The 72,089-nt window shown below is 39.3% G+C and overlaps 1 protein-coding gene across 1 annotated transcript; it reads right to left on the reverse strand.

Annotated features, from left to right (window-relative positions):
- Nucleotides 1-26,191: 26,191 nt before the first annotated feature.
- Nucleotides 26,192-34,391, reverse strand: LOC145157902 (uncharacterized). Its single transcript, XM_079076878.1, has 5 exons — nt 33,819-34,391; nt 33,294-33,729; nt 32,530-32,978; nt 31,715-31,780; nt 26,192-26,314 (listed from the first exon to the last, which is right to left on the reverse strand). Exons 1-5 carry the CDS (start codon nt 34,389-34,391, stop codon nt 26,192-26,194), a joined length of 1,647 nt encoding a protein of 548 aa, XP_078933004.1.
- Between the last annotated feature and the right edge of the window lie 37,698 nt (nt 34,392-72,089).

Consider the following 72,089-nt stretch of genomic DNA (forward strand, 5'->3'; position numbering starts at 1 on the left):
CAGAACACACTTGTATTAAATTATACTATTAATGCAATGGATGATGTTGTTTCTTGTTTTACTATTATGCATTGTTGTGATACTGTACATGACGTCCTCCGCCCCCGAACGTTTCCGCCGTTCCGGTTTTGGGGTGTGACAAACAAACATATAAGCGAGCCCAACCCAACAAGCATACCATCATACTAGCAAGAGTTACGAAGACAATAGGCTGACAATGAAACCTAGTATCATATATTATAATGAGAAGACTCACCTGAAGCCCAAAGTAGAATCCGACTAACCGAAGTCCCAAATAATTAGCTACACGAATCACCTAAACTAAACATAGGCTAAACCTTAGTCTAAATCTCAAAACCTCCAACTTTGACCCAAAAGTAAAACTAGTCAAAAAGTTAAAGTTTAAATTCAAAGTCAACGATCAACGATCAATCACGCCATAAACCTTGACCAGTCGCGTTGTCATCCACTAAACGACAAAACAATTGCATTTTTCCCAGAACTCACGCCATGAATCTGAAGCAATCGCACTGTGAATTCCTGTCTGAACCAAATTTTCTTTAAGTCCTTAAATCATTAAGTCCATAGCTCAAAATCTCAAATCAAGACCTTCTTGGTGACTTAATGGATAAAGTTTCCAATTGTATCCATTTGCATGTCTCAAAAACACCTTTTACCAATCTAGGAAAAAAAGAAACCTAAAATGCTACTAAGGACATGCATGGACCAAATAACAATATAGAAACTTCTCCATTTAACCACAATGGGTTCAGAAATCATCAAGATGCAACCTTTGAACCTGGAGCTTTCCAGACTCCAACTAGATATGAACCAAGAGACCAAAACTTGTATAAAAACTTAGATCCACAAAGAAGAATGCATAATGCTTGGAACTTGAGGACTTACAAAGGTCCATAATATGTTGATGATGATGGATCTAAGATGAGACAAAGCTTCCTTGCACCAAAAGAGACTTCATTCACTCTCAAGCTTCACCAAAAGAGGCTCAAACACTCAAAACTCAAGAATGAAGGCTAGGGTTAAGGTAAGGGACGTTTGGAGAAGATAGAGGCTCACAAATGACCTAATTCTCAGAGATATAGACTTTAAATAGGGGAGAAAACCTAATTTTATGGGCTTAGGCTGCAACGAAAATCGTGTCGTGACACTCTAAGTTTCACACCGTGATTTTCAGGCTCAATCAGCATAAGCCCAAACGATCCCAACCAAAAACTAACCCTTTTAAATCATAAGCTGGTACTCTTAACCCAAAATCTCATTCTTGTAAGGCCCTAAATTTATCCCTTAACACTCGAGACCTTTTCAAGAATAAATTAAAGATACGTTCCGAAACCAAATGTTACAACTCTCCCCCACTTAAACCGGATTTTGTCCTTGAATTTCGTTTCGGTTAGAATTTCAAAAAACATCTCTATATATAATCCATATGCTTCCTCCATATCACTTCATAAAATCAATGCATCCATAAAAAGATTCGCGAGACCTCTCGGAACCTAGTCAATGCCAACAAAACAACCCAATCACTTGAAAATACTCGACTAGAATAACTATCTTTCTCCCACCGACGGGACAACCCATCTCCTAGTAAAAGCCACTCAAACCGGGAACTTCCAAAACTAAAACTAAAAACCAACTCCATCGATATAAATCACAACACCATGAACCCATAAGTCTAAAACTCAAGAAATCATACATACAAATTGCCGATCATCCACCTGACATACCCACCCCTAGTCCCTAACTAGGAACACCACCAAACCATGCTGAAGCGAACACAGAAAAGATTCTAATCATAAATTTTACCCCATCTCAGATCCATAAATTCATGCCTTAAAGACCCTAAATGTACACTAAACTTATGACAAGTCATCATTATGCCACCGCTCTCACTAGTGTAAAAATGGTCAATCCAAAATCTCGCGTTGCATCCAAATTCGTATATCAGCTCAGGTGCACAACCACCTGATAAATCATCCAAGAGATCTACAAGGAACTTCCTCGTCCAAAGTTCCAGAACCAATACCCAAGATTGGAAACGAAACTCCTAATAAACAACCCACAAAAGAAAGCAAGGATCCACGTATGCAAACACTCATCAAATGACTTTTGATGCACATGTAAGACTTCCAACAAAACAACATCCTACCAACCACATGATCTAAAACCAGCTGGCCACTTAGCCTTCAATCCTTCAATAATTCTCTAACGCTCAACATACTAACAATACTAACGAATCGAGATCTAATAGTCTCAAACATATAACTATAGGGTCTGACATCCCCATTTTCAAGGCCAGAAAAGACCGATTTTGTTTATGCTTGTTTGAAAATCAGAGTAACATTTTAAATAAAAGTGTTGCGGAATTTGTCCCAAAACAAAATATGATTAAGATTTATCAAAAGCATTTCCAAGGAAATGTATTTCATTAAAAGACTCGGGATATCATGTTCGATACAGATCAAAAGTATAAACAGTACAATATAAGCCTTACTACATTATTTCATATTTACAGGCCTATATCCGTAATCCCTCATCCAAAACATCACATCTATGCTCGAGCGCCACTACCTGTAATACACGAAACTGAGTGGGTCAGGCTTGGAAGCCTGGTGAGCACATAGGGTTTTCAACCCACAATAAATAAGTTTATTAATTTCATCAACCAACAATAACCTGATTACCCGTTCCCGTTATCCTCACTTTACGTCCCTAAACACCTATCATAAGGGACCTAGCCTAAGGATCATCATCGGGATGGACACTACTGCTAAGGGGGTTCCTTAGCAATAAATGTCCTAAAGGCAACCATGAGGGGGATGGAGTACACCGGTGAACACATCGTTCACAAACACCTACATGTTGCGAGCCTGCTAGCGTTCAACTGGACTGTCTAGAAGAGTCCGTGGTCGTCATCTATACTCCGCTAGATGACTGGATCACCAAAAACATCGAGGCCTTTCATCATTTTATCACACATCGTCTTATTACATCTACCCATGTTTTACCCCAACATTTTTGTAGATATAAAATACATATACAGTTTAAATCATGAAAAACGTGCATAAAAATCATTCATCCAACATAGACAGCAAGTATTCAGATAATATGCACACATAGCACGTAATTTATATAAAATACTTCATATCTATGTGTAAGATGAAAGTAACTATGCACTCACCTGATTAGGTGGTGACTCGGTACTTGAACAGCACTTCGTTATCTCAAAACAATTTTTCCTTGACCAAAACCTAGTATTAATACCACTAGAGTTTAGTTTTAACGTTAACCGTGACTAATTAATAGTCTAGCTATTATTATTATTATATAAACGTTAAATAACACTCAATATAACTTATAATAATAGCCCAAATAATTATTTTAAGGACCTACCAACATTACTATAATTATTTAAAAGTTATATTAAAAATTGTGTAGGCGTAGCTCACTTACAGCGGATTTTAAAGAAAACCGGGTTTTGCTCGGAGCAGCGTTTCCGAACCGAAAGACCCTTTTTCTCGGGACTCCGGGAGCCTCGGGGCTTCCTTCGGGTGCTAGGGGGTTTACCTAGGCTTAGGAAGGGGTTAGGGGGCTTATAGAGAGAAAGAAAGCTTGAGAGGTGTGAAGAATGTTGTACCCCCGAACATCTATTTATAGGAGGCTGAAATGGCTCTCACGTCGTGAATATCTTTATGTTCACGTCGTGAGTTAGCTTGGGCTCCAAGTCACAGCCTGGTGCTGACACGTGGCATCACACATAGGGTGGAAATCAGCCGATTTTCAAAAAATCATAACTTTCGCATACGAGCTCCGTTTTCGACGTTATTTATATCCACACGTAGGTAAAAATAAGATCTACAACTTTCATTTTGACTCCGTCGGCTAATTCTTGACCGATATTAAATTTAACAGTACGAGGAGATTAGACTTTTAAATGACCGCGAAGAATTCGTAACTCCTTCATACGGACTCCGTTTTCGTCTGTCTTTTTACCGTTGAGTTCCTATTAATGAGATATTCAACTCTCATTTAGGTTGCGTAGGCGAAAAACCACTCGAGCTAAAATTCGAGTTTCGGGTCGTGCACTGCTAAGCCAAATCTTAGAAAATTCATAACTTCCTCATACGAAGTCAGATTTGGGCGTTCTTTTTATGGATGTTCTCGGTTTAACGTATTCTACGACTTTTTTTTAGATTACTAAGGCCAAAAAGTCTTCTAACGTAAATTCACTATTTACGCTTCCCGGTGTCGTTTCGGTTCCGTCGCGAAACTTCGATGGGTCATAACTTCTTCGTTATAACTCGGATTTCGGCGTTCTTTATATCTCTGGAATCCTTGTTTCGACCACTACCACTTTATGTAAAGATATCGGGCTTATCTCATACTTTGATTTTGATGCATATTTTTATTCTTTATTAATTATACATTTATAATTAAATAATAAGCACATAAATTCACATAATTCACAAAATACTCAAATATTTCATCTTTATTACATCAAAAGAGTTACAATAGTTGACCCAGACAATTACATCGTCTAAAATGCTTAGCCCCGAAACCCGGGCGTTACAATTCTCTCCCCCTTAGGATGATTCCGTCCCGGAATCATGCGTCAGCAAACAGATGCAGATAGCAACTCATCATGTCATCCTCTGTTTCCCAAGTGAGATTTGGCCCATTCGAATGTTTCCATTGGACTAGCACCAAGTTGACCATCTTGCGTCGTAACTTCTTAGTCTTACGGTCAACAATTGTCTCGGACTCTTCAATCAGCCTCTTGTTTTCATCCATTCTTAGCTCTAAGATCGGAATTATGTCGGGAACTTCCCCCGTGAATTTCCTCAGATAACACACATGGAAAGTGTTATGAATACCATCGAGTTCTTCGGGCAATTCCAGCTTGTAAGCTTGGTTCCCAATCTTCTGAAGAACTTTGAACGGTCCAATAAACCTTAGACTTAGCTTTCCTCCTTTTCCGAATCTTATAAGTCCCTTCTACGGTGAGACCTTAAGAAAAACCGAATCCTCAACTTCGAAGGTCATCAGTCGTCTTTTCTTGTCAGCATAGCTCTTCTGACGATCTTGAGCTGCTAACATTCTTTCCCTGATCACTTTCAGCTTCTCAGTAGTCTCATGGACTATCTCGGGGCCCATAAACTGCTTTTCTCCAGCCTCAAGCCAACAAGACGGCGTACGACACTTCTGTCCGTACAAGGCTTGATAGGGCGCCATCTTGATGCTCGAGTGGAAACTATTGTTGTAGGAAAATTCTACCAGAGGTAAGTGCTCGTCCCAGTTCCCTTGGAACTCGAGGGTACATGCTCTCAACATATCTTCCAGTGTCTGAATCGTTCTTTCGCTCTGACCATCAGTCTGCGGATGGTAAGCAGTACTCAAACACAACTTCGTACCCAATTCCTCTCATAGACTTCTCCAAAACCTTGACGTGAAATGACTATCACGATCCGATACAATCGTTAGAGGAACACCCTGAAGTCTCATAAATTCCTTCACGTAAGCATTTGCAAGCTTATCCATAGACCACCGTTCGTTGGCAGCTATGAAGTGTGCACTCTTTGTGAAACGATCCACGACCACCCAAATCATGTCGTGACCGTTCTTCGTCCTGGGTAGTTTAGTCACAAAATCCATGGTGATGTCTTCCCATTTACCCATGGGTACAGGTAAAGGTTCTAAACTCCCATACGGTTTTTGATGTTGTGCTTTAACTCTCGCACATGTTACACACTCAGCCACATACTTCGCAACATTGAGCTTCATCGTCGGCCACCAGTAGTAGGGTTTTAGGTCCATATACATTATAGTGCTACCGGGATGAATCGAGTACATGGTCTTGTGAGCTTCTTCCATTAGAAGATCTCTTATTCCTCCCGTCTTAGGTACCTAAATCCGATCTTGGAATACCTTCAGTCCTTGACGGTTTGTACCGAATACCAACGTCCTTCCCAACGTTCTTCCTTTTGGTCATTCTTTTCTGAAGCTTCTTCTTGAGCTTTCTTGATACTTTCCACAATTGTCGAGACAACTTCAATTCTCAACGCTCTTGGCCTTTTTCTTTCAAGATTGACTTTCCGACTGAGAGCATCAGCAACAACATTTGCTTTATCGGTGTGGTAAAGTATCTCACAGTCGTAGTCCTTGAGTAATTCCAGCCAGCGTCGTTGCCTCATGTTCAATTCTTTCTGATTAAAGAGATACTGGAGACTCTTATGATTAGTGAAAATCTTGCACTTCGTGCCATAGAGGTAATGCCTCCATATTTTCAAGGAAAATACTACCGCTGCCAACTCCAAATCATGAGTGGGGTAGTTCTTTGCGTGCTCCTTCAATTGTCGAGATGCGTATGCTATCACCTTTTCTCTTTGGGTCAGAACACAACCCATCCCGACTCCAGATGCATCACTATAGACCGCGAAGTCTTCAACTCCATCGGGTAGAGAAAGAATCGGTGCTTCACATAACTTCTTCTTTAGCTTCTCGAATGCTTCTTCGTGCTTCTCGCTCCATGTATAAGTAGCTCCTTTGTGGGTCAAAGCTGTCAACGGAGCAACTATCGAAGAAAAGCCTTGGATAAATCTTCGGTAATATCCAGCTAATCCTAGAAAGCTTCGAATCTCCTTGGGACTCTTTGGACGTTCCCACTTCATTACAGCTTCGATTTTTGCTGGGTCAACCATTATTCCCTCCTGGTTAACCACATGACCCAAGAATTGGACTTCTCGGATCCAAAAATCACACTTGGAGAACTTTGCATACAGCTTCTCCTTCTTCAAGACTTCCAACACTTCTCGTAGATGCTGGCCATGCTCCTCCTGGCTTTTCGAGTAGATGAGAATGTCATCTATGAACACTATCACGGACCTATCGAGGAATGCTTTACAAACCCTGTTCATCAAATCCATGAATGCTGCTGGAGCATTGGTTAGTCCAAACGACATAACCAAGAACTTGTAGTGTCCATATCTCGTTCTGAACGCAGTCTTCTCGATATCCTGATCTCTCACATTCAGCTGATGATATCCTGACCTAAGATCGATCTTTGAGAAATAGCTCGAACCTTGCAGCTGGTCGAATAGGTCATCAATCCTCGGCAATGGGTACTTGTTCTTCACTGTTTCCTTGTTCAGCTCTCGGTAGTCTATACACATTCTCATGCTTCCGTCTTTCTTCTTCACGAATAGCACCGGAGCTCCCCAGGGTGATGTACTAGGTCGAATGAAACCGTTGTCCAATAACTCCTGAAGTTGCATCATAAGCTCCTTCATCTTCGTCGGTGCCAATCGGTACGGTGCCTTTGCTATCGGTGTTGTACCTGGTAACAAGTCTATCCGAAATTCCACTTGTCTATCAGGTGGTAATCCGGGAAGATCTTCGGGAAAGACTTCCGGATAATCACACACAACCGGTATATTCTGCACCTCTTTCTTTTCCTTCTTAGCATCGATTACGAATGCCAAGTATGATGCACATCCCTTGGACAAACATTTTATGGCTTTCATTAGGGAGATGATTCCAGAATTTACTCGGTGTTTGTCCCCGTACACCATAAATTACTCTTTTCCGGGTGGGTTTACCCTTACTATCTTCTTTCGGCATTGAATCTCAGCATCGTTGGCGCTAAGCCAATCCATTCCCAGAACGATGTCGAACCCGTTCAATTCTATGGGTAACAGCTCCTCGTGGAATTCGTTTCCGTTTAGGTCGATGACGACGTTCTTAATACGATTACTAACAGGTACGAACTTGCCACTGGCAACTTCCACAATTAGGGCATTATCAAGTTTTTCTACAGGCAATGCTAATTTTCCTCCAAATCTATGCGATACAAAGGAATAGTTTGCTCCCGAATCAAATAGTATATTGGCAGGCAATCCATTTACAAGAAAGGTACCTGAAGCGATGTATGTTGCCTCCTTTGCAGCCTCGAGCGTCATCTGGAAGGCTCTTGCCTTCGGCTTTGGTGGAATGTTGGGTCTTCCTGCCTCCTTCTTCTTCGGACAGTCCCTTGAAGTGTGCCCTTCCTCGTTGCACTCATAACAGACCTTCTTAGTGAACGTGCACTCGTTGGCATAGTGCCCAGGTTTTCCACATTTGAAACAAGTGACTCCTCCGTCACATTTCCCCTGGTGCTTCTTCTTGCACTTGTCGCACCATTTGGCTTCACCTCCTCCAGACTTCTGCGTACCAGACCATGAGAACTTGCTTTTCTTGCTGAATTTCGATGACCCATCAAATTTCCTTTTCTCTCCCACCTCCGCTCTCTCCAGACCCTTCTCTCGTATCTGGGTCTCCACATTCTTAGCAGCCCAGATGGCGGCTTTCAGAGTGGTTGTTTGCTTGACCATTGGACCGAAGTCTGCTGGTAATCCGAGGGCAAACTTGTTAACCTTGGAGAGTTCAGTTGGGACGAGGTGAGGAACAAGCTTCATTTTCTCTGTAAAGCTTGCAGCGTAATCAGTAACGCTCATTCTTCCCTTCCTTAGATTCTGGAACTCATTGTTGATCTCCAGAAGATCCTGCTAAGAGCAGTATTGCATCTTCAACTGCACTAGAAAATCCTCCGAAGACATCTTGCTAGCTTCACCCTTGGGCATTGAATCAGCTAGTAGCTTCCACCAGCTTAGTACTCCAGATTTCAACAGAAGAACCGCGAGAGCGGTCTTCTGCCTGTTGCTACACTCGCAACTCTCAAACATCGTTTCCATCTCGGAGATCCAGTTCATGACTTCCACCAGCGTCGGGCTTCCAGATAGACACGGTGGTTTAGATGCCATGAAATCCTTGTATTTGCATCCACGTCCGTCATTTCCTCCATCCTGGTGGTTTTGCCTAACTATTGGTGGGTTGGCTTGACCAACAGTCCCACCGTAGTTTCCTCCTTCTGACTGCCCATCATTCAGCTCGGGCTCTACGATTGATATGATAGCTTCCTCGCGATTTTGTTGGAGCAAACGCCTGATTTCCTCCATTTGACGATCCAACATCATCTGGATCATTGCTTGCACTCCGGCCATTGTGATTGGCTCAGGAACATCTGCTACAACAGGTATTTGCTGAATCACTGGGGGTTGATTCCTATTCCTATTTGCATTCCCAGCTCCACTACGGGTTCTTGCCATTTTGATCTATACACCGAATAAGGTGAATTTAGATCTTTATTCAGGATAGACGTTTAAATCATCCTTATCACTCCGAAACGTTTACATGTTAGTTCTAATATCATAGTCGTACGTTTAGAATCCTAAACACATAAGGTTTCCAGATCCGGTTGGCAACAGACCATAGATCCGAACAAATAACAGCATATCAGGCACAAAGCATTTAGCACATAAAAGCATTTTAGGCATAATTCCTAAAATAAGCTAGTGTTCACACCTCACAATCATTGCTTAGCATTCTAAGTTTAACTCTAGAAATCCTACAAATTCCTACTTCGCTTAAACTAATGCTTTGATACCAACTGTGACATCCCCATTTTCACGGCCAGAAAAGACCGATTTTGTTTATGCTTGTTTGAAAATCAGAGTAACATTTTAAATAAAAGTGTTGCGAAATTTGTCCCAAAACAAAATAAGATAAAGATTTATCAAAAGCATTTCCAAGGAAATGTATTTCATTAAAAGACTCGGGATGTCATGTTCGATACAGATCAAAAGCATAAACAGTACAATATAAGCCTTACTACATTATTTCATATTTACAGGCCTATATCCGTAATCCCTCATCCAAAACATCACATCTATGCTCGAGCGCCACTACCTGTAATACATGAAACTGAGAGGGTCAGGCTTGGGAGCCTGGTGAGCACATAGGGTTTTCAACCCACAATAAATAAGTTTATTAATTTCATCAACCAACAATAACCCGATTACATGTTCCCGTTATCCTCACTTTACGTCCCTAAACACCTATCATAAGGGACCTAGCCTAAGGATCATCATCGGGATGGACACTACTGCTAAGGGGGTTCCTCAGCAATAAATGTCCTAAAGGCAACCATGAGGGGGATGGAGTACACCGGTGAACACATCTTTCACAAACACCTACAGGTTGCGAGCCTGCTAGCGTTCCACTGGACTGTCTAGAAGAGTCCGTGGTCGTCATCTATACTCCGCTAGATGACTGGATCACCAACAACATCGAGGCATCTCATCAGTTTATCACACATCGTCTTATTACATCTACCCATGTTTTACCCCAACATTTTTGTAGATATAAAATACATATACAGTTTAAATCATGAAAAACGTGTATAAAAATCATTCATCCAACATAGACAGCAAGTATTCAGATAATATGCACACATAGCACGTAATTTATATAAAATACTTCATATCTATGTGTAAGATGAAAGTAACTATACACTCACCTGATTAGGTGGTGACTCGGTACTTGAACAGCACTTCGTTATCTCAAAACAATTTTTCCTTGACCAAAACCTAGTATTAATACCACTAGAGTTTAGTTTTAACGTTAACCGTGACTAATTAATAGTCTAGCTATTATTATTATTATATAAACGTTAAATAACACTCAATATAACTTATAATAATAGCCCAAATAATTATTTTAAGGACCTAATAACATTACTATAATTATTTAAAAGTTATATTAAAAATTGCGTAGGCGTAGCTCACTTACAGCGGATTTTAAAGAAAATCGGGCTTTGCTCGGAGCAGCGTTTCCGAACCGAAAGACCCTTTTTCTCGGGACTCCGGGAGCCTCGGGGCTTCCTTCGGGTGCTAGGGGGTTTACCTAGGCTTAGGAAGGGGTTAGGGGGCTTAGAGAGAGACTCTAGAGAGAGAAAGAAAGCTTGAGAGGTGTGAAGAATGTTGTACCCCCGAACTTCTATTTATAGGAGGCTGAAATGGCTCTCACGTCGTGAATATCTTGATGTTCACGTCGTGAGTTAGCTTGGGCTCCAAGTCACAGCCTGGTGCTGACACGTGGCATCGCACACAGGGTGGAAATCAGCCGATTTTCAAAAATTCATAACTTTTGCATACGAGCTCCGTTTTCGACGTACTTTCTATCCACGCGTAGGTAAAAATAAGATCTACAAGTTTCATTTTGACTCCGTCGGCTAATTCTTGACCGATCTTAAATTTAACAGTACGAGGAGATTAGAATGTTAAATGACCGCGAAGAATTCGTAACTCCTTCATACGGACTCCGTTTTCGTCTGTCTTTTTACCGTTGAGTTCCTATTAATGAGATATTCAACTCTCATTTAGGTCGCGTAGGCCAAAAACCACTCGAGCTAAAATTCAAGTTTCGGGTCGTGCACTGCTAAGCCAAATCTTAGAAAATTCATAACTTCCTAATACGAAGTCAGATTTGGGCGTTCTTTTTATGGATGTTCTCGGTTTAACGTATTCTACGACTTTTGTTTAGATTACTAAGGCCAAAAAGTCTTCTATCGTAAATTCACTATTTACGCTTCCCGGTGTCGTGCCGGTTCCGTCGCGAAACTTCGACGGGTCATAACTTCTTCGTTATATCTCGGATTTCGGCGTTATTTATATCTCCGGAATCCTTGTTTCGACCACTACAACTTTATGTAAAGATATCGGGCTTATCTCATACTTTGATTTTGACGCTTATTGTTATTCTTTATTAATTATACATTTATAATTAAATAATAAGCACATAAATTCACATAATTCACAAAATACTCAAATATTTCATCTTTATTACATCAAAAGAGTTACAATAGTTGACCCAGACTATTACATCGTCTAAAATGCTTAGCCCCAAAACCCAGGCGTTACATAAACTCACAATACAACACCGATCTTGCCATCATTACACCACTGGTCTGAAGCACCTCAGTATACCTATATGTACTTGACCATCATCCCACCGACCTGCAAAAACCCAATCAACATCCTCCACTATCCCTCCTAATTAGCCAAACACATCTTGCTAACTATCCAACAAATCCTGCCATCTATCTAATATGTCTTGCTAACAAGGAAGTTACTGTGGACCGACCACGACCTTAATTATGTATTCCATCACTTCCCAGGTCTCACTAATGTATCTCACTAAGAGAACATACTAGTCATCATGATTCTCAACATTCCATGCCTTTCCAGTCTATTCGAAGATTGAAGTACATTGCAAATCCATACCTTAGTACATCCCACGAATCCTAATTCTTCTCGCAACATTCAGCTTGAGTCTAATATGGTATAACCATTGGATCCAAATAAGTGAATAATTGTCGAACATCAAACCACTAATGCTAGCACTTCCATCAACAACTAAAATAAGATTCCAAACTTTGGAAAATCTTAACAGATTTCCGACAATGCCCAACTAACTCATAAAAATTCCCACATTTAGAGGAAAAATCCAAAATTACCCATAATAATACAGATTAAACCCTGGTCAGATTAAACCAACCTCATATCCCTATTGACGTTAAATCCCCACATTAAACTTCATGAAAACACAATGTCACACATAAGAAACTTGAAAATGTTGCTCTAACATTTAAACTTCTCTTACTTTAAAACAACAACAAAACACTAAGCGCTAGAAGTATCATTATACAATCAAACAAATCAAATGCACACTCCTCCAAGAGTTTAGATAAACACAATTGACCAAAATTTGGCAAGAATATGTCAGCTTAGCTGAACCTCCAATAATTCCTACTAAAGATTCTCAAACAACCTCAGATGACGAAGAACACTACAACAAATCTCTTGAAAATGGGCCAACCATTAAAATCCATAAATCCATATACAGCTGACCTAATCATCCCTAAAAGGTATTACTCCTACCTTAACAACCATAATCCATCTTGAAGGTTGCCTTCCCATCAACCTTTTCTCACTCCCCTAATAAACAATAACTTGAACGAACCTATATGAAGAAAACACCCATACCACACTCGGAACTGCTCAACACATTCCAATCCTTGATAACTGGTGACCAAACTCCTTATGAGTTAACCATGCCCTCTAAACCAGATACCCTATGACATCCCCTATTTTTCAGAATCGAAAAAAAATTCTATATGCTTTTAAAATTCATAACATCATTATTTGCAGAAAATATCAGTACATTAAAACATTTTAAGTACAAATGAATGTCTCAAAATAATAAAATCTCTACGGATGTCATAATTGATACACAACATATGTTACAACGTAAAAACCTAATGGTCCTGAACACTATTATAGATCTTCTCTTCAGTTACTCGACATCCTATTCAAGTCTTCAGCAGTTTTATCACCCCTACCTGTGATGCATATAGATTAAGTGAGTTAGGCTGGGAAACCTGGTGAGATACATAGGGTTTTCAGTCCCATAATGTTTTAGTGATAATAAGTCATATATCTTAAACCTTCAAACCGACAGTCATCAACAATAGAAATATATATCATATCTATAAAAAAATCTACCCCCATCCTATCGATCCTCATATACTGTTCCTATATTATGATCTTGATGAGATCTATCATGATGGATCACTTTAAACAACGAGTTGACTATAAAACTTCGGGGATTACTTGGCAGTAGGCGTAAGTAAATAAAGGCAATAATGAGAGGATGCAGTACATCAAATGAACGAACAATTCATTAACATCTATGAGAATGATTACCCAATAATATTCCAGAAGACCATACAGGATAGCGAGTGGCCATCATCTTACTTCGGTAGATGATTCAGACATGTCTGCTGATGGTCTGGTGTAGACTCCCCTTTTTAGCTGTGTAGATGAGATTCTTGTTGATGGTCTAATATAGACTCACCCTTTTGTCAGTCTAAAAAGAAAAGGAGGGGTAACACTAATATAGTGTTCATGTATGCACTCGTACCCCTACCGAACATCAATATCATCGAAGAGAGTTCTAATCTCCATTCCCATCTCACACATACCAATAATCTAATGCTACCCAATATCCAAACTAAGCATCTCTTTTAGGTCTTAGTCTATAACTTGATAAGATTACAATACCTGTAATCAACCTCCAATACAACTTTTCCTGTCTATGTAGAATTTTACAATACAAGATATAACTAATGCCCTTTTTGAACCAGAAGTCCTCGTTAAACCTTAGTTTGTAACTAGACCAGTTTACTATTCATCATCAGTATAGTCTTCACGATACAATCCCAATGTAGAGTATGACTATACTAATTTACAACTTAATCGGATTTAAACATCCCTTATATGTCTTTGTTTAGAAACTAGACTAGACTATAATCCCTATAATCAACATCCAATACCAACTCTATTTAGGCAAGAGTATCCTAATTTAGTATATACATTTAAATACAGAGTATTATGTATTAACATACATCTATCTTCTCATTAATAATACTTCTGTTATTATTATCATGTAATAATATCATATATATATATATATATATATATATATATATATATATATATATATATATATATATATATATATACATATAGAACTACATCTGGTTTTCACAGTGTATGTCATCAAATATACATTTAACATGTATTTCATTTAATAAGCATTTAATGCACAAATAACTTTCAAAATATATTTAATAATTTTAATAAATATTTGTATTAAAATCATGTTCATGAAAGTAACTATGCACTCACCTGATTGAGGTGGAAGATCCTCGGGAAAGCTCGCTCCTCGGCCAATACTTCAACTTATCCTTTTCAAACATCCTAAATACAAATATTACTATGCTTCAATATTCATTCGTATTTATAAGCTTATACTTTATTTATGGATTCTTTAATATTTCAAAGAAATACCTCAAGCTCAATCAAATAAGGAACAACCCAATAAGGTCATTTTGAAGGTAGGATCCGTTTGGTGTGTGTGTGTGTGTGTATATATATATATATATATATATATATATATATATATATATATATATAATACTGTTTGGAAAATCCACTTTAAACACCCCACCAGGTATTGCCTAGCCATCACTCCCGTAAGTAGATCAATTAGTATTTTGACTTGGAATCACAGATAAATATTATATATAAAATCATAATAACGACTATGAATATAAATATAAGTTACACTTAAAGAATAATAAGTATAGCTTAACTTACAAAGTTTCAAGCGGAAAGTCGGAAAGTTCGCAGGCAGAACTTTGACTTCAAATATTTCATTTCATCAGGATTTCCAATGCCACAACACCCCGCTAAAATGATCGAGACCTAGAAGTCATATCCCAAAGATTTGGGAGAGAGTTTTAGAGAGATATTTGGAGTAGGGAGTGAGCAAATGAGCCAAAATACATCATATATTTATAGGTTGTCCAGGGGACGCGTCGCGTCTTATGGATAAGAGCGCATCGCGCTTCAGCACATTGGCCCCATCTATGGCTTGACACATGTCATCATTCTTGTTGTCCACGTCGTCCACATGTCATCATGTCCGTGGAAGAGTCCGGCCTTCGCTTCGCCATGTGGCGTGCTCTCGGGCTGCAACATCATCAATCACCGGTAATTTCTCAGATTTTCGAAAAATCATACATCTCTCATACGGGCTCTGTTTTTGACGTTCTTCATATCTACGCGTGGGTAATTCCGATTACTACAACCTTCCTTTAGATTCCAACAGTTAATTTTCACTCTATTTTAAATTCATATTTATACAGATTACATTGTTAAAGTCCATGCGAAAATCATAACTTCTTCATACGAACTCCGTTCTTGACTGTCTCTGTATCAATGGATTCGTTTTTACGAGATCTTCAACTCTCCTTTACACTGTTTTGGCTAACAATCAACCACTTTTAGTTTCGATTTGTGTGTCGCACACTGTTGTACTATGTCGCACCGGAACTTCGAAAAGTCATAACTTCCACATACGAAGTCAGATTTAGGCGTTCTTTATATGCACAAAATCGCCATCACGACTACTAAAACTTTCATCAATATTATATATCCTAAATAATCTTCTATCAAAAACGTTATTTTATTTTTCATCGTTAAATTTTTCAAAAAGGCTTATAGAAATATTATATACTAATAATAATTTTCCTCACCACGTATATATAATAAATTATTATATAGTCTGTAACGCGTACGCAGAGCATTTATCCTATTCGTGGATAAAATGAATAATCGTTATTAAAATCGTGTAAATCATCTAGCCCGAATTCGTGGGCTTTAAATACCCTTCCGAGTGATCTAATTATTTCTAATGGACATGTCTGATGCTTCTAAACGAAACTATCAGCCACTACAAATTCCTTGTCCAGCAGCTCCCCACTACGATGGCAACTCATGCTTTCCTAAAGACATAAACCTTATAGCTATCCATGTCACACCCGCGACCCGACCAATCCTTGAGTTCTTCCTTACACCCAACGGAAAATTCGACTGAAACTGAAGAAATAGAACAAGAAACTTTGTAACCCTGACATTCCGGCAATAGCCTGTTACCCTTCCTCCAATAATAAGATTGGAATAATAACCCTGAATGCTAGAGCCATAGACTCTTTTAACCTGCGACGCAGAAACCAGAAGTTGAACTTGTTAAATGAACCTCTAATTAGCATACTCGGTTCTGCACCACTTAGGGTTTGAACTACCTCTAACTGTCATCCATAATTATTGAAATCCCAAACTTTTCCTACCGATAGATTTCATCATTGCTTTCTAGAGTGCATAAAAAAGAAGAGATAAACCTTTTGATAACAACCAACTAACCTCAAGGAAACTTTGAATCTCAAATGGAGACATTGGAACCTTCCACTACACTACTGGCTCGATCTTGTCCAGGATGACCAAGATACCATTTTAGTTGACGAGGTATCTAAAGAATCGAACTTCATGAAACCAAATGAAGAACTTGGCATACAACCCCCTCGTCACAACTTCAAGGACCTCCTACTGATGCTCTAGCAATAACTCTGACGTACCCAACATAACACCAATTATTTAGTTAACAACTAATGGTTAAAGCACACTACTTGAGCTAAGATTCGCATCAAACAACTCCTCACAAGAATTAACAAAATACAAACGGCATCATTCACATAACTAAAACACCAGTGACAACGGCAGTTACTAGTCCAAAAATTACCCTTCCAGGTCACGTGAGGCAATCAACTTGAACATGAACTATCTAATTCCAAATAAATCAGTCCCTAATTTCCTTAATTTACAGTCCTAATTGAAATTACTCTCTTACCCATATTTGGAACATCTCGATGCAACCAAACAACAAGAACCCTCTTATGCTTTCCCATACTTTTCGCGACAACTGCAACTACCTAGATCATCCAAACGGATATCCAAAGGCTTAAATCTTTCACTTACGGTGGTGCCTGAACCTACACCTGCTCTCTCGTCCCTTGGTGGGTCTCCATCCTCGCTGAAATCATATGCCTGATCTCTATCCTTCCCACGAACATAAGAGGCTGAAATATAATCACTGCCGTAGCAACTGATAACTCCAATCATCAGCTGACCAGTACCAAGAAGGATGCAATCCCCATGTCAAGTGTCCCTATAACATCCCAAAATTCAAGGCTAAAAATTTTGTTTTTAATGTATGAAAAACACTTAACAACTTTGTTCCGAACATTGAAAACGCTTTATATAAAATAAACACCAGAGTCCAATCCCAAAGATCCCATAATGTGGAATAATATGGGTGAATGCGTTGCGATCGTCCCGAGCTCCTTTTCTAGAAAATGAAGGTACTTGAAACCAAAATTGTAAACCGTAAGCACGAAGCTTAGCGAGTTCCCCAAATTCCATATACCATACATATTAACTGGGCCATACATGCCATACATAGTGTAAGCCATACATCTCAATCATATATCAAATAAGGTGTTATGTGCCGCACATAGTCTTGTTGTTATGTCGCGGGCCGCCACGTTGTCTTTCTTGCCAAGCCGGGGGCCACCCCCTGGGTCTTACAGACAAGTGCCAAGAGCCGCCTCCTGGTCTTCCATGCAAGTCTCACAAAGACAACTAGCATACATACGACTCTACTTAGCTAATGAGCATACAGTGTGCCATGAGCCACCTCCTGGTCTTTCATACATAATGCCTAGGGCTAACCCCCGGGTCTTCCTACCATACATAATAACATACTATGTGCTAGGAGCCGCCTCCTGGTCTTTCATACATAATGCCTACGGCTAACCCTCGGGTCTTCCTACCATACATAAACTAAATGGGTCAGCATTGTGGCCGTAGACCCATACACACAGTAAGGAGACTCACCTTGCACTGCTGAAGTCCTGCTGATACCCCTCTGGCTGCTATCTGACAATTCCCCGAACTGCTGGTCCTTCGGCTCCCCGAGCTACCAATACCAAAATATCATTTAGACCGAATCAATAATCCTTCTTAGGGTAAAATGACCATTTTACCCCTAGTCCACTTGGTCCATAACCAAGGTTTGAAATTCATAATATAAAAAGGCCCAACACTGGATGGGCTTCCCAAGCCCACTAGTGGCCCACTAATGGCCCAATTTGCTAAATTGGGCCCAATCCCTCTAATGGACCTTACCCTAAGCCCAAACATCTTCTTGGGCCACATTAACTGACTCCTGATGGCCCACTAAGGCCCAAAGGACCAAAATCCCATGCATGGCCCAAACCGAGGCCCAAAACTCGCAAGATCCCTATCTAATGAGTACGTTGGGCGTACTCCTATGTACGCTAAGCGTACTAGCCAAATGGTGTGCACGCTGGGCGTACCAGCATGTACGCTCAGCGTATTCCCCTGTTAAGTCACTTTCCCATTAAGTGCTTAACACTCTGATCCAGAGGCTAAAATCACATATCCAAGTCCTTTTTAACGTCTTAATCCATAAAGTCACTGACTTCGTGACTTTGCATGCTCCAAACAAGTCCAAACTCCAAAAATGATGTTCCATTCTCATAGAAATGCTCTTAACTCATGCATGAACCCAATAAGACATTCAAGATGGCAACTTTTTGCCTTAGGGACTCATTTAGAACTGAGAGTAGCAACTCCAAGTCCTAGAAATCGGATTGAACCACAAAGCTTCAACCTTTGGACCAAAATGGTCCAAAAACTCAATCTAAGCGATCTAAGAAAATAATCACCAAGTTTAGATCTTTATACCTTGAAAAGGTTAGAAAAGAACCAACAATCCCAGATATGTAACCTCTCCTTTGAACCACCACATTTCCTTGCTCCTTTCTTGTTTGGAAAATGGATCCACAACACCAAAATGCTTCTCTAGTGACCTTCTATGCTCCAAGAACACTCAAATAAGGATTAGGGTTTTGTAGTAGCTCCTTCAGGGTGGAAATGGAGGCTGGCCATTGAGACATAAGGTTCTTTATATAGGGCTCAACCCTAAAATTAGGGTTTGGGAACTCTGAGCGTACGATGGGCGTACGCCTCTCCGCATCCGTGACCATTCTCACTTATATGCTGGGCGTAACCCAGCTTACGTTGGGCGTACCCAGCCGGACACGTGCATGCATCCCTTGTATGCATGGGACTTACTTGCCAAGCATTTCCATTAGGGACCATTTATGCCAATAACTTCAAAGTGCTATAACATCTTCGTTCTATGTCCGTTTCCGACGAACTTTATATCCACGAAAAGGTGGCAGAAAACCCTACACTCTTAGTCACACCCCAAGCCTAAAAATTTACGAATCAACCCAAGACCCATAAAAGACTGAATTGCCCCTACCCTTTGGCCTCCGAGACTACAACCGAGCACTTTCAAAACTGGGCGTTACAGTCCCTATCACTACTTCTTCGAGTCTCGTGACTCTTATTTATAACACCTCGAAATAATCTTTCGAGACTTCATAATCAACCATCTCGCACAAGTCTGCAACACTCAAACCCAAACCATCACGGTCGCCATGGCCGAACCAAAACCATGATCATCCTCATCATTTCTAACCATAACCATATTACCCAAAGAGACAGAAACAGACTGAAAAAAAAACATGATTCCAAACCACAATGTCTACCCTCAACTAGCTCATTAGTAACTTTTTTGACTCTTCCTAATCCCCGTACGGATCATGTGCTTACGTTAGTACGGGACCATACTACCTTCCCTACCTATATGTACTCTTCCCACAAATATCTCAAATTTTCCAAGTCACTACAGAAGACCACTACTGAACATTCAAATTTCTTATACACGTGCTCAAACGAGCGCACACCACTAACCTTCCTAGATTTCTTCTAGGATTTCCCTCACACATATACCCATATAGGTCACTAGGAATCCCAGCTTACCCTGATAGCACCAACGAAAGGAACTTCTACTAATGTCAACTAACTATCTTACGAAAACAATCACATGCAACAAAATTTAAACAGTCTTTCGATTGTTAGATCCTGCACTACCACGACCTAAATCAGACGAGAGTTATGCAATAAAGCCAAATCAGGCGTTCTAAAACCATTTAACTTTTGTGGCATGCAACCTAACGCATTCGCTTAATATTTGATTAATAACAATATATGTTTCAAATAGCACAAAGCAAGCAAAATTCAAGCAACAAATCCATCAGATAAGGCATCATAACGTTTAGGAAATTCTAAATTGTAATTCCTAAAAGATCCTTAGCCTACACACTATCATGCATCTCTAACAGTTCGTCGTAAAAAGGCATCTCTCCTAAGCAAGCATTCTAGCATGTAATTTTGAGCAAATCCATAGTTTAACTTATAGTATGCATATCATACTATAATACATATAACATAGCAACATGTATGGGTATTCTAGGAATTACTTACTTGAGCTCCTTCTGATTGCACGCATCACATCCTTTTTATGTAAAAACTTTTCAAAAAAACGTTTTGCAATAAGAAATCCTTCAGACCTCATTTGAGTTTAGACACACCCGGTGCCGGCCTAAATCCTTCATAACAAGGATCTGATACCAAATTGTAACGTCCCAAATTTTCAAACCAAATTTTCATTTTTAAATCAAAGGAAACCATACCATTCAATCATAAAAGCAACATCTAATTGTTTTGATAGCATAAATCAGATTAATAATTTCATAAGTGTGGAACATCTCGAAAACACAAAAGCGATGCGATGCAATAATGTTGTGCCCTTCCTTTTTCTACCTGATGAACTTGAAACAATTACACTTAAAAAAGTAACCACAAAACTTAGTGAGTTCCCCAAGATACCACATATCATACAATAAAAGGCCCAACCCAACAGGTTCAACCCAACATACGTATAATAGGGACTATCCAAACGGGTCTAACCCGAGAAACAAATAAGCAGGACTATCCCACCAAGCATACCAACATACCGAAAAGAGTCACAAAGACAACAAGCATACAATGACATCTAGGTCCTATAGTATAGTAAGAAGACTCACCTGAAACCGAGAGCTGAATCCAACTAACCAAATTCCTAAAGACCCAAATATACAAATCGTCTAAACCAAACACACGCTAAACCTTCTACCGTTGAAAACCTCCAATTTTTACCCAAAAGTCAAATTGGTCAAAAAATCAAAAAGACAATGGTCAAAATCAAAGTCAACAGTCAACAACCAATCATGCCGTGAACCTTGACCAGTCACCCTGTGATCTACTAAACGACAAAATAGTTGTGTTTTGCCCAGAACTCAGGCAGCGAAACTGAAGCAGCCGCGTTATGAATTCTTGTCTGAACCAACTTTTCTTTAAGTCCTTAAATCATTAAGTCCATAGCTCAAAAGCTCAAATGAAGACCTTCTCAGCGACTTAATGGGTATAGTTTCCAGCTTTATCCATTTTCATGTCTCAAAACACCTTTTACCAATCTAAGTAAAAAAGAAACCTAAAATGCTACTAATGACATGCATGGACCAAATAGCAAGATATAAACTTCTCCAATTCACCACAATGGGATCGAGAATCATCAAGATGCAACCTTTGAACCTATATTTTTCCAAACTCTAATTAGATATGAACCAAGAAACCAAAACTTGTATAAAAACTTAGATCTACAAAGCTTGAAGCTTAGAACTTGAGGACTTATAAAGGTCCAAAATATGTTGAGGATGATGGATCTAAATTGAGACAAAGCTTCCTTGCACCATAAGAGACTTCCTTCATTTTCAAGGTTCACCAAAAGAGGTTCAAACACTCAAAACTCAAGCATGGAGTCTAAGGTTAGGGTAAGGGAGAAACCCTAAGTTCATGGGCTTGGGTTGCAAAGAAAATCACGCCATGACACTCTTGGTGTTGTGTAGTGATTGGCCTGGTCCAGCAAGGCCCAATCAGCATAAGCCCAAACGATCCCAGCCTAAAACTAACCCCTTTAAATCATAAATCTTATACTATTAACCCAAAATCTCATTCTTTTAAGGCCCAAAACTTATCCCTTAACGCTCGAGACCTTCACATGACTAAATTAAAGAAACGTCTCGAAACCGGATGCTACATATGATTTTCTGATGAGTATTCATTTCATAAAATATTTTTGTAATTGATCAAACTCCAACATCAATGGACTGGTTGGAGAATGCCAGGAAAACGAAGCAATCACTTCTTCTTCTTTGTCATTAGCATCACACATCATATGAAGGCACTCAAATTCATGGATATATTCCTCGGGAAAATGACAATGTAGTACTACAAAGTTTTGGCTTTGTCCTGGATTAGTCATTGAAGTTATTTTTTTTGCATAATATATCCTTAAAGTATGTTTTACGTGCTAAATAGAGAAATTACCCAATTTACGTCCAGTTTCACTGGTTATATTTAGTGTACGTAAATTTTTCTATTTTTCTTAAATTAAAAGTTAGAACCTAACTTCTTTTATTTATTTTAAATATTGAAACCTAAATTGAAATCAGTCAATCAACAGTATCCACCATTACCAATCTCCACCATCACTTGTTTGCAGTGTCATCCATGTCTTCGTCATCGTTCACATCTCCATGTTCAATTATTAGACCATCACCACCATTAGTTAAATCAAGTGACTTCACACATTCTTTTATCCAATTCCTTTATCAACTACAATTGTAATATGGGAGAGACAATCGAGGCGATAACATAGACAAACAAAGATGGTGGAATGTTGTTTCTCCGGCGGCGACTCTGTAAGTAACCCTAACCCCTTTCCTCTCCAACGACGTTGGTTCCGATTTGTAGAAATTGATTTTGAATACTTACTTTAGTTTTGTATCTGGTTTGCTGATCGTGTTTGATTCCTTGTGGAGCTCTAGATGAATCGATTACCATATCAACAAAAAAGATGATGAATAGGGGCTTTTCCCTATTCTTGAATCTAGATGAAAGAACATGGAAAATGAGTTTATTTCAAGTTTCGTAACCTTATCATCCTTGGAATGAATGTCGTTGATTAAGTCGGATGTTTAAGAGGGGTTGTGGATCTAGCCGTCGGTGTCATACCAGTACACATCGTCGAAAGAGGAGTTGGTGGTGTACAACCACGACACGGTGTTTGGAATTAAAAAAAAAGAGAGACCATCTTTGGATTTCAAATGGATAACAAGCAATGTCTGGCTACAAATATGGTGGTGCTTTGCAGCTGAATAATGTTGGTGGAGTTTATTCTCGATTCTCCATATTTCCAGCAACAAAACCGTGTTCATCTTCATCATTTCCTGGAACAAACTGCTAGAATCGGAAAAATGACGGGGCCATGAAGGGAATTTCATCGAGCAATAGATTCATGTGTTTGAAATGGTGGTGGGGATTGGGTTAGCAGTAGATGTTAAGTTGCATTATAAGAAGGATTGATGGAGGATAATGTGGTGAGAACTTAGGTGAAAGAAATGGGGGAGAAGAGTAAAGCAGCGGTGAGGGGGAGAGTTTTTTCATATTCTTCTGTAGGGCGACTTATTATAGACTTTAATAATAACTAGAATGGAATCAGTGCGCTGTTGGCGCTGTGTTGTTGGAATTAAACCGCGTGACGAATAAACTTACAAGGAAAGTAAAAAGGCTCCTTTCACTTAATTTCTTGATGGGCTGGGAGACTGACAAACTTACAAGGTCTTGATGGTATATGGAAGGATTGATGGTATACGACCTCCAATTTGATTATTGCTCAAATCTCTGCATGCAAAAATCATTATAAAAATCACTTAAAATATAATAAACTCATTGTTTATGTGAACAGAATACACAATGATAAGTAAAGGGACAGACTCACATGTATCTGGTCAATCACTGTTGTGAGGCTGCAATCCTGCAAATTACAGAATTATACAATGGAGAGAGATAATAATCAAATCGAATATATAGGATAGAAAATTGATATTTCCTAGTTAAGGAAATAAAATATTTATTAAAATATTTTTTTATAAGTAATTTAACAATATAGCTAACTTTTACTACTTACTTTGACCACCCATTGACCCCATCGAGGCAAACCAAAATAATCAGACCATCAGATGCAGAGAGTATGATATGCTATTGAGCTTTTACCATTTTATTGATTTAACCACTTAACTATTTCTTGTAGTCATTAAACCATTATACTTTTATGACTGTTCACAAAAACCATTTAGTGCAAGAAATCAAAAAGCACAACCAACTTTCACCATAAATGCACAATGTACTTTTACCATTTTATCAATTTAGCCACTGAACTATTTTTTTTATATATAGATTTAGGCTTTTAACCAGTAAACTATTTTTACAAAAATCATAACACATAATAGGTCATTGGCTAAATCGATATATGGTAATGCTACATTGTGCTTTTATGTATTTTGCACTTTTCCCAAACCAAGTAACTTGGAAAATCTTTTCCAAATTTTTTTTTTAAAAGAACCCCAAAATGATTCATTTTCACATAAATAGGTACCTAATAAGAGAGATTAGATGTACAAAAGAATATATATATATATATATATATATATATATATATATATATATATATATATATATATATATATATATATATATATATATATATATATATATATATATATATATAATATGTTTTCTTGCCTTGAGCACCAGCTTTTGCAGCAATAGGTAACAACTGGTGTGTAAGTTGCTTCATTGCTTTACTTCCAGGGGCAACAGAAAGAGCAACCTCCTTCAAAAGGGGATAGACTGCTTCAAATCTCTCAGTTGCCTGTTACAAAATTATACCAAATCAATTTATGTTATTTTTAATTCTACTCATTTATGTAGTAAAATAATCGAAAAATATAAACATAAAAGGGTTATATTCAAGAAACATAAACATAGCTTATTTCATTTCTTTATTATAGCATCTCACTTTCTTTTCTTCTTACAACTTTGTATGGATTTTTCAAATTATATTCAAGAAACACTTTTCACTATTATAAATGAATGTATTTTTCAAATTATAATGTGTTCACAAATCACAAGGAAACAATTAAAAGTGTAATGCTATACTTGGATAGATGTAAATCATGTAATAGAAAGAAGTCAAAGTACAATGCCTTAATAAGAAAAACAATTGAAAATACAATGTTGTAACAAAATGAAATGAAAGTAGGATTCTATAAAATGATTAAAAGTACCTTGACACGAGATGTAGGAGAAGGGAAGGTAGCTCCCATGAGAAGCTCAAGAGCTGAAGCTGGGACCACACGCTCCCCCTTTCTCAGAGCTCCATTAACTAAAATTGTACGAGCTTTTCGAGAAGATACAATCCTACAAATAAAATTATTGTTTGTACTTTGTATAAATGATGTTTATAAAATATTTGAGAGAATAAAAGCACACTTATATGGAAATACAATATTATGAATGTTTCTTACCTCTCAACCAACTGCAAAATAAGGTCTCTGGATTGAGGATTTCCACCTGATTTACTATTGACTATTGGCAAGAGCAAATGGGTCCACATGAAAAGCCCCACAACCAGGTCCCCTTGACAAGCGTATACAAAATCCAATCTTATTGAAGTTGATTATTATCCTCCAGAAGATAGTAAATGTCTTGATTAGTTGATTAGTTACCTGTGTGATAGTCCACAATAGGACTGGAAGCTTATCTTGACCTTGATATTTAGAACCCTCTTTGATTATGGGAAGAAGGCTGATTAAAACATCAGGTTTTCGCCTTAGCACCATTGCTAGAACCACAGATATGGTAACTTGTCATGATAATTGCAGAATGGTTGATCAATATGAAACATCAGTCAATGATTTAAGGAAAAGCTCAGTTGCTATGATATTAAGAAGCCGATTTAACTAAAGACTAGGGAAAAGATTTGATAAAAATAATGTTAAAAGAAAAGAGAGAACTAATACATAGTTTTCAAGTTCCTGAATCTTCTTTTGTAGCTCAGACCTCAATCTATGATTCTCTTCCACCTGTCAATAGAGAAATTATACAGAAAATCAATATTAGATGTATTATAATTAATTAATTAAATCACACACACCAAACTTCAAACGTACCCTTTCTCCCTTGACCAAAACTTATGGCGGTAGTCGCCGGCGGTAGGTCCTGAAGAAACAATGTTAGATGAGGTAGAAACTGGTAGTGAGTAACGCCAGTTCAATTTTTCCGAATATTTCTTTCTGGTGCATCAGATGGTTTCTCTTGAAAAACCCTAAATCCCACCCTCTTTGGTGAGAAACGGAAAAAAAAACAAAAAAAACAAACCTGGTATATTTCTTGTGCGAAGTAAGGTTTATGGTCAGCAGCAGTGGATGGATGTACGGGGTTCAAGAGTTGAACAGTAGTACGCATCGAGCTCATATAACTATTGGATTGAAGGGCTGACTCCAAGCGTTAATCGAATGGAGACAACGAACACTGTGGTTGGTCCTAGGGTTCTTCAGCTAAAGAAGGAGGAGACCGACTGTGATTGGAACGATAAGCATAACCCGTAAATATGTTGTGCGAATAAGAAGGATCTAGAGACTAGTTAGAACGACTATCTAAGTGGAGGCAGAAAGATGAGGCGGTGGGATCCAAAAAGCGGAAGGCGAAGGAAGAGTGAAGAAGAAAGAAGTGAGAATAAAAGTCGGCGGAGTCAAAGGCAATGGAGAAGAATTGATAAAGAGGGTGGAAGAGTTGGGGTTTTTTTTGTAAGAAGGAAAACTTCAGTGGCAGAAGAAGAAAGAGAAAGAAATATATTGTTCCCCAACTTTTTAAGCTTTTATGTTATATATAATAAATTTAAGATTATTAAAAATATAATTTAAAAATCCATATGTAGGCAGTGTAGTGCCAGATGGGCAACTACTTGTGATTCAAACGTGATATGGAACGCCATGTAAGTGGGGTAACCAGATTACCCCTTTATTTGTTTCATAAGGACTTAATTGACACCTTTTACAAATTTAGTGACCTATTGTGCAAAAAAAAATAACTTCAATGACCAATCCAGGACAAAACCAAAACTTTGCTTTGCTACAGTGTCATTTTCCCTATATCCCTCCACCCAGAGGGATCAGTGGTATAATTTATGACAATTTTGAAAATCCTCTTTTTGGAAATTTGAGGGTAGAAACTTGCATTGAAAGGCCTTTAGAATTTCATCATACGTAGTACTCTTGGGCTTGTTCTCCATGTGGCATTGTTTCTTCAATTTGTCCCACAAAAGGGAAGCATATCCTTGGATTTTGATGTCTACTACCTTCAATTTAAGGTTTTTAGGGATGTTTATGTCAAAACATGATCAACAATGCTAATTTACTAGTTATTGAGACTCTTCTTTCCTTTAAATCCTAGGATATATACTTAGAGACTCAAACCTATTATGAGATCCTTATGATAGTGACGATTAAGAAAGTAACCAATACGAACGCCAAATCGCCTACCAATTGATTTGCTTCACTCTGTCGATATGCATGACATTATGATGTGGGTACTTTTCCATGAGGCCAACCTCGTCTAACCATCTCGACTAGGTTATGATACCAAATTATACAACATTAAGTAGGGATGGTAAAATTGAAAACAATTATGAAGCATTCAAAACTAACAAATAACAACCTTTGTTTTTTGAAGAAATAATCTCTATTTTTTTTTGTAAACGCTCATAAAAAATCAAGTCAATCTCATAATAAAAATAGAAACCTAGTCTCCCTATATTTACATACATGATGTAATAATAGAAATCAAAATTTAAATTTAGGCAACGATAAAAATATATTACACGAGAAGGAAGTCACATCTTTTATTCTTAAGTTATTTGAATTGATTTGACAACTATTTGGAATTTGGGAAATGATAAAAACAAATCACACACATTGGACTTTAGGCACTTGGGCAACGATATAAACAAAATTGATGTAACTTGAATTGACCGTAATGGGTTTATATATATATATATATATATATATATATATATATATATATATATATATATATATATATATATATATATATATATATATACACACGGAGAATACACACCTCATAAGGAGGCTTGTAATGTTGGAGATGAGTTGTTTTAGGGGTGTCCAGCCCAACAAATAAAGGGGTACGATATACTCCAAAAGAACACTACTATATTGCACTAAAAGGTAGTACAAAGCAAGTAAGGTCAATCCACAGAGACACGGGACCATCAGTCTATACCTCTTTGTGCAAGGTACTTTGGTCACCAACAGTAAAGAGGGAGGTTTTGAATTCAATGATTAAAACAAACAATTAAAGACGCAAGAATCAGTTAAATGAATGGATTAAATTTAGAAATTGTAAGGACTCCAGCTTTATGTATGACGACTTAGCAATGTGATTCAAAGATGATTAGATACTTGCTTAATTCTATCTAAGTTGGTACTTGAAAGTGTTAACAAGCTCTAACACTTCTCATTCATCACCTTAGTTAACCAAAATAAGCTCTTTGATTAACCCTAACCTTACTAACCTAATCTAAACAAGCTCTTAGAATTAGATTAAAAGATTACATTAGACTTTATGTGAATGTTCCTAACAACACCCAATACTCCTCACAAGCTCGGGAGTGTAAGAATGTGTGAATAAGATTTACACTAAATTCATTCAATGGAAATCAGTTTAGTGCTTGTTACTTAATCCAATTCACAAAACAATTACGGATTTTGGAATTGGATAACTTGAATGACCTAACCCTAATTCAAATGGCCAATAAGAATCACAATCAGAACCAAACATTTGATTAAAGCAAAATCAAATTCACTAAATAGAAATTAAAAGAAAACATTGGGTCATATGATTGAAATCACAACTAAGAAGTCAAAACATGAAGTTTGAGAATCTAGGGTTCCAGCCATACATGACTAGAACAAGATTAACAAGTCTAGAAAGGAAATTTAAGTACTAAAGTTCTTACAAAGATGAAATTAAAATGTTTCCAAAAGATCTTCTTCAAGCTACAAACTAAAAACTTATTCTAAGAGTCGTCATTGGTTGCCTCGAGTGAATGAGAGTCTGTGTCCTGGCTAAAAATCCCGAAATTAGATCATAAAAGAAAACTACCCCAGGAAGTTATGTGACAGACACGACCAGTTGACAAATTGTGAAGAAATGACACGGCCCCGTGTCCCTCAAAAAGTTGGAAAATTTTCTAATCCGCAACCAATGTACGTTGATAAACCATTTGACACGACCCGTGTCAAAAGAGACAAGAACTGTGTCAACTCTTCTGTGACAAATGCTTGTTTTATTCAATTTTGCTCCGAAAAAACCGCATCTTTGTTTTCGGTCCTTTTTCACCATCCCGATTCATCTCCAACCTCCAGAACCACCTGACATGGCATAAAAAGTGTGGAAATAAAGTGTGCCAAGTTTTTTCCTAAAACAAGTAAAATGCATGGATTATAACTAATTTGAAATGCAAAATAGTGAATTAAACATGCTTCAATGGTGCATAAAATACACCTAACAAATCTCCCCAAGCTTAGACCTTTCTTGTCCTCAAGAAAGAACAAAAGATAGACATAAAGTGGAGAAAAGAAAAGAAAAGAAGACAAAAATATAGATCCTAAATGTGGAGTACAATGCAATGAATCAAACGAAACATAACAAAACAAAAATGATCCAACCCAATTGACCTTGCTTTTTCCAAGTAATTGAGAATATACCTGTAGTGCCTTGAGCTAACTTGGCTTTTGGCCCCACAAACACATATTCATTAAAACAATACTTTTAGCCACTCCTTAATACAAGTCAACAGAATCGAAGATTACAACACTTATTCACTTTTAATAGCATCAAGTCAATTCATGGAACAAATTATGGTCTTACTCTCATGAAAACATATGTGACAAAAACATGCTCAATCATCTTTATTTTACAAAATAAAACAATGACCGACTCCAGCTATTTGTTGATTAACAACAATATTTTTCTAAAAAATATTTTCTAAGAATTCCCTAAAATTTACCCAGATTGGTTACAAGTGTCAAACCACTTACACCAGTCAAAGTAATTAACAGTCAGTCGCAATGTCATTAGTTCAAGTCCAAGTCCAAAGGAATCTTTTGGAAGCCAAGCATTTTTCCTAAACATATTATTCAATTAAACTATAAACATAAATATATACAAATTATCTAATTATATTTTCCTACAAATAAAGCTCATGGCTTTCTTTGAAATCCTTGTAACGGGCTTCCAACCAACACATCCAGATCAGATGACCTTGGTGTGCTAGATTTAAAGAGATCCCTCAGGTTTACTTGCCCGAACCTCAAAGGCTACAGATTAGCTTTATTTGAATACCTATACATATCTATTTTTTTTTGTTATTATTAAGTTCATGACTTTCAATGGAATCCGTGTAGCGAACTTTCAACCCAATCAGTCCCAAACAATTCAGCTTTAGGCGATTAGGTGTAGAACACCCCTCAGAGTTTACTCATTCGAATCCCAAAGGTCACAGATTAACTTAATAATAATTTTTTTTTATTTTTTTATTTTTTTTAATTTTTTTTAACAAAAACTAACACTCTTATCAATTTATTTGCTAGGCCTATTCTTTATATTTTTGTCCTTGACTTTTGTATTGTGGGATATCTCACGGTCTATTACCGTGAGAGGCTTCTAGACATTTTTCAGGGGACTGAAGTCAACACGCAAAGACCCGTAAGTATAGTTGGAAACTATGTCCCCAAGCAAGGTATATAAAAGGGAATAAGTAGAAAGGACTTTTTAGAGTGCTGGAAGGCTCGGGTCACTGAAATTTTATCTTCTTTTATGATTTATTGAATTTGCCATTTTGGATTCAATTGAGCACTTACTACTCATAAGACCGGTCACATGTCCCAAAGATTGACTCATACCTATCATTATGCTTCAGTTTTGAAAACCTTTTCATTTTCTGTTTTGCACGAATAGCTTCATGAGGTGTGCACGTGTGTGATTGGACCGCTTTAAGATTTTAATAATGAACGAGCAAGTTTAATCTCAAGGCATACGACTCACTTATCAACTCAACTGTTTTAAGAAGATTCGGTTGCTTGGGATTGGATCAAAACAAAAATATAATAAAATGTTTTTTTTATTTGTTTTTTGATTTGTTTAGACAAGTAAAACCATGTAACATGAAATACCTCATACCCCTCCCCAAGCTTAAAAATAAGCATCGTCCTCGATGCTTGGAGAGGGGCGGGACTCTACTTTTTTTTTGAAGTTTTGGGGTCATGGGCTTCAAATGCACAAAGGTAATAGATAACTAATTCCAAATCAAATTACCCACCAATAACTACCAATAATCACACAAAGATACAAATTTTGAACAATTTCAAGCAACTAAATAAGTATTGGAAGGAGTATACCGGATTTGTGCTTGAATGTGTGACTTTTGTAGTGGAGATTCCTCCTTTGTCCTCCCCAAGCTTATCCTACACAACAAGGCAAGTAAATTAACACTATTGATGATCAAGTTTCGGACCTAGGGTTTGTGAGTAAAACCTGAATTCACCATGAAAGGTCCAACAAAGAGCTTCAAGATGAAGAAGATGAAGTGTAGGGAAGAAATTTCATAACTTGGGAGAAGATTTCACTTGGAAATGAGGAATCTAAGGTAGTTTAAGAGTGAAATCGGTTTTGGGGAAGAAAAGTGGAGAGAAAAACAAGTGAAAGCAGTGGGTGTGGTGAAAGAATGAGCAAAACCCGAATTTTTTTTAACCTTACAGTGTGTCGGACACGGCCCCGTGTCAGACGAAGGCAAAATGACACCGCCCCGTGTCATTCCCAGACTTAAGATTTTTTGGCCAACTTTCGGACACGGCCCCGTGTCAAATATGGTCAAAAACGACACGGGCCGTGTCAAAAGTTCTGTAAATTTTCGCAATTTTCGGTTTTGGCACCTTCCGGTAATCAAAATTCATTTTTTCTTTTTTTTTTTGGAAACTCGTTGATAATTATATGAAAGATGAAAAGTCATTTGGAACAATTAAAAACGAAGAAATGCGAAAAACAAAAAAATGACGAAAATACCCCCGGGTTGCCTCCCAGTTAGCCACCCTTGTTTTAATCGTTGGCTCGACTTGGCCCCTGAATGTGGTTTATTCTAAGTATGTGGGCCTTTCCAACACATCAACCTTCTCGTATGCTTCTTGTCACCAATAAACTCCAAAATCTCCAGTACCTCGTTATTTATAGTGAACTCCTTTGCAAGTTCTTTGGCTTTGCTCCTGTCTAGTTTTCGTGACAAAACTAACTCTAAAAATTCATTGTTAGACAAGTTTAAACCTTTTTTAGTTGAGGGTTGGATCATATTCACAAGATTAACAGATTGGACATTGGAAGGAACCTTTTTTGCTTCATGAATATTGAAGTTGATAACTTCACCATCAAATTCCATAGTTAAAGTTTCGTTGTAGACATCAATATTTGTTTTAGAAATTTTAAGAAAATGTCTAACCAAAATTATGGAACTTGAACTTGGAGAGTCATCATCTCCCATATCTAGAACATAAAAATCAGCCAGGAAAACAAATTCATTGACTTGCACTAACACTTCCTCTAGTACACATTTTGGGTGTACTATTGACCGGTCGACAAGTTGGATGATCACACCGGTTTTGCTCAATGGTCCTACACCAATTGATTTCAAAATAGAATATGGTAGGGTATTTATGGATGCACGTAGATCGAGCATGGCTCGAGGTACATAAAGATTCCCCAATTTGCATGGCACGGTAAAGAGATCGGGATCCTTGCACTTCGGGGGCATCCTCTTTTACAAAACCGCGGATACATTTTCCCCGACTCTTATAGTTTGGTTTCCTTTTATTTTCTTTTTAGATGCACAAAGATCCTTAAGGAACCTTGCCTATCTAGGTACCTGCTTGATGGCCTCGAGGAGTGGGATGTTTATTTGAACTTTTTTGAACATTTGCATGATCTCACTCTCCTCCCGTTCTTTCTTTGTGCTCTTTAATCTTTCAGGAAATGGATCAGGTGTGGCTTTAGATTCAGTGACGAAGGGCTTCTTTTCGGTTGTTTTATCTTCCTTCTTCTCTTCTTTGGTTGCCTGTTCGACCACTATTTCTTCTTCCTCTTGATCAACTGACACTTTTGGACCATTGTAACTATCTCGGCCTCTCAATGTGATGGCACAGACGTCGTGCCTTGGGTTCGTTTCTATTTGGGCGGGCCACTTTCCTTGAGATTCTAGTTTGCTTACGGAAGTAGCAAGTTGTGAAACTTGTTGCTCTAAGTTCTTTATGCTTGCTTTTGTTTCTTGTTGGAAATTTTGTGTACTAGTTGCCAAACTTTTAACTATGTATTCCAAAGACATACTTGATGAACCCACTTGTTGAGGAGGCTTTTGTGGTTGCCTTGGCTAAAATTTCTATGGTGTAAAAGGCGGTCTTTATTGGTATTGATGTGGTTGACTTGGTTGATAACTTCCATGTTGATTTCCTCCCCAACCTTGATTGTTGTTCCATCTTTGGTCACCTCGTGGCTGATCATATCCTCTTTGATGTGATCCGGAACAGCCACCCATGGCTTTTTCTTCTTCATAATCTTCTTCTTGAATTTGTGGGCACATATCGGTTGGGTATCCCACTTGAGTGCAAATACCACAAGGACGGGTATGGGTTGCACACCTTTGTCTTTAGCTAGGATCATTACCACTTTTGTAAGCTCGAACAATTGAGATTCAACTTGAGGAGTTTGGACTTCTTTTACACCTCGGGGTGCATCCGCGTACCACCCATCTTCTTGAGAAGTGTGCTTTGAATCTTCAGCCATATTCTTTATCAGTTCCCAAGTTTTTGTAGGGGTCTTGTCAACAATACATCCTCCACTTGAAGCATTAATAAGCCTCCTTTCCCATGGCAACATGCCTTCACAAAAGTATTGAAGGAGGTTGTATTCAGAAATTCGATGTTTTGGGCAACGGGTACACAACTTCTTGAACCTTTCCCAATAGGTATGTAAGGCTTCATTCTTTTTCTGCCTGATGCCGATAATTTCTCTATGCAAGGCTGAAGCTGTCATTTCTTAGAAATACTTCTCTAGGAAAAACCATGCAAGATCTACCCATGTATTAACCGTCCCCGGTGGGAGGTCATAAAGCCAATCTTTTGCTGCATCTTGCACCACAAAGGGGAATGCCCTAAGCTTGATTTGATCCTCCGTAACATTATGTGGTTTCATGCCCACACATACAACATGGAATTCAGTAAGGAACTTGTGAGGATCTTCATTTTCCAAACCTCTAAAGGTTAGGAGTAAGTGGATGAGCCCAGATTTTAGTTCTAGGTTGGTGGCTATCGGATATGTGATGCAAAGAGGTTGTTGAGTAACCTCTTGCCTCGCCCATTAGCGAAGGGTTTGCTCAGGTGGTGGATTTGGAGGTGGATTCCCTCCATGGTTATCTCCTATTTTGTGAGTATTGGTTGAAGTTTCTATGGGTGTAGTGTTTGGGATATTGTGAACATGTGAAGAGGGTGGAGTGGTATTTATGGGTGAGGATGGTTAAGGTGAGAGCGATAGGATTTTTGTTTCGGATGTGGATACACTTGATAGGGGTATATCCTCCCAAATGTTAATGACCGGAGGGGTAGATGATGAAGAAGTCTCGGAACCCGGTTGCCTGTTACGACGCTTGGCTTGCTTCTGTAACCTCTTTGTAGTCTTCTCTATCTCCGAGTCAAATGGCAGTGGTGTACCTGTACGGAAAGATCTAGGCATAAACGTTAGTAACACCGTGTCCCCGGCAACGGTGCCAATTTTTTAGAGGTGTCCAACCCAACAAATAAAGGGATACGATATACTCCAAAAGAACACTACTATATTGCACTAAAAGGTAGTACAAAGCAAGTAAGGTCGATCCACAGAGACACAGGACAATCAGTGTATACCTCTTTGCGCAAGGTACTTTGGTCACCAACAGTAAAGAGGGGGGTTTTGAATGCAATGATTAAAACAAACAATTAAAGACGCAAGAATTAGTTAAATGAATGGATTAAATTTAGAAATTGTAAGGACTCCAACTTTATGTATGACTACTTAGCAATGTGATTCAAAGATGATTAGATACTTGCTCAATTCTATCTAAGTTGGTACTTGAAAGTGTTAACAAGCTCTAACACTTCCCATTCATCACATTAGTTAACCAAAATAAGCTCTTTGATTAACCCTAACCTTACTAACCTAATCTAAACAAGCTCTTAGAATTAGATTAAAAGATTGCATTAGACTTTATGTGAATGTTCCCAACAACACCCAATACTCCTCACAAGCTCGGGAGTGTAAGAATGTGTGAATAAGATTTACACTAAATTCATTCAATGGAAATCAGTTTAGTGCTTGTTAATTAATCCAATTCACAAAACAATTACGGATTTTGCAATTGGATAACTGGAATGACCTAACCCTAATTCAAATGGCCAATAAGAATCACAATCAGAATCAAACATTTGATTAAAGAAAAATCAAATTCACCAGATATAAATTAAAAGCAAACATTGGGTCATATGATTGAAATCATAACTAAGAAGTCAAAACATGAAGTTGGAGAATCTAAGGTTCTAGCCACACATGACTAGAACAAGATTAACAAGTCTAGAAAGGAAATTTAAGTACTAAAGTTCTTACAAAGATGAAATTAAAATGTTTCCAAAAGAACTTCTTCAAGCTACAAACTAAAAACTTATTCTAAGAGTCGTCATTGGTCGCCTCGAGTGAATGAGAGTCTGTGTCCTGGCTAAAAATCCCGAAATTAGATCATAAAAAAAACTACCCCAAGAAGTTATGCGACAGACACGACCAGTTGACAAATTGTGAAGAAATGACACGGCCCCGTGTCACTCAAAAAGTTGGAAATTTTTCTAATCTGCAACCAATGTATGTTGATCAACCATTTGACACGACCCGTGCCAACTCTTCTGTGACAAATTCTTGTTTTCTTCAATTTTGCTCTGAAAAAAACGCATCTTTGTTTCCGGCCCTTTTTCACCATCCCGATTCATCTCCAACCTCCAGAACCACCTGACATGGCATAAAAAGTGTGGAAATAAAGTGTGCCAAGTTTTGTCCCAAAACAAGTAATATGCATGGATTATTACTAAATTGAAATGCAAAATAGTGAACTAAACATGCTTCAATGGTGCATAAAATGCACCTAACAAGTTGCCACTTGCCTATCAAATTTTTTGAGCATATTGTGTATTAGATCTGATGACGATAAATAGAATGCTATTTGTTCAATAAACTTTTATACCATAGTCAATGAAAATAAGAAGAGAAATCATAGGAGGAAGTTGATCATACTACATTCATGGAAGAAGCTTATTTCGTTCATCCATTTGAACATTTTAATAAAGGAATGTGGGTAATCTAACCCATGTAAACAACTATTTTAATAATAATAACTAGCTTATAACTTTTTTTTTTGTAAAATGACCACTATCCCTGGAATATAGCATTCCGTAATACCAATTTTCATTTAGGGTCTATTGGTCCGGAATAGGAATCCTCGTACATTCTGGACTGATAAAGGTCATCCTAAAGTAAGTCAACATCTTACTTAGATGTGACAATACAGAGTCATAGACACACATTCCAGAGACACGTTACATTAAAATTTTTTGTCCCCTATATATAAATGATACCCCATGTAGTTAGACGCATACTTCAAATCATCCATAATTATCTCTTATGTAACATCCCAAAATTTTCAACAAAGTTTAAACTTTTCAAAACAACCCATTTATTAACATAAGTGTTTACAAAGACATTGTCTCCAAAACATAATTTAAAATCAGAATCACCCAAGATCCAATCCGTTGTAAAACCGAGGATGTGTACGGTCACGCCTTCGCCTTTCCACGAATCATCTGAAGAAACTGAAATCATAAACAAAAATCTAATCACAAAGCTTAGTGATGTAACATCCCAATCTTTAGGTATAAATTTAAAAGCTTATTAATTATATTTTCAAGGAAACTCGACGAGTTGGAGGGCTCCAACTCGTCGTGTAGAGTATCTAATGCCCGCGTGTGTTTCAATGTCTACTCGACGAGTTGGAAGGCCCCAAGTCGACGAGTTGATGGTTGTATATGAAACCCTAATTTTAAGGGTTTTGCACCCTATTTAAAGAACTTATGACTCATTTGTGGCCTCTCTCATCGTCCCCTCGGTCCATAGAAAACTCTAATCGCGCCTCTTTCCCCATTTTGAGTGATTGTGAGCTTAAAGAGTGTTCTTTGGTGCTTTTATTGAAGGAGCTTGAAGTTGGTGGCGCAAGGTTGAAGGGAGAAGCTTTAGATCCGGGATTCTCAGTGTTGTTACAGCCACTTGGAGGTATAAAGTCGTTATCTTGATCATCCCTTCTTCTAGATCTCTTCTTTTAGAAGTTATGGCTATTATTAGCTTATTTTGGGACCATTCTTGGGTTTGAGCATGTTATGAAGCCATGGTTTCATATCTGGACGTTTTATGTCCCTTTTTGACATAAAGTTGTCATCTTTATCAAGTATTGGCCCTCTTTCATGCCCTAGGTCCCTTGATAAGCCTTAATTGAGTGTTTTAGCCCTTTAATGCCATGCATGGACGTAAAGTTGCTAACTTTACGTGGTATCTCACTCCTAGGGGACCAGATCTGTAGTTTGGAGCATTAAACTCACTTGGAAACATCTGAATGCATTAAGGATAGGAAAACTCATTGAGTTGCTCTACCAACTCGACGAGTTGGTGAGGGTTTTCCCGCTTTTCTTGTTGCTGGAGAACTAGACGAGTTGCTCTGGTAACTCGGCGAGTTGACTCGAGCTTTTCACGATAATCTAAACACTGAAGGAACTCGACGAGTTGCTAGATGCAGTCGACGAGTTGGGTTAACATGGACTGTTGACCTTGACGGTTAACTTTGACTTGGACTATGGTTGACCAAGTTTGAATTCTGATGGTATTTTGGTAATTTGGGATTTTAATAGAATTAGTCATATGGTGGTTATAGGCACTTGAGTTCGGAGCCGTGATTCGGGATTCAATTTTATCGGTTCAACACTACTTGTGAGGTGAGTTCTTCTCACTATATCAACAGGGTCTAAGGCATCAAGGCCGACCCTTTTTGGATTGTTATCCTGGTTATCGCATGATACCATGTTTAGTGATTTGTTAATCTGAATCCTGGTATATAGGGTGGTGATATGTTTAGTGATCTGTTAGATCTACATCCTGGTATATAGGATGGTGTTATGTTTAGTGATCTGTTAGATCTGTATCCTGGTATATAGGATGATGTTATGATTAGTGATATGTTAGATTTGTGTGACTGTCTGTACATGCTAGCTTGCGTTTGATATCTATGTGTTGATTGTATGTTTGCGGGTGGGTTAAGGCGGTCTTGCTCTGTGCTCTAGGCCAACAGACCCAGGGCGGCCCAGATAGACTGAAGGCCCATCGGGGCGTACCAGTTAGGCCGAAGGCCTGGAGAACGGTCCAGACAGGCTGAAGGTCCGGTAGGACGGACCAGACATCTGAAGGTTCTGAGAGTGGGCCAGATAGACATAAGGCCCGGTAAGGGCGGTCCAGTCATATTGAAGACTCTGTATGCATGGTGTTTGTTATGATATTATTCTGGTTTGTATGGTGTTGGTATTGTGGGGGAACTCACTAAGCTTTGGGCTTACAGTTTTGGATTTTGTTTCAGGTACATCGGATGATCGTGGGAAGGCGAAGGCTTGATCGTGCACCTCCTCACATTTTATGACTTTGATTTCTAGATTCTGTGATATGAAACTATTTTGAAAACATTTAGTAATAACTAATGGCTTTTGGATGTTTGAAAAACTTTTAAACTTTTATGAATTTTATAGATGTTACAAACCACCACACAAACAGATAACACATAAATAACAACATGTACTAGGTCCATAGCTAAAAGATTGGGTTACCCCTGAGCCCACACTATGAGTCTGGCTTGCCTATCACGCCTACAGCTCATATATATGGCCTGCTCTTGAGCGCACAACATAAGTCCGGCTTGCCTCCGGGGCCCACAACTTATGTCTGGCTTGCTCCCAACTCAGTCAGTCATCAGACTAGAATACCAATGTTCAGCCCTCAGTACGAGTCTGGCATACCAACCAATCAACAACTCGTATCTGGAATGCTACTGAGCCCTCAGTATGAGTCTAGCATACACTACCCGGCCCTCAACTCATATCTAGATTACTCCAATACCCTCATGCCCTCAGTACAAGTCTGGCATACCAACCGGGTCCTCAGCTCGTATCTGGAATGCTACCGCGCCCTCAGTATGAGTTTGGCATGCCCTACCCGGCCCTCAACTCATATATGGAATGCTCCAGGGGTTGTTGGCTACAATACGAAGCAGTACAACCTCAACCCAACACAATATGCTGACAGATAACCAACATTTACATATAATCATGCAGACAGAATCATAGGTATTCCTACAGATCTACCATACTAACATTATCGACAACTAGCATAATCATGCAGATCTATTCCATACTCAGCATATCAACAATATCAGGTTATCAAATCAATGGGCCGGACTTGGTGCCTTCCCCCGAGAGTATAGTGAGGAAGAGTCACAACCTACTGTCAAACATAAAGATGATCCCTGGCTGCTAGCGGCCAGATCCTCGAACCGCCAATATCAAGACAACACCTCATCACATTTGATCCCACAAATAATATCTGACTACAGATCCGTCATGATCCACGTGCTATCAAATACCACAAAGACAACCCATCAACATCTAGCCCCTGACTCACGCTATGAGTCCAAATTAGGTTAAAGGACCTTTTTACCTTTCTCAAGCTTGGCCCAAAGCTAAGGCCAAAACTAGATGACCAAAGGCCCCAAATCCAAAACAAACATATAAGGCCCAAATATGGCCCAAATTTTCCAAATTGGGCCCAATTCCTTTCGTGATCCTTCACCCAAGAAAGTCCAACAAAACAAAAGCCCACACCATAAAATCTAGGAGGCCTAACATGGCCCAAGACAATCTGAGCCCAAAACCGAAGCCCAAAACGAAGACGCCCAAAACTGTCGCGTACACGGGGCGTACTCTAGAGGTACGCTCAGCGTACACGAGGCTATGCAGAATCCATCATCGGGGAGGTAGATTAGGTACGCGGGGTATACACCTCCTTACGCGGGACGTACCCTCACAAGACTTAATTTCTTCATAAGCGCTTAATGGCTTTAGCACTTGAGCTCATACTTCAGATCCAAGGTTCAGAGGCATACTAGGGTCATAAAGTTCCCAAATTTATAAATTTCCACGTCCAAAAAGTCCTTAATTCAATGTCTTAATCCATTAAGACCTTCTACAAGAACTATGGAGCCAAACTAGGTAAAGAGACCTCATTTTTATGGCTTAGAATAACCTGTTGGGTTTTGAGCATTCTAACACTCCTATGGTGTACATGCAACCCTAGATGCTTTGGATCTATGTTTTTTATAATATACATGCAAACTTTGTTTTTCCAAAGCATCATCCTAACTAGCATACAATGGAGTATCTTTACTACAAAATTCTAGTTAGATGACATAGCTTTTGTTGTAGTTGGAAACCTTGGACCTTTAAGAACTTAGCATCAATAGTGTGAATGCCTCAAATGGAATCACAACACACCTTGGGAAAAGGAGACTTTTGAGAGAGTATATATTGTACACAAAATGGCTGATGAACTCATAGAACATGTAGTGACCGATTTTGGATGCTAAGGGCTCCTTTTATAGTGTGGCAAGGATTAGGGTTACACCATGTAAACCTAATGGGCATGACTTTCCATATTCCTTAGGCTCCATGGGTTTAAACCTCCATGGATCATCCATGGGTTGTTACATGGTTTTATCCCAACCTAAGGAATCATGGATCATTGGCCCACACCATAAGAATGAATGATTTACCAAATCAACCCCTTATATTTAATTAGTCTCTTTTGATCACAAAATTAATTACAAACTAATTCTTGATCAATACTAATATGATTTCATATTAATATATTAGAACTTATAATATATTAATAAATCATAAATAACCTCTTCTCAAAAGTCCATCCTATCAAATTGTCCTGGTGATATGTAACTTAAATGGACCATGCTACTCTCGGGTCAAGTACATACCAATTATAGTTATGGGCTTACACACCTAAGAAATCTATCATAACTCTTTAAGCAGTAGGTCAAAATTCTGATCATCGAGCCATGCGATCGAAATCCATCTCTTCGCGATCAGAATCAGTTTACTCTTCTTTTAAGCTTCCTTTCTCTTCTTCGATCCTTCAATCAAAATGTAATTGCATTACATCATGTATTAAGAATCTCCAAATAGGAACTTAATAGAGTTAGATAGTGGACTTACCTAAAGCAGAGTCATACACTCTGACTTTACCATCCTTGTGGTCCTTCAGGTAGATACGGAAGCTTCGCAACCAATGCCCCTTCTCTTGGCAATAGAAACATAGGGACTCTTTGGAATGGTACACGGGACTATCTCAGACTTAGCATTTCTCTTTACCATTCGATCAAATGACTTGACCATGGATGATCCCTTTCCATTGGGAAGAGAAAGCTTTTCTGGACTTCCAATATTACCATTTTCAATGTCCATGGAAGTTTAGGAGTAGATCTTCCAATCAAATTTGCTTAACCATTGCGCCAAATAATTGCTGATCTAGCAACAACAAGAAAATATGTTAGATCAATAAGGGTCATGTTGTGCTCCCCCATATAATAGTCCTTAAAGAACCCACTATATGACTTAGGAAGTGATTGAAGAACCCAGTCAACAGCCAACTTCCTCAAGACTTCGACACCCAGCTCTCCCAGCTTATCAATATGTTACTTCATCTCCAAGACGTGAGCACATACAGACTTTCCTTCCTGCCAATAGGGCTTTGAGTGACCTTGAACTTGTGGGTTAGGGAGAATTATTGGAGGTGGTGGAGGAAGTGAAGTTCCACTATAGCACGAGAAGGGATTAATCTTTCACCTTGATTGCATGGTGGAAAATCATCTTTATAAAGAAAGTTTTTTTTCAAAAGATTTGGGAAGACCATAGTTGTTTGAACTTAGACATTTATGAGGGAGAAATTCAAGTTTAGTTGATTTCAGTCCTTAATATAACACCCAACATGAAATATTAAGGCTACGACCCAACACAATACTTTACAATTCGGAAGAGGGATGCCGTAATTTAATTGTAAAATATTTGAAGGTGGGTAAATGACGATTTACCAATTTCCACCATGAAAAACGAAATTGATTATTAAGTTTTAAATGGATTGAAACTCCTAGATCCTTTGAGATTCATTGAATTTTTCCAATGTCATGTTTAAATCTCGATTGTGTCCTTCAAGTTTGTGACTGGGATGCCGAGGATCACAAACAAGGTGTGAATAACCATGCAAATTAACTTGGTACACCCAATGTTACAACCACCTAATCAATGTGCCGGTTAACCACACACGCTCCATTGATCTATGATTAACATCATGCTACTATTTGCCATGCACTGTCAGTCCCAGATTAGTGTGTCGGTTAACCACACACGCTCCACTAAGGACTTAACATGGTGAAAAGTGCAATTTCATGGGTTAGCACCAAATTCACATTTTCCTAAGTAACTAAGATTGGGAATTTATAAGTATTTAGTTACTTAGTATTTCATTATACTTTTAATGAGAATTTAAATGTCCTGTCAAACCCGTTCGGCTAACAACCCTCCACCAGTCAAGGAAGCGGTGGGTGAGAGTGGACACCCATTAAACTGCCATTTTATAGGCAGTAACCTTATACCTCCTTATAGACTAGCTTCGTGAATGAGGCCTACTAACGGTAAGACTGACTATGTTCTTATACATATATAAATATTAAACCTATAATATTATAATAGTATAAGGGTAAAATTTTAACTTTTAAAACTCTAGGGTTTGGAACTAAAGTATTCAAAAGGTGAAACTTTACAAATTCCAAAACTTGAGGAAATGTTTTGAACTAATCAAAAACTTTTGGAATCCATAACTTATGAGTTTAATATAGGTTTTAATGAAAAAACTCTTCAAAATCCATAACTTGAGGACAAGTTATGGAGTTCATAAAACATTTATGAAAAGGATTCTTCATGTTCCATAACTTGAGGACAAGTTATGGATGACATAAAACCATTTAAGATGACATTTAAAAATGAGACTCTTCACTTTCCATAACTTGAGGACAAGTTATGGAATTCATCAAAAAACATTTAGATCAACTATTGTAACTTACAAAATAATTTGTCTATGATCTAAATTAAACTCATAAGAACAAGACAATTCATATCAAACAAATTTAATGTAATTAGCCTAACCATATAAACTAATACAAAACATGAAACTTTGACATTTATCTTTTAAATTGGATAAGCATGATCATTACCACATCAAAAACAGGTTTATAAGTTCAAAAACAGTTTAGGGTAATGATCCTAGTCCAATTCCAGCCTTAGAACTCGAAAATCTGCATTCTGGAGCACCAACTCGTCGAGTGCAGGAACTAACTCGGCGAGTTGGTCATATTTGTGAGGGGACTCGGCGAGTTCCTCAGTGGACTCGGCGAGTCCACTGTCCAGAAAGCAGAAAGTCGATTTTTTTAGCTTTTGAAAGCAAATAGCATCAAGTATATTGAAAAACAACCCTAGGCTCTGATACCACTGTTGGGTTTCAGCATTCTAACACTCCTATGGTGTACATGCAACCCTAGATGCTTTGTATCTATGTTTTCTCTAATATACATGTAAACTTTGTTTTTCCAAAGCATCATCCTAACTAGCATACAATGGAGTATCTTTAACTACAAAATTCTAGTTAGATGACATACCTTTTGTTGTAGCTGGAAACCTTAGACCTTTAAGAACTTAACATCAATAGTGTAAATGCCTCAAATGGAATCACAACACACCTTCGGCAAAGGAGACTTTTGAGAGAGTATATATTGTATACAAAATGGCTCATGAACTCATAGAACATGTAGTGACCGATTTTGGATGCTAAGGGCTCCTTTTATAGTGTGGCAAGGATTAGGGTTACACCATGTAAGCCTAATGGGCATGACTTTCCATATTCCTTAGGCTCCATGGGTTTAAACCTCCATGGATCATCCATGGGTTGTCACATGGTTTTAGCCCAACCTAAGGAATCATGGATCATTGGCCCACACCATAAGAATGAATGATTTACCAAATCAACCCCTTATATTTAATTAGTCTCTTTTGATCACAAAATTAATTCCAAACTAATTCTTGATCAATACTAATATGATATCATATTAATATATTAGAACTTATAATATATTATTAAATCATAAATAACCTCTTCTCAAAAGTCCATCCTATCAAATTGTCCTGGTGATATGCAACCAAAATGGACCATCCTACTCTCGGGTCAAGTACATACCAATTATACTTATGGGCTTAGACACCTAATCCAACACAACCATGTTCACTAGGCCCTCAGCCTATGACTGAAATACACCATCATAGGTCTGGATTGCCTCCGAGCCCACATCATGAGTCTAGAATGCTCTCCCTAGCCCTCAGCCCATGTCTGGAATGTTCCCAATATCACACCGACCTTGATTCCAGCGCGTCGCTCGCCCAACACTCCGGGCCTAAAGATACTTACCTCATTCCAATTCCTTGATGTGACCTAATCAATTCCCTCACAATTCCAGTTGAGTACCACAAAGTGTTGGATTAGTATCCAAGTCCATAACTATATTTGGTATGTACTTGACCCGATTGGCATGGTCCATTTGGGTTGCATGGCATCATGCATTTGGATAGACTAAAATGAGAGAAATAACACTTAAGATTTATTAATATATTATAAGTTCTAATATATTAATAAGATTATTTAATTAGTATTGATCAAGAATTAATTTGAAATTAATTAAGTGATCAAAAGGAGACTAATTAAATATATGGGTTGATTGTGTAAATCATCCATACTTGTATAGTGGGCTAATGCTCCATGGATTATCAAGTTGGGATAAAACCCATAGGATGCTCCATGGTGTTTTTGTACCCATGGATCATGGAAATGAAAGGCCATGACAATTAGGGTTTACATAGGTGTAACCCTAATTGTGACACACTATATAAGCATCTTATTCTTCCCAAAAATCGGTAACTATGAAGGAATGGTGAGGGCTAGCCGATTTCATGAAGTGTCTCATTTCTCTCAAGTTATTCTAAGTGTATTTGGTGTTGTGTGAACCATTTGAGGTGTCACACTTGAGGCACTAGGCTCTTGAGCTCCATGGAATCAAGCTACAACAAGAGGTATGTAATTCTACTAGATTTTATATTACATGTACATTATATTATGCTAGTTAGAACAATACTTATTACATGTACATTATATTATGCTAGTTAGAACAATACCTTGGAAAATTGATATTTGCATGTATAATAGAGAAAACATAGATCCAAGGTATTTAGGGTTGCATGTACACCTTAGGAGTATTAGAATGCTCAAAACCCTTCAGTGGTATCAGAGCCAGGTTTGTTTTCAATTAAACTTGATGCTATTTGCAAGAAAAATCGTTTTTTTATGAATCTGCCAGTTCACCACGAGGTGGTAAAATTTACCATGAGGTGGTGACTGTTCAGTGAAAAAAAATTAGTTTTTTGGCATGTTTTGGATTAGAATCATTACCACAAAGTGTTTTTGTTCATAAAACTTGATTTTGATGTTATGGTAATGTTTATTCTCATCCAAATAAATGATAATTGTCAAAGTTTCAAGATTTTTTTTTGTTTATGTGATTAGCTAAGTTCTTGAAAATTGTTGATATGAATTATCTTATTCTTATGAGTTGCTTAGATTAATAGAAAAGTTATGTGAAATTGTTGTTTTCAATCCAAATTAATCTAAGAGTTGGTTCTAAAATGTGTTTTTGTAACTTGTCCTCAAGTTATATGAAAAGTCACATTTAAGATTCATAAAACTCATAAATATTTCCATAGGTTATGAATAAAGAAAATTCATATTCTTTTAATAGTTTAAATTCTTCCATAACTTGTCCTCAAGTTATGGAACTTGAAGAGTTTTTTGAATTAAAACTACTTTAAACACATAAGTTATGGAATTGAATAGTTTTGAATAGTTTCAAAACTTGCCCTCAAGTTTTGGAATTTGTAAAGTTTTCCCTTATGACTACTTTAATTCCAAGTTAAGCCCTTAGAATTATAAAAGTTAAAATTCAACCCTTATACTTTATAGTATTATAAGTTAATAATATATATATGTATAAGAGCAAGTCAGTCTTACCGTTAGTAGGCCTCATTCACGAAGCCGATCTATAAGGGGATATAAGGTTACTGCCTATAAAATGGCAGTTTAATGGGTGTCCACTCTCACCCACTGCTTCCTTGACTGGTGGAGGGTCGTTAGCCGAACGGGTAGGACAAGGACTAGAATTCTCCCTTCATTAAAAGTATTAATGATAAATACTAAGTAACTACTCTTTTATAAATTCCCAATCTTAGTTACTTAGGAAAATGTGAATTTGGTGCTAACCCATGAAATTACACTTTTCACTTTGCTTAAGTCGTTAGTTGAGCGCGTGTGGGTAACCGGCACACTAACCTGGATTTAACAAGGTAGGCAAAGGGTAACTTAATGTATATCATAGTATCGGTGGAGCGCGTGTGGTTAACTAGCACATCGATTGAGGGGTAAATATTAAGGGTACCAAGTATATTTGCATGGTTATTGACACCTTGTTTTGTGATCCTCGGCATCCCAGTCACAAAATTTAAGAGGGCACAATCGAGATTGAAACATGTCATTGAACAATTCAATGAATCTCAAAAGATCTAGGAGTTTCAAATCCAAGTAAAGCCTAATTAAATTATTTCGTTTTCATGGTGGAAATTGGTAAATCGTGATTCGCCTACCTTCAAATATTTTATAGCTTGGATTACCGCATCCCTCTTCCAAGTTATAAAAGTATTGTGTTGGGTCCTAGCCTTAATATTTCATATTGGGTGTTATATTAAGGACTTTAAATCAACTATCTTGAATATCTCCTAAAAGATGTATGGTTCAGACATCTATGATCTTCCCAAAAACTCTTGGAACAAGTTTTCCTAATGAAGATGATGTCCCGGAAATCATTCTTCACTCCCTCCACCTCCTCCAATTATTCTCCCTAACTCACGAGTTCAAGGTCACTCAAGCCCTATTGGCAAGCAAGGTCTATGTGTGCTCACATCTTGGAGATGAAGTCACATATTGACAAGGCGGGAGAGTTGGGTGTCAAAGCCTTGAGAAAGCTGGTTGTTCAATCACTTTCTAAGTCACATAGTGAGTTTCCTTGGGACTACTATGAAACAGACTGTGACATGACCCTTAATGATCTTATCTATTTGCTAGGTGTTGCTGAATCAGCAATGATTTGGAGCACTGGTAAAGCAAATTTGATTAGAAGATCAACTTCCCAAAATTCCATGGACATTAACAATTGTAACATTGAAAATTCAGAAAAGCTTTCTCTTCCCAATGGAAAGGGATCGGCCATAGTCAACTCGGTTGACCAAATGGAAAAGAGAAAGGTTAAGTCTGAGATAGTTCTATGTACCATTCCCAAAGGGTCCACATGTTTCTGTTGCCAAAGGAAGGGGCATTGGTTGCGAAGCTACCCTAACTACCTGAAAGATCTGAGAGAAGGTCTAGTCAAAAAGATTGACTGTACTTCAGGTAAGTCCACTATCTAACTCTATTAAGTTCCTATTTGGTGATTCTTATTACATGATGTGACTGTGTCACATGTTGAAGTTTTAAGAATCAAAGAAAGGAGAGGAAGCTTAAAGAAGAGTGATCTGATTCTGATCGCGAAGATGGATTTTGATCGCATGGTTCGGTGATCAGAATTTTTTGAGCTACAGCTTAAGAGTTGTGATAGATTGCTTAGGAATAAATAACAACATAGTTTTCATATGCATCTGCATTGTAAGGATAAGTTTTTCCGCAAATTTTAAAATACAATAAAAGTTTTGATTTTATTTATTTTAAGTATCCTTACAATGGCACTTGTGAAAAATTGTTGTTTATATGATTCCGTTGATAGCAACATTGGAAAATGAATTTGATTATGTCGTTTGTGGTAGTGTCATAATTTACCAAATAAGGAAAGATTCTCATCAACCAAGTTTCAGTTGGATAGAAACTTGGAATCATGCAAGTTGTATAGTATGGTGAATGAGAATTTTCATCTTTGGAAAATTAAGAATAATACCTTGTTCACATGTATATGTGAGTCAAGTGAAGGACTAAGGGACCGAGTACACATTCGTGTGCACTGGTCAAGTCCACCACAAAAGATCGATAAGACTATTCATCATGATTTACTAAAGTTTAGTAAATATGATTATACTTACAAGTTTAAGTATAATTCTGAAACATTGGAAAAGTTTCGATGTATGGCAGAACGAATGAGAAGAATCAAATTAGGTAGAAAGATAAAAGTTTCTCAAATCTGAAAAGATGGGAGAGTACTTTAGTATCATGTTTTGTGATCATCTTAATGATTAAAGAACCATATCACAATTGGTCTTCTAAGGACATCTTAGTGCATTCTTATGGCTAAGAAGAGGAATCGTGAATTGTTGAAATGGTTAAATCAAGAAGATGACTCATACTTCGTTCCAAAACAATTCTTAGAGTCAGACTCCAAGATTGTAACTTGAGTGACACATCTTAAAGAAGGTTCATTAACACTTGTCAAATGTAAGAGTAAAATGTGCTCTACTCTTGTACATTTGAAATTGGTAAGTTGTGATGTTTTGGATAAAACAAAGACCAGCTAAGGCCAATTGTGTGAAGTGCTTTTCTTGATAAGAATCTACACTATCTTTTGAATATTTGGCAAGAGAGTCTTATATGTCAAGAGGACAGTGGGAGTCTAAAAGATCTTGAAAGAGTCTAATCAAGAATAAAAACTTGTAGTTTATCACTAGCACACGACGTGAGGTTTATAACCTATCGTGTTGACATATTCCTAATTTTGTGCCCATTCCAGTTAAAGTTGACTTTGCATATGGGTTTTGATAGTTCTCAGTTGGTTGCATAAAAACTTGGAAGAAATGGCAGGCCCTTGTGCTGCCAGGTGGCAAGAAGTTAAGACTGCACAAGTTCGGTCCATATGAGTTTTTGATTTGTCACTAACCTTGTCTTGTGATTATGGTTTTGACAAATTCACATGGAAAGGAACACATACACCATAAAATCTAAGTGGCATAATGTAACATCCGGATTCCCAGGTATTTTATTTTAACCTTTTATTTTGAGTTAAAGAGAGGGACTCGACGAGTTGGCGCCTAGACTCGTCGAGTAGGATCGCGATTCGCTGATTGGATTAAAGAATGGACTCGACGAGTCGACTAGGGGACTCGACGAGTATGTGCTGGCGGCAGAAACCCTAAGTCTTGGGGCCTGTGCCCTATTTAAAGGCTTTTATGGCCTTCATTTGCGGCCACTGAACCCCTGAGAAACCCTAGAGAGCAGAGAGAAAGCTTGTAGTGCAAGAGGAGGGCTAATTCATCATTCTTTGGTGTGTTTTAGCAAAGAGAAGGAAGGATTTCAAGCTAGGCTGACTTGTGGGACTCAAATCTTCCATCATTTTGTTCAGAGCTGCTGTGGGAGGTAAGGATTCATGTCTATCTTCATTTGAGTAATGGATTTCATGAATCTAGGGTTTCATCTCTTCACTTTGGTAAGAGATCTAGTGTGTGTGATGTCCCCTTGTGACAATATTATCAGATCTGGACCTTGAAAGGTCCAGAGAGTCCCTATTCTTCAGCTTTATGCAATCCTTTATGAGTTTTGGGGCCTAGGTTATTATATTAAGGGTTATTTTGGCATATAGAGATGATAGTGTGATGCATGGGCCTAAAGTTCGAACCTTTACGTGACTTTTGAGTACTAGAAGGTCAGATCTACTAGTTGGTGAAGCAGATCTGACCTCAGAAGGTCGTTTGAGTGTTGCCATGGAAGGAACTCGCCGAGTCCATAAGGGGACTCGACGACTCGAGTCGGGTTGACCCGCGATTCATGACCAGTGGTGACTCGTCGAGTGGAAGGTTCGCTCGGCAAGTCGAGTGAGGTTTAGACAGACCCAGAGGACACGCTTGGACTCGCCGAGTCACCTATGTGCACTCGACGAGTCTGGTCAAAGTTGACCGTTGACTTTCGTTGACTTTTAGGGTCCAGTCAATGTTTGGACTTTTGAGCCATTGGAGGGGTAAAATGGTCTTTTACCCTCCTAAGAGAACTTAGAGAGGGAATAGCCTAGCCTTTAAGAGTCGTATTGATTAGAGTAATTATTTTATGTGATTAGGCGGAGGCTAGATCAGTATTTCCGAGTTCGAGATTTACCGAGTTACCCGAGGTGAGTCTTCTCACTATACTTTACCTATAGTGGTAATTAGAGTATGTGACAGAGTATGTTGTATGCTATTATATGATGTGATATCTATGTGATTCTATGCTATGTATGATTCAGAGTTTACAGAGTTAGGACCGGAAGGTCCACAGAGTAATGGGACTGGAGGGTCCCACTGAGACACTTTGACCAGAGGGTCATACAGAGTTATAGCCTCGAGTGGCTAATATGTGTTGTATGTGGTATTTTGGGGAACTCACTAAGCATTTATGCTTATAGTGTTATGTGTTATGTGTTTCAGGTACTAGTGACGATCACGGGAAGGCGCCGGCATGATCCGTACACACAGACCGAGGATTTTATTTGTGATATTGGGATATGTTTTATTTGATGACAATTGTTGAACATGATATTTGAGAATGTTTAAATGATAATCATGTTGTTTGAAAAATGAAAAATTGTTTTGAAAATTTACGTCGTTACAAGTTGGTATCAGAGCCTTGGTTTGAGGGATTCGGACGCACCTTCGGGCATATCTGAACTCAAACTGAGGATTTGAGGAATTTTTCGCAATAAAACAATTTTTCTATAAAAAGTAAATGGTTTTGAGACGAGCAGAACAGAGCAGTGTGTACGGTCAGCCAGCGCCCGAACGGTGATTTCCCATAATACCCTTACATTATGTGTTATGAGATACGTTATGATATGTTATGCATGCTAGAGTAGGCTAGGTACTCATATTAGGACTAGAATGGCCTGATTTGTGATGCCTTAGCCTAGGAGATTTCTTCTGCTATGAGATGCTTGAGAGTGAATAGGTAGCAGCGAGGAGCGGATGAGAGGTCTGCTAGAGGGTAGCCTATGCGTAGCAAGGTTAGAGTACTTGTGATCTGGGATCCTAGGAGGAGGACTTGGGGTGAATACCGATGCGGTGTGGACGGTAGTATATGGGCCCGTACTACTGGAAACACTGGATCAGTGCGCAGTCCAAGTAAGAATCCTTAGGGTACCGAAGAGCAAGTAGGGTTGAGTTATCGAGTGCGAGTATGCTCGAGCGGGTCTCTGATATTTTTATGTTGTATTTCAGAGAGACATCATGGTTGGGACACGCCACACACCTGAAAGCAGCGGTGTTAGTGATGAGGAGATCCGCAGGTTGATTCATGAGGAGGTGGCTGCGGCCATCCGGGCTGAGATTCCGGAGATGTTTGGGTCTATCAAGACCACGCTGATTGAGACTTTTGATGAGTGGTACGCCGCTCTTACTGATGCTGCTGTTGCTGCGGCCACCACAGCCGTTGCTGCTGCCAGGCCGCAGGGGGGTGACTCGTTGCTATTCCGAGAGTTCAGCAACACGAAGCCACCATAGTTTGATGGGACTTAGGATTCGATAGCCGCGATGAGATGGATCTCTGACATTGAGGGGTGCTTTTACACATGTTCACGTCCGGAGCATCTGAGAGTATGGTTCGCGCTTAACCAGCTTCGCTTGGGAGCGAAGGACTGGTGGAAGTTCGTGACAGCGCACTTCACTTCTGCAGAGCTTGTTGCGGTGACCTGGGAGAGGTTCACCGCTATGTTCCGAGATGAGTACGTTCCCCCGGTGGAAAGGGAACGGTTGGCCCAGGAGTTCTTGACCCTCAAGCAAGGTACTGAGTCTGTTACTACGATCACCAGGATGTTTCACGAGAGGGCGATGATTTGCCCTGAGCATGTGTCTACGGAGCAGGAACACATGAGTTGATATCTGAGTATTCTGAGGAGAGATATTTGCGAGTTCGTGGCGAACTCGACGTACCGGACATTTGTCGAGCTTCAGGCAAATGCTCGGAAGAGGGAGATTGAGCTCGAGACTCAGGCCAGGGAGGAGGCGGAGTCTCAAGGGAGGGATCGGCGACCGGCATAGTCCCAGCCGGCATCCAAGCGGGCAAAGCCCGCCGATTCGAGATCAAGGAACCAGAAGGGCCGCACTTGTGGCAAGTGCGGCAAGAGCCACGAGGGGATTTGTCGAGCAGGGTCTTGCTACAAGTGTGGCAAGGAGGGGCATATGGCTAAGGATTGCCCCAAGGGATTTGCGGTGTGCTTCCACTGCAATCAGACCGGCCATCGGAAGGCCGAATGTCCACAGCTGCGGGGGTCGGCACAGGGAGCACCGCAGGGGTCTGCCCCTGCTGCCGTACGAGCTACTGAGAGTCAGCCAGTGCAGGCGGAGGCGCCAAAGGCTCGCGGGATAACCTTCCAGTTGACAGCGGAGAAGGTCCGCGCAGCGCCCGATGTTGTGGCTGGTATGTATTCTTTCATCTATTTATTTTGAGTTTGAGATATTGTGCTTATATTATGATGTGCGTAGGTACTTTTCTTGTGAGTTCTGTACCTGCTTTGGTGTTATTTGACTCGGGTGCGAGTCGATCTTTTGTGTCGTTAGCCTTTAGTCAGCACATCGGTATTGGTCGAGAGGCGTTGAGTCGACCTCTACGAGTTTCCATAGCTGACGAGCGAGCGGTATATGCTACTGAGGTGATTCGAGGATGTGTACTCGAGATCTTCGGCGTTGAGTTTCCGATAGATCTGGTTCCGATTGCGATGGGGGATGTCTGCGTCTTGGTTCTCCAAGATTGATTTGAGATCTGGATATCATCAGATAAGGGTGCGGGACGAGGATGTCCAGAAGACGGCGTTCAGGACTCGTTATGGGGATTACGAGTTCGTGGTGATTCCTTTTGGGCTCACCAATGCACCGGCAGCGTTCATGGATCTCATGAACCGGGTGTGCAGGCCGATGTTGGATCGTTCGGTGATCGTGTTCATCGACGATATATTGGTGTATTCGAGATCCAGAGAGCAGCATGAGGAGCATTTGAGAGATATTCTTGGAGTTTTTAGATCGGAGAGGCTTTACGCCAAATTCTCCAAGTGTGATATCTGGTTACGAGAGGTCCAGTTTTTGGGGCATCTCGTTAATCAGAGCGGGATATTGGTCGACCCGGCCAAGATTGAGGCGGTGATGAATTGGGAGGTGCCGAGATCCCCCACCGAGATCAGGAGTTTTTTGGGGTTGGCCGGCTATTATCGGAGATTTATCAGGGATTTCTCCAAGATTGCCGTTCCTCTCACCAGTTTGACCCGGAAGGGCGTGACTTTCAGATGGGGTCCAGAGCAACATGCCTCATTTGAGACTCTTCGGCAGAGATTATGTGAGGCCCCAGTATTAGCCCTTCCGGAGGGGATGGAGGATTTTGTGGTGTATTGTGACGCATTGATATCGGGTTTGGGTGCGGTGCTTATGCAGAGAGGGCATGTGATAGCGTACGTGTCACACCCCCGAACCAGACGGCGGAAACGTCCGAGGGCTCGCGTGACTTAAATTGAATATCATCACAATGATTATACATGAAACACAACATAAACTTCACCATGCATTAATACATAACGATTGACATTGATCACATCCAGTACATTGTTTAAATATTACATATCCGTAGCATCAATTGTTTGAGAGTTTTCAAAACATAACATCCTAACATACTTGATATTATCCTTCAGCTTACCTGTTACCTGAGAATACAAGTTATTTTGAAAAAACGTCAACATATGAAATGTTGGTGAGTTCATAAGCAGGGTTGTGATAAAAATGATTTGTGTAGTTTATAAAACTCAGAAAATCCGATATTTTCTGAAAGAACAATTGTTTATACCAAAGTGTGAAGATCCATAAGTTGGTGCATGAATGATTTCAAAACGTGTATAAATGGGAAGTTTTGTATTATAGTTATAGAAAAATACAAGCGTGTGGTGCTGATTTCCTCGAAAAACCCGATGTTTTCCGATACATAAAATATAATTGTTTTCAAATTGTTATACCGCTACACGAGTGATTTTGATTACTTTTCCTTGATTACTCGGATAGTATTGGATTTATTTAATTACGTGAGTCGTTATAACCATGCATAATAATGACTAGTTCATCTATCTTGGCATCCTAATGTACGCCGGAATTGATCTTAAGATTTTGTCACCCTAGACTGGCCGAGTCTAACTGTAGCGAACAGCTGAGGTGTGGGGGAGTCACCCCCGTATAGATCTATACACAAACTCTCGCTCTCCTTCCAGGAGACTTTGATTATAACTACAGACTACGAACGACCCTTAGAGGTGTCGCCCGTTATTACTCACTTAATCCAAACTAAATTGATTACTATGGATTAACGACCTGTATTTGTTTACTTGAATTGAAGGAAAGCCTAACAAACGAGGAGAAGAGGATTAAAAGGTCCTGCTAATTACGTGTGTTATTTAAGGCTATTGGTTATACGAAGGACGCATTGGCCCATTTCATATTTGATTTAATTTGGACCTTACTAGCAATGCTAATGGGCCACCAAGGCCCAATAGCTTATATATGCCATTGAGGGTCCCTTAAACATGTAATTGGGTCACCGGAGGCCCAATAAACATTTATTATTAGTGTTAGGCCCAAAACTCATGTCAATGGGCCACGAAGGCCCAATAAGCATGATTAGGATCTTTCAAGCCCAACTATTTGGATATTTACTTGTTTTAGTTATAGTATAATTGTTGGAAAGTTTGATTGAACGATTGTTATCTTCGTATCGGCACGAGGCCGGTCGGTTGTTTATAACGATATTTGGAATTATACGTATATTCATCTTTCTATTTTCATGAGTTGTAGTTTGGTATTTTTGACTCAAATATCTTAAAAACAAAATAATTGGTTCAAAATGTTGGTTTGACCTTTTCAGCCCTTCTTTAATAAAAATAACAATTTTAGTCCCTTATTTTGAAAAAGAAACATTTTAGGCCCTTAAACCATTTTCTTGACATTTTTGACCCATAGACTTGTTTAAATGATGATTTTAGTTCAAAATTTACTCTTTGGCAGTTTCAGCCCTTCCAGTAAGGAATTTTTCAGTTAAAAGCCAAACCTTTCGCAACTTTTACAATTTTGGCCCAAAATCCAAAAAGTTTACATTTTTTTATCCTTGTTTGGAAAATAAATCATTTTAACCCCTGAATTGGTTTTGTTTACCCTTTTTACCCCCTGTTTTGAGAAGTTTATCATTTCAATCCCTTGAAAATTATGTTTTTCGCAATTTTGGGCTCAATGGGCCGAAAAACCCAAAAATTTGGCCCATTAAGCTACAAATTGCATTTCCAGCCCTTTAAAAAGTATGATATTCATAAAAACATTTATTTTTACTGTTTTGACTCTTTTAGTCCTTAAGAAAACCGTGGATGGCAACTCTCAACTCAACTTTTAATTGTTTGACAAATTTAGCCCAAAAATGAGTTTTATGTTGCATTTTGTTTATTATGACTTAAGCTAGGAACTTTTCTTGATTTGTTCAATAAAAGTATATTAGATCATGTTTGTTTCCTCTTTTGTGTCATAGATCTCGATATTTCTTCCCTTTTTGTTACATATTTACCACATAAACACATAAAATCACACATACATACATGAAATCATACATAACATACACATACACATAGATCTACGCATTTTACTTGTATTCTCCCCCATAAAACTTGTGAAAACCGAAAAGAGAGGGGTATGAACTCACCTTTGCTTGTTGTTTTCGATTTGAAGAAGAAATGGAAGAAGTTTGATGCTATTCTCGGCCCTAGAAAGCTTCTTGAGAAGACTTTGGCTTAGATAGGTTCTAATAGGCATGATCATGAACTTTCATGAGTTAGAAGGAGATTTATAACAATTTCAAAAAGCTAAACCGTCGATCTAAGCAATAACTTACCTAGAATGATGATTTTTGTGGAAAAACCTCCTTGAGATGCCCTAGATCTCGAAAATTTTTATGGAGAAACAAGAGTGTTTGGAGAGAATTTGTGAGGTATGTGTGTTTTTCCTTTGTGTTCTCAGCCGAAGAAGAAAAAGAGAGGGGAGAAGAGAGATAAGTGAAGTGATGGTGTGCATGGAAGTATGTGATGGTGCATGGAAGACCAAAATATAATAAGGAGGAGGCTAACCCTCCTTATTTCATCAACTTCCATTTTTTTTGTTTTCCTCTTCGGCCGAGAAAGAGAAAAGAGAGAAGAGGATTTGGGCCTTGAGTGCTTAAGTCCAAGATATGGGTCCAATATACATCAAAGCATGAGTTTTATGGCCCTTTGGGGTTAATTGAATTTGTTATGGCCCAATAAGGGTATTTTATTTCATTCTAGGCCCATTATGGCCCAAAATGTTAAAATAAAAGAAAGTGGGTCCAATTAGAGCCCATATAAGAGTTCTAAGCCCAAAATAATCAAATTGGAAACTTATTGGTCCATTACGCCCAATAAGAAAATCCTAGTCCAAAATGGACTTAAACCGGGATTTTTTTAGGGGTTCCAACCTTTTGTTTACTACTTGAATGTTTGTGTAGAGTATTTGATGGAATTTTTGTGATCACTAAACAAGCATCATACATGTTTTCCAAGCTTTAACTACAATGTTATCTTTGTTAAGGGTTTTACAAGGTATCAGAATTTCCAGTTGTGACATCATCCCCCCGTTAGAGGGAATTTCGTCCCGAAATTCTTTTTAAAGTTAAATTTGAGGATGCGAGAATAGGTGAGGGTACTTCTGCTTCATCTGGTCTTCGCGTTCCCATGTGAACTCTGGTCCGCGTCTCGCGTTCCATCGAACTTTCACAATCGGAATGCGACTTTGCTTAGTACGCTTCACTTCCCTGTCCATGATTTCGACTGGTTCTTCTATGAACAGGAGATTCTCGTTGATTTTGATTTCTTCTAATGGAATGACGAGAGTTTCGTCGGATAAGCACTTCTTTAAATTGGAAACATGGAACACGGGGTGTACACTGCTGAGCTCAGCGGGTAGCTGCAGTCTATTAGCCACTGGACCTATTCGGGCAAGAATCTCGAAGGGTCCAATGTATCGAGGGTTTAGTTTTCCCCGCTTCCCAAAACGAATCACCCCTTTCCAGGGAGAGACCTTTAATAACACCCTATCCCCGAATTTAAATTCCAAGGGCTTCCGCCGCTTATCGGCCTAGCTCTTTTGTCTGTCTCGTGATGATTGCAGTCGGGCCCAGATCTGAATTATCTTCTCGGTCGTTTCGCGTATGATTTCCGGTCCTGTTAATGCATTGTCTGGTGTTTGTCCTCTTGTTAGCTGAGTGTCTCCTACCTCAGCCCAACACAACGGTGATCTACATTTACGCCCGTACAATGCCTCGAAAGGAGCGACTTTGATGCTTGAGTGATAACTGTTATTATACGAGAATTCGATCAAAGGCAAATGGGTATCCCACGACCTTCCAAAGTCTATCACACATGCGCGAAGCATATCTTCTAGCGTTTGAATGGTTCGCTCGCTTTGACCATCCGTTTGTGGGTGGTAGGCAGTGCTCATGTCAAGTTGTGTTCCCATAGCTTTCTGAAGCGATTGCCAAAAGCGTGAAGTAAACCTACTATCTCTATCTGAGATGATAGATATTGGCACTCCGTGGAGTCTCACGATTTCCTTGATATAGATCCTTGTCAGACGTTCCATCTTGTATGATTCTTTTATTGGCAGGAAATGAGCGGATTTTTTCAAGCTATCAACTATTAACCATATGGTATCCAAACCATCAGTCGTCTTGGGTAGTTTGGTCACAAAGTCCATACTAATCCTTTCCCATTTCCACTCGGGATATACGGGTTGTTGTAGTAATCCCGAGGGCTTTTGATATTCCACCTTTACTTTAGCACATGTGAGGAACTTGCTAACGTAAGTGGCAATTTCTGCCTTCATGTTAGGCCACCAATAATGTTGTTTGATATCCAAGTACGTTTTATCCGAACCCGCATGGATGGAGTATCGTGTCTAGTGGGCTTCATTCATGACTACTTCTCTGAATCCCCCTGTTTTAGGGACCCAAATGTTGTTCATGAAGTGATATGCTCCGTCCTCCTTCACTTCAAAATCCTTTTCCATTCCACGTAACGCTTCGCTTGTTTTGTTTTCTGCCTTCATGGCATCGAACTGGGCTGCCCTGATTTGAGAGGTCAGGTGGGATTGGATGGTTATGGAGAGAGTCTTCAAACGACTATTCGAGTATTCTTTTCGACTCAAGGCATCAGCTACTACGTTAACTTTACCTGGGTGGTACTTGATCTCGCACTCATAATCGTTCAGCAGTTCAACCCATCTTCGTTGCCTCATGTTTAACTCCTTTTGATTTAAAATATGTTGGAGACTCTTGTGGTCTGTGAAAATGGTGCACTTCGTATTGTAAAGGTAGTGCCTCCAAATCTTCAAGGCGAAGACCACAGCTCCTAATTCAAGATCATGGGTTGTATAATTCACCTCATGTGTCTTTAGTTGCCGGGACGCATAAGCTATCACCTTCCCACGCTGCATGAGTACACAACCTAAACCTTGATTCGATGCATCGTAGTAGACTACGAAGTCCTATGTTCCCTCTGGTAGTGATAATACTGGTGCACTGTAGAGTGCTTGCTTCAGAGTTCGGAATGCGGCTTCTTGCTTATCCGTCCATTTAAAGGGTACACCCTTTTGCGTAAGCAAGGTAAGTGGCTTGGCTGTTTTGGAGAAGTTCTGAATGAACCTCCTGTAATAGCCTGCGAGACCTAAAAATTGACGAATTTCGGTGGGTGTCGTTGGGATCGCCCATCCTTCGATGGCTTTGACCTTAGAAGGATCCACATGAATCCCTTCTTGACTAACAACATGACCTAAAAAGTTCACACTATGGAGCCAGAACTCACACTTAGAGAGTTTTGCGTATAACTTTTCGGTTCGCAGGGTTTCTAGGATTTGTCGGAGATGTCGGCTGTGTTCCTCTTCACTTCGAGAATAGACTAGGATATCGTCGATGAAAACGATGACAAAGTTGTCGAGGAATGGTCGGCAGATTCGATTCATTAGGTCCATGAATGCGGCAGGGGGATTCGTTAGACCGAAGGGCATTACGAAAAATTCATAATGTCCATAACGAGTTCGGAAGGCGGTTTTGGGGATATCCTCCTCCCGGATTTTGAGTTGGTGGTATCCGGATCGCAGATCTATCTTAGAGAAGTAACTTGCTCCTTGGAGTTGGGCAAATAGATCGTCGATTCTCGGAAGTGGATAGCGATTTTTGATAGTGAGCTTATTAAGTTCCCTGTAGTTAATACACATCCTAAAGGAACCGTCTTTCCTCTTAACAAATAGAACCGGAGCTCCCCAGGGTGAGAAACTGGGTCGGATGAATCCTTTGTCCAAAAGTTCGCTGAGTTGGCTGGATAACTCTTGCATTTCCGCAGGAGCCAATCTATAGGGCGATTTGGCGATGGGTGTAGCTCCTGGCACGAGGTCAATTCGGAACTCGACTTGTCTTTCTGGGGGTATTCCCGGAAGGTCTTCAGGAAATACATCCGGGAACTCACAAGCCACAGGGATGTTTTGAATATTGACCTCTTCTTTGAACTTATCCACTATATGAGCTAGTAACGTCAAGTCCTTCTTTCGTAGATACTTCTGTGCCTTAATGCACGAGATAAGATGAAGGTTCGTGCTGGGTTTGTCTCCGTATATAGTTATGGTTTCATGATTTGGGAGGTGAAGGCGAACGGCCTTCTTGTGACACATAATTTCAGCATGGTGGGGGCTTAACCAGTCCATGCCGATAATCACATCAAAACTCCTAATGGATACTGGCATTAAGTTTATTTGGAAGACGTGATGGTTCAAGATCAGGGTACATCCGATGTAGATTTCCCCAGTGGATTCCGTTTTCCCATTAGCGATTTCCACCGTAAAGGTTTCATCAAGCTTCTGGGGTTGTTGTTTTAACAAGTGTTTGAATTTATTACTCACAAAGCTTCGTTCTGCCCCGGTATCAAATAGGATGCATGCATAAGTGTGGTTTAGGAGAAACGTACCGGTGACAACAGCGGGATCCTGAACCGCTTCTCCCTGTCCCATGGTCAGCATTCTTCCTGGTCCTCTATTCCCAGGGTTGTTGATGTTGGGGCAGTTTCGATGGATATGTCCAGTCTTTCCACATCCATAGCAGCTGGGGCTTGATCTTGCATTATTGCCGTTGTTGTTGGTGTTGTTGTTGTTGTTGCGGTTGTTGTTGTGGTTGTTGTTTCCTTGCTGCTCGTTCTGGGGAGGATAGGTCCTGCAATATTTTGTCGTGTGACCCTTCCGATTGCAACTGGTACAATGCATCTCCTTGTATTCGCCATTATGATGGAGACTGCACTTGTTGCACTTTGGGAGATTCCCGGAATACTGCCTAGGGGCACTTGGATTAGCTGAGGCTGGACCATGTGGTGTGGAGGGTACTTGGGTGGTTGCAGCATTGACTGTTACTGTTTGTGGCTTCTTTGACGACTCTGAGCCTTGTCGCCCTTTTCTCTTGTTGTTCTTTCCCTTCTTGTTGTCACTCTCCTTCTTGCCTTCAGTTTCCACTGGCTTCTCGCCCTTCTTGTTGTTATGGTCGTACAGTTTCTTGGCCAACCTCTTGGCACTGTCGAAGGTTCCAGGATTTGCAGCTATCACATTTCCTTGAATTGGGGAGGTTAATCCCCAGATGAATCGTTCGATTTTCTTTCCCTCAGAAGTAATCATGCCAGGGCACAACAGTGACAGTTCGCTAAACCTTGATATGTATGCATCTATATCAGAGTTTCGGACGGTGAGATTCCATAACTCTTGCTCCATTTTCTGAATTTCGCCTCGCGGGCAGTACTCAGCCATCAGCATTTCTTTCAACTCCGCCCACGGCATAGTGTTGGCTACGGGGAGAGTCATGGCCTCTACATGTCCATTCCACCAGGTGAGAGCCTGGTCAACAAATGTGCATGCGGCAAACTTCACTTTCACCTCCTCGGGGCATTCGCATATCTCAAATACCGATTCCACTTTTTTGATCCATCTTTTTAGGGTTATCATTCCGCCCGTGCCATTAAAGGTTCGCAGCTTGGCATTGGTGAAATCTTTGTAAGAGCATGTCTTGCTAGGTCCTTGATTTATTCCGTTGTTCGAACTTCCAGCCCCTTGTCCATTGAATCCACCATTGTTCCCTTGGTGGATTTGCGTCATGGCTACAGTAACCGCAGCAGATACAGCTTCTTGGAATGCATCTGAGTTGACTTCGGGTGGGGTTGGTCCAGGGTTTCCACGGGTTGGTCGTTGAGGCATCTTTCTGTCATGGAACGGAAAGATGTTGAGTGCCTATGATTTTTGTGAGATTGTGGTCCTATAAACTAGGTGTATTGCATGAACTTAAGTGGTTTCACAAATTAGCATACAATCATGGATACATAACACATAGCAGATCACAACATCACAATAAAGCACATAAAATCTTCCATTAATAATATCCGTACTTTGATACATGAAAATTTGCTCGAAGGAGCATACATAAGTGGTGCAAGTTCGGCAGCGTAACGACTCTATGAGTAGTGTAATCACTTAAACATATAGTCGATGGTACATAGCATAGATCATATAAGCATAATACTAAAGATAGATATGACTAGTCCTAACACTCTAAGGTGCGCTCGGCGGCGGCAGTGAGGTCGTATACCAAAGTGTTGTGCCAACAACTGGGCCATCTCTGTCATTTCTCCAATGACTTCATCTCTTTCCTGCTTGGCCTGCACCGCTCGTGCCTCCATGGCGAATAGCTGTTGCCGCAGGGCGGCAATCTCAGCTTCCGGAGAACGATTCTCTCTTATGGAATTTCCTGGTGGGGCAGGGGGTTTCTGCTGCGTCTCGCTGGTAGGTGGTGTGACGGAATCCTCGTATGAGTCTTGTTCTTCCTCCATGTCGTCATCGGTCCCATCAAACTCGTAGTCTGTGTCCGTGTACTCGTCAGGTTCCACGCCGTGTGCTCCCCCCTGATCTCCCTCAGGCTCATCCTCGATCATCCCGTGGGCCACTAAGACCTGATGAAACTGAATGCCTTGGTGCTCCCCTTCCATATTGACTGAGAGGAGGTATATGAATAAACTATTATTACTCCTAGGATGTTTTAATTATTGTATAAATTCAGTTGATGTTCTCTTCTTGGTAACAAAGGGGTATGTTTTTAGGTTTACCGACCATCGAGGTTTCCCCGGGGCATGTAATAGTTGTACTTCGGAGAAAATGTAGTTGATCAGGCTACATTCACCCCTTAATACCACTAGGAACAGTCCCGACTTAACCGAGATGTCAGTATTATCTTATTTGATTTGGTATTATGTTCTTTTTTCCTACATCGCACAAGTAAAGATGTTTTATCGTTGTGTTTTATTTGTTTTGTTAAGAGTTGTTTTAGTCCCTCTTTGGTTTATAGTTGCATATCAATGTGTGGTTAGATATGCCAGTTCACTATAAACAGAGCTCTGATACCAACCTGTCACACCCCCGAACCAGACGGCGGAAACGTCTGAGGGCTCGCGTGACTTAAATTGAATATCATCACAATGATTATACATGAAACACAACATAAACTTCACCATGCATTAATACATAACGATTGACATTGATCACATCCAGTACATTGTTTAAATATTACATATCCGTAGCATCAATTGTTTGAGAGTTTTCAAAACATAACATCCTAACATACTTGATATTATCCTTCAGCTTACCTGTTACCTGAGAATACAAGTTATTTTGAAAACACGTCAACATATGAAATGTTGGTGAGTTCATAAGCAGGGTTGTGATAAAAATGATTTGTGTAGTTTATAAAACCCAGAAAATCTGATATTTTCTGAAAGAACAATTGTTTATACCAAAGTGTGAAGATCCATCAGTTGGTGCATGAATGATTTCAAAACGTGTATAAATGGGAAGTTTTGTATTATAGTTATAGAAAAATACAAGCGTGTGGTGCTGATTTCCTCGAAAAACCCGATGCTTTCCGATACATAAAATATAATTGTTTTCAAATTGTTATATCGCTACACGAGTAATTTTGATTACTTTTCCTTGATTACTCGGATAGTATTGGATTTATTTAATTACGTGAGTCGTTATAACCATGCATAATAATGACTAGTTCGTCTGTCTTGGCATCCTAATGTACGTCGGAATTGATCTTAAGATTTTGTCACCCTAAACTGGCAGAGTCTAACTGTAGCGAACAGCTGAGGTGTGGGGGAGTCACCTCCGTATAGATCTATACACAAACTCTCGCTCTCCTTCCAGGAGACTTTGATTATAACTACAGACTACGAACGACCCTTAGAGGTGTCGCCCGTTATTACTCACTTAATCCAAACTAAATTGATTACTATGGATTAACGACCTGTATTTGTTTACTTGAATTGAAGGAAAGCCTAACAAACGAGGAGAAGAGGATTAAAAGGTCCTGCTAATTACGTGTGTTATTTAAGGCTGTTGGTTATACGAAGGACGCATTGGCCCATTTCATATTTGATTTAATTTGGACCTTACTAGCAATGCTAATGGGCCACCAAGGCCCAATAGCTTATATATGCCATTGAGGGTCCCTTAAACATGTAATTGGGTCACCGGAGGCCCAATAAACATTTATTATTAGTGTTAGGCCCAAAACTCATGTCAATGGGCCACGAAGGCCCAATAAGCATGATTAGGATCTTTCAAGCCCAACTATTTGGATATTTACTTGTTTTAGGTATAGTATAATTGTTGGAAAGTTTGATTGAACGATTGTTATCTTCGTATCGGCACGAGGCCGGTCGGTTGTTTATAACGATATTTGGAATTATACGTATATTCATCTTTCTATTTTCATGAGTTGTAGTTTGGTATTTTTGACTCAAATATCTTAAAAACAAAATAATTGGTTCAAAATGTTGGTTTGACCTTTTCAGCCCTTCTTTAATAAAAATAACAATTTTAGTCCCTTATTTTGAAAAAGAAACATTTTAGGCCCTTAAACCATTTTCTTGACATTTTTGACCCATAGACTTGTTTAAATGATGATTTTAGTTCAAAATTTACTCTTTGGCAGTTTCAGCCCTTCCAGTAAGGAATTTTTCAGTTAAAAGCCAAACCTTTCGCAACTTTTACAATTTTGGCCCAAAATCCAAAAAGTTTACATTTTTTATCCTTGTTTGGAAAATAAATCATTTTAACCCCTGAATTGGTTTTGTTTACCCTTTTTACCCCCTGTTTTGAGAAGTTTATCATTTCAATCCCTTGAAAATTATGTTTTTCGCAATTTTGGGCTCAATGGGCCGAAAAACCCAAAAATTTGGCCCATTAAGCTACAAATTGCATTTCCAGCCCTTTAAAAAGTATGATATTCATAAAAACATTTATTTTTACTGTTTTGACTCTTTCAGTCCTTAAGAAAACCGTGGATGGCAACTCTCAACTCAACTTTTAATTGTTTGATAAATTTAGCCCAAAAATGAGTTTTATGTTGCATTTTGTTTATTATGACTTAAGCTAGGAACTTTTCTTGATTTGTTCAATAAAAGTATATTAGATCATGTTTGTTTCCTCTTTTGTGTCATAGATCTCGAGATTTCTTCCCTTTTTGTTACATATTTACCACATAAACACATAAAATCACACATACATACATGAAATCATACATAACATACACATACACATAGATCTACACATTTTACTTGTATTCTCCCCCATAAAACTTGTGAAAACCGAAAAGAGAGGGGTATGAACTCACCTTTGCTTGTTGTTTTCGATTTGAAGAAGAAATGGAAGAAGTTTGATGCTATTCTCGGCCCTAGAAAGCTTCTTGAGAAGACTTTGGCTTAGATAGGTTCTAATAGGCATGATCATGAACTTTCATGAGTTAGAAGTAGATTTATAACAATTTCAAGAAGCTAAACCGTGGATCTAAGCATTAACTTACCTAGAATGATGATTTTTGTAGAAAAACCTCCTTGAGATGCCCTAGATCTCGAAAATTTTGATGGAGAAACAAGTGTGTTCTTTGAAAGTGTTTGGAGAGAATTTGTGAGGTGTGTGTTTTTCCTTTGTGTTCTCGGCCAAAGAAGAAAAAGAGAGGGGAGAAGACAGATAAGTGAAGTGATGGTGTGCATGGAAGTATGTGATGGTGCATGGAAGACCAAAATATAATAAGGAGGTGGCTAACCCTCCTTATTTCATCAATTTCCATTTTTTTTGTTTTCCTCTTGGGCCGAGAAAGAGAAAAGAGAGAAGAGGATTTGGGCCTTGAGTGCTTAAGTCCAAGATATGGGTCCAATATACATCAAAGCATGACTTTTATGGCCCTTTGGGGTTAATTAAATTTGTTATGGCCCAATAAGGGTATTTTAATTCCTTCTAGGCCCATTATGGCCCAAAATGTTAAAATAAAAGAAAGTGGGTCCAATTAGAGCCCATATAAGAGTTCTAAGCCCAAAATAATCAAATTGGAAACTTATTGGTCCATTAGGCCCAATAAGAAAATCCTAGTCCAAAATGGACTTAAACCGGGATTTTTTTTTAGGGTTTCCAACCTTTTGTTTACTACTTCAATGTTTGTGTAGCGTATTTGATGGAATTTCTGTGATCACTGAACAAGCATCATACATGTTTTCCAAGCTTTAACTACAATGTTATCTTTGTTAAGGGTTTTACAACGTATCAGAATTTCCAGTTGTGACAGTACGCATCGAGGCAGCTAAAGCCTCACGAGGTGAGATATCCCACCCACGATTTGGAGTTGGGGGCAGTGGTGTTCGCCCTCAAGATCTGGCGTCACTATTTGTATGGGGTTCGGTGTACCATATACACGGACCACAAGAGCTTGAAGTATTTGATGGATCAGCCCAACCTAAACATACGCCAGAGGAGATGGTTGGATGTGGTAAAGGATTATGATTGTGAGATCCTGTACCACCTGGGCAAGGTTAATGTGGTGGCCGATGCCCTGAGCCATAGGGCGGAGAGTGCCCTGATACGAGATGTTTGTATGAGGTTGACGGTGATGACTCCGGTGTTGGATACCATTCGAGGGGCCCAAGCAGAGGTTGTGAGACCGGAGAACCGCAATAGAGAGCGGGTGATCGGGCAGGTATCGGAGTTCGTTACCGATAGCAGAGGGCTTATGACCTTTTAGGGTCGGATTTGGGTGCCATTCGTGGGCGGGGCACGTACCATACTGATGGAGGAGGCGCATAGATCGAGGTTCTCAATCCATCTTGGGGCCACTAAGATGTATTTGGACCTGAAAAGAGAATATTGGTGGCCCTGTATGAAGAGGGATGTAGCGTGGTTCGTTGAGAGGTGCTTGACCTGTCGCAGGGTTAAGGCCGAGCACCAGCGTCCGCATGGCAAGTTGCAGCCACTTGAGATTCCCCAGTGGAAGTGGGAACAGATTTCTATGGATTTTATCACCAAATTGCCGAGGACCGCGAGGGGTGTCGATGCAATTTGGGTGATCGTCGACCGGCTGACGAAGAGCGCTCATTTTCTTGCTATCAGTGAGAGCTCTTCCGCGGAGCGCTCATTTTCTTGCTATCAGTGAGGGAGGTGGTATCGTGGCATGGAGTGCCAATCTCGATCGTGTTGGATCGAGATGTACGTTTCACTTCCAGGTTCTGGAAGAAGTTCCATGAGGAGTTGGGCACGAGGCTTCATTTCAGTACCGCTTACCACCCACAGACGGACGGTCAGAGCGAGCGAACGATTCAGACGTTCGAGGACATGCTCCGAGCATGTGTGTTGGACTTCGGAGGGAGTTGGGACACGTATCTGCCATTGGCTGAGTTTTCCTATAAAAATAGCCACCATTCGAGTATTGGCATGCCTCCCTTTGAGTTGTTGTATGGGAGGAGGTGTCGGACTCCCATCTGCTGGGGAGAGGTAGGGCAGCGAGTGATGGGTAGCAGCGAGATAGTGCTTCAGACGACAGAGCAGATACAGCAGGTCAAACAGAGATTGTTGACAACTCAGAGTCGGCAGAAGAGTTATGCGGATAGGCGACGATCCGAGCTCGAGTTCCAGGTGGGAGACTTCGTTCTCCTGAAGGTATCTCCTTGGAAAGGAGTGATCCGATTCAGGAAGAGGGGCAAGCTGGGACCCCGGTACATTGGTCCGTTCCGGGTGACCGCGAGGGTGGGCAGTGTAGCGTATCATTTGGAGCTACCTGCAGAGTTGAGCCAGATACATGATACCTTTCACGTGTCTCGGTTGAGGAAGTGTATAGCCGACGAGTCGGCGGTGGTGCCGCTGGAGGATATTCAGGTGGATGCGAGCCTGAATTATGTGGAGAGACCGATCGCGATCCGGGATCGAAAGGTCAAGATTCTGAGGAACAAGGAGGTGCCCCTGGTTCAGGTCCAGTGGCAACATCGGAGAGGGTCCGAGCTGACGTGGGAACCGGAGTTGGAGATGCGGGAGCAGCATCCAGAGTTGTTTGCAGAGCGAGACTTCGAGGGCGAAGTCTGATTCTAATGGGGGAGAATTGTAACATCCGGATTCCCAGGTATTTTATTTTAACCTTTTATTTTGAGTTAAAGAGAGGGACTCGACGAGTTGGCGCCTAGACTCGTCGAGTAGGATCGCGATTCGTTGATTGGATTAATGAATGGACTCGACGAGTCGGCTAGGTGACTCGACGAGTCTGTGCTGGGGGCAGAAACCCTAAGTCTTGGGGCATGTGCCCTATTTAAAGTCCTTTATGGCCTTTATTTGCGGCCACTGCACCCCTGAGAAACCCTAGAGAGCAGAGAGAAAGCTTGTAGTGCAAGAGGAGGGCTAATTCATCATTCTTTGGTGTGTTTTAGCAAAGAGAAGGAAGGATTTCGAGCTAGGCTGACTTGTGGGACTCAAATCTTCCATCATTTCGTTCAGAGTTGTTGTGGGAGGTAAGGATTCATGTCTATCTTCATTTGAGTAATGGATTTCATGAATCTAGGGTTTCATCTCTTCACTTTGGTAAGAGATCTAGTGTGTGTGATGTCCCCTTGTGACAATATTATCAGATCTGGACCTTGAGAGGTCCAGAGAGTCCCTATTCTTCAGCTTTATGCAATCCTTTATGTGTTTTGGGGCCTAGGTTATTTTATTAAGGGTTATTTTGGCATATAGAGATGATAGTGTGATGCATGGGCCTAAAGTTCGAACCTTTACGTGACTTTTGAGTACTAGAAGGTCAGATCTACTAGTTGGTGAAGCAGATCTGACCTCAAAAGGTCGTTTGAGTGTTGCCATGGAAGGAACTCGCCGAGTCCATAAGGGGACTCGACGAGTCGAGTCGGGTTGACCCGCGATTCATGACCAGTGGTGACTCGTCGAGTGGAAGGTTCGCTCGGCGAGTCGAGTGAGATTTAGACAGACCCAGAGGACACGCTTGGACTCGCCGACTCACCTATGTGCACTCGACGAGTCTGGTCAAAGTTGACCGTTGACTTTCGTTGACTTTTAGGGTCCAGTCAATGTTTGGACTTTTGAGCCATTGGAGGGGTAAAATGGTCTTTTACCCTCCAGAGAGAACTTAGAGAGGGAATAGCCTAGCCTTTGAGAGTCGTATTGATTAGAGTAATTATTTTATGTGATTAGGCGGAGGCTAGATCAGTATTTCCGAGTTCGAGATTTACCGAGTTACCCGAGGTGAGTCTTCTCACTATACTTTACCTAGAGTGGTAATTAGAGTATGTGACAGAGTATGTTGTATGTTATTATATGATGTGATATCTATGTGATTTTGTGCTATGTATGATTCAGAGTTTACAGAGTTAGGACCGGAAGGTCCACAAAGTAATAGGACTGGAGGGTCCCACTGAGACACTTTGACCAGAGGGTCATACAGAGTTATAGCCTCGAGTGGCTAATATGTGTTGTATGTGGTATTTTGGGGAACTCACTAAGCATTTATGCTTACAGTGTTATGTGTTATGTGTTTCAGGTACTAGTGACGATCACGGGAAGGCATCGGCATGATCCGTACACACAGACCGAGGATTTTATTTGTGATCTTGGGATATGTTTTATTTTATGACAATTGTTAAACATGAGATTTGAGAATGTTTAAATGATAATCATGTTGTTTGAAAAGTGAAAAATTGTTTTGAAAATTTACGTCGTTACACATAAAGTTTCTCTTCGATTCATGAAAATGATGGTGAGGAAACGCTTTCACTAAGTAGATTTTAGGTAGATAGCAATTGTGATATTTGCATTCTCAAAGTTGTTAGTGGAGCGTGTGTGCTTAACCGTCACACTAACATGGACTTGTGACAAATGGAAAAGTTCTAAACAATGGAGACTATGATTACGGCATCCCTTTTCATAGTTCTAAAAAAAATTTAGACACACATATGAGCTATCTAAGGAAAGGTGTGTGATTTTGATAAAGTCTTATCAAAACATCTCGTATCAAAAATCTGAACTTTGGTAAGAAAGTCAATAACGTATTGATTTCTAGAAGTTCAGCTGATTTCTGAGTACATGTCAAAGCTAGTGGGAGCATAAGTGTTATGCTAATAATCATCATGTTAGTGGGAGCATGATAATTATTATTAATATTGCAAGATAGCAATGTTAATTATAGAAAACAAAAGTTTGGATTGGGAAAAAGTTGTTTTGCTTTAATTAAGGGAGAGGAAATTATACTTCATTTCAATTCAAAAAGCTTAGATTGAGGTTTTAATCATCTTTAGTCAAGGATATATATGACTTTTGTGTTGGAATGGCTCAACATAAGGAAATTCTATATATGGGTCCATTATTTCTGTTCTAAAATTCGATTATGATTACAGCATCCCTTTTCATATTCTGAATTATGAGAACTTGGCAAATAGAAATATTATAGCAAAAAGATTGGTCTAGTATCATGTCTTTATGTGAAATATCATGAATCGTGTCCCATATGCTTCGGATATAGGGTCGATTGCATGTGCTACAATATTCATCTGTTCTAAATTTTTCCAAATGCCTAGAGCATTAATAGGGAAAAAGTACTAGAACTAGATATGACTAATTTGGTTAAGCAATTATCGAGAACAATCTAAGGTTTACCAAACATTGGCTGCTCAGGGACAGTTGGAAGTATAGTGTTAATTTTTGGAAAGGACCATATTGACATATTCTGAAAAGAGGCAACTCTTGTTCAGAAGTGATAGTCAAAATGGGAATATGGAAATGTTTCCATAGGTGGAAGTTATTCAATTTGTGTAAGACTAGAAAAACTTAATGCAAGAAGGATGTTTCCATGGAGTTGATCTCCATTGCAATAATCTGTAATGTCTGTTGACAAGTCTTTGTGACTTTGTGCATAATCATTACAAAAGGATCAATGCATATAAGTTTAAAATCTAACAATATTTCGGTAAATGGCATGAATATGGAATTCTTGCATTTGCGGTAAGGATTTGGGACTGTGAAATGATAATCATTTGAATTATGTTCAATCGATCTATTTCACAAAGTAAAGATCATAGACAAACTTAGTATGCATACTTGGTGTATGGCATAACTAATGTTTAGACAAACATAGTGTGCATACTTGGTGTATGGCATGACTAGTGTTTAGAAAACATAGTGTACACGCTTGGAGCATGGGACAACTATTGTTTTAATTCAAGTATAAAGTTGATAGTTTGAAACAATATGCAATGAATAATGTGTAATCAATATGGTGATAAATAAAAGGTGTTTTATTTATATTCATAAGTTCTGAGACCATATTGGATTCGATTATTCTTGTGTTTCACTTTGCATGTTTTGACTTCCAGAATAACTAGGTCGTTCTTCCTGAATGACTAAGTTATTCAAACTATCCACAGTCGGTCATATGTTGGAAGTAGATATGAATCAAGACTGTCATGAAGTTGGTTGTAGAGGTCTAAGATGTTGGACATGGCTACAACACTCATGAGTGCTCATAAGTTATGAGTATTGGATTCAACCCACGCTCGCTGGTATCACTTCATGGAATTTATCTCGAGTGATCGCGAGACGGTAATATCATATAAGTCTTCAAACCTAGAGATATGACTTGTTGCCTATGAGCTGGTTATACATTGATTGCACGAAAACGCATTTGGTAACTCGGTGTTATAAAACGTGCCTTTTTGTATGATTCAACAAGTAGTACAACAAGCATATGTGTCGAAGTTTATCCATTCCTTTTACCCTTAAAGGGATAAAAGCGATATCTGTGGGACCCTCGATGATTTAGTGATGACACCCCGAAGTGCTTCGCCAAGCCAGGACTGATTTGATTTGTTCAATTAGTCGGTCGTCATAAATCAGAAATCGGGAAACAACAAATGGACAGAGAGAATGATTTTAATCCATGTCTCAGTTCATATGATATCTAGAATGGAGGAATATATGATCTCTTATTTGATGG

This window comes from Lactuca virosa, chromosome 2 (assembly GCF_052849685.1).
Source record: "Lactuca virosa cultivar CGN04683 chromosome 2, Lactuca_virosa_CGN04683_v6, whole genome shotgun sequence".
Taxonomy (NCBI): Eukaryota; Viridiplantae; Streptophyta; class Magnoliopsida; order Asterales; family Asteraceae; genus Lactuca; species Lactuca virosa.

Excerpts from the sequence above, each read along its gene's own strand:
- LOC145157902 (XM_079076878.1), bottom strand. The coding sequence starts at position 34,391 with ATGACAGCTTCAGCCTTGCATAGAGAAATTATCGGCATCAGGCAGAAA. Across the intron at positions 33,730-33,818 it reads AAGATGGAACAACAATCAAG|CCAAGGCAACCACAAAAGCC; the intron begins GTTGGGGAGGAA and ends TAGAAATTTTAG. Across the intron at positions 31,781-32,529 it reads AGTTCACTATAAATAACGAG|GATAAGCTTGGGGAGGACAA; the intron begins GTACTGGAGATT and ends CTTGTTGTGTAG.